At 44.1% G+C, this 72,089-nt stretch overlaps 1 long non-coding RNA gene across 1 annotated transcript; it reads right to left on the reverse strand.

Moving 5' to 3' along the window:
• Positions 1-5,404: 5,404 nt before the first annotated feature.
• On the reverse strand, positions 5,405-34,205 carry LOC106739313 (uncharacterized). Its single transcript, XR_002091775.2, has 2 exons — positions 34,120-34,205; positions 5,405-6,025 (listed from the first exon to the last, which is right to left on the reverse strand). It is a non-coding gene; the product is annotated as an uncharacterized LOC106739313 (long non-coding RNA).
• Between the last annotated feature and the right edge of the window lie 37,884 nt (positions 34,206-72,089).

Genomic DNA, 72,089 nt, shown 5'->3' on the forward strand with positions numbered 1-72,089 from the left:
ATGGGAAGCAGGTGTTGGCTTTGCTATGAAAAACAGCCTCATCAAGAAGCTGACCTACCTGCCCAAGGGAGTGAATGACTGACTGATGGTGTTCAAGCTCTCTCTGCTTGGCAAAAAGTGCACCACTATCATCATCAATCCTTGCAAAGCCAGCAGATCACGGCACTCAAGGGAGCCCACCCCAGCCCCAGCCCTGGTAAAATCTGTGGGCAAGGAAGGAGCCCCCCAGGGGGCACTTGCCTGCCTGTACACTAATGCCAGGAGCTTGGGGAATAAGCAGGAGGAACTCATTCTCCTGCTCAGTGCAAACAATTACGATGTCATAGGGATAACGGAGACCTGGTGGGACTCCACCCATGACTGGACCACGGGGATAGATGGCTATACCCTGTACAGGAGGGATCGTGTAGAGAAAAGGGGCGGGGGTGTAGCTCTCTATGTTAAGGAAAGCTATACATCCCTGCAAGCCGATATTGGCGACCAGGGTGGACGGCTGGAGACCCTCTGGGTTAAAATCCGTGGGGAACACAGCACAGGGGACACAATGGTGGGAGTCTATTACAGACCTCCCACCCAAAGTCCTGAGCTTGACCAGGAGTTTGCCCGGGAACTGGCTGAGGCAGCTTGCTTCAGGACCATGGTTGTCATGGGTGACTTCAATTACCCAGACATCTCGTGGGAGGATCGCAGAGCTTCCTCTCATGTGTGGATGACCTCTACCTGACTCAAGAAGTCTATGGGCCAACGAGAGGCAAAGCGCTGCTCGACCTGGTACTGGCTACTGGGGATGACCTAGTCGGCGACCTAGTGATCGATGGGAAGCTGGGTGACAGCGACCACGAGCTGATCACCTTCACCATCCGCCGAAAAGCTGGCAAGTCAGTCAGCAACACGCAAGTCCTTGACTTCAGGAAAGCTGACTTTGACAAGCTCAGGAGGCTTGTCAGTGAGGCCCTAAGGGACTGTGACCACAGGGAGAGGGGAGTTCAAGAAGAGTGGTTGCTCCTCAAGGGAGCGATCCTCAATGCACAAACTAAGTCTATTCCATCTCGAAGGAAAGGCAGCAAGAGGGCACAGCAGCCCCCCTGGCTCTCCAGGGACCTAGCAGACCTCCTGAGGCTAAAAAGAAAGGCCTACAAAGGATGGAGGATGGGAGTCACCTCCAAGGAGGATTATTCTGCACTGGTCCGGTCCTGTAGGGAGCATAACAGGAAAGCCAAGGCTGCAACTGAACTCCAGCTAGCTTTGAGCATCAAGGACAATAAAAAGTCCTTTTTCAGATATGTGGGGAGCCGGAGGAAAAGCAGGGGCAACGTTGGACCCCTGCTGAACCAGATGGGGCAACTGACAACTGATGCCCAGGAAAAAGCCAACCTATTAAATAGGTACTTTGCGTCGGTCTTTCATCAGCCCCATGGAACGCCCATGCCCGCTACAGGGCTGGGAAGTCCAGGTGAGGGTGATCCCCTGCCCTCCATTAATGCTGACTTCGTGAAGGAACATCTTGAGAAGCTGGATACCTTCAAGTCAGCCGGCCCTGACAATCTTCACCCCAGGGTACTCAAGGAGCTGGCAAGCATCATAGCCCAGACTCTAGCACGGATCTTTGAAAACTCTTGGCACTCTGGTGTAGTGCCCAAAGACTGGAAGAAGGCCAATGTGGTGCCTATCTTCAAGAAAGGGAGGAAAGTGGATCCAGCTAACTATAGGCCCATCAGCCTGACTTCTATCCTGGGGAAGATCTTAGAAAAGTTTATTAAAGAGGCCATCCTTAATGGACTGGCCGACGCCAACATCTTAAGGGATAGCCAGCACGGGTTTGTTGTGGGTAGGTCTTGCCTGACCAATCTCATTTCCTTCTATGACCAGGTGACCTATCACCTGGACAAGGGAGATGAGATTGATGTCATATATCTTGACTTCAAAAAAGCCTTCGATCTGGTGTCCCATGATTGTCTCTTGGAGAAACTGGCCAATTGTTGCCTTGGGTCCTCCATGATCCACTGGCTAGAAAATTGGATCCGTGGTCGGACCCAGAGGGTCGTAATTGATGGAAGTCACTCATCGTGACCAGTGTGACCAGTGGGGTCCCCCAGGGCTCTGTCCTTGGACCCATACTGTTCAACATCTTCATTAATGATGTGGACACTGGAGTCAGAAGCGGACTGGCCAAGCTCGCAGATGACACCAAACTTTGGGGCAAAGCATCCACACCAGAAGACAGGAGGATGATCCAGGCTGACCTGGACAGGCTCAGCAAGTGGGCGGATGAGAATCTGATGGTGTTCAACGCCGATAAATGCAAGGTTCTCCACCTTGGGAAAAAAAAACCTGCAGCATCCTTATAGGCTCGGCAGTGCTATGTTGGCTAGCACTATGGAAGAAAGAGACTTGGGGGTCATCATTGACCACAAGATGAACATGAGCCTGCAATGCGATGCTGCTGCTAGTAAAGCGACCAAAACACTGGCTTGCATCCATAGATGCTTCTCAAGCAAATCCCGGGACGTCATTCTCCCCCTGTACTCGGCCTTAGTGAGGCCACAGCTGAAGTACTGCATCCAGTTTTGGGCTCCACAATTCAAAAAGGATGTGGAGAAGCTTGAGAGAGTCCAGAGAAGAGCCACGCGCATGATCAGAGGTCAGGGAAGCAGACCCTACGATGACAGGCTGAGAGCCCTGGGGCTCTTTAGCCTGGAAAAGCGCAGGCTCAGGGGTGATCTGATGGCCACCTACAAGTTTATCGGGGTGACCACCAGTATCTGGGGGAACGTTTGTTCACCAGAGCGCCCCAAGGGATGACAAGGTTGAATGGTCACAAACTACTACAAGATCGTTTCAGGCTGGACATAAGGAAGAATTTCTTTACTGTCTGAGCCCCCAAGGTCTGGAACAGCCTGCCACCGGAGGTCGTTCAAGCGCCTTCATTGAACACCTTCAAGATGAAACTGGATGCTTATCTTGCTGGGATCCTATGACCCCAGCTGACTTCCTGCCCTTTGGGCGGGGGGCTGGACTCGATGATCTTCTGAGGTCCCTTCCAGCCCTCATGTCTATGAAATCTATGAAATCAGTGAGTACAACTCCAACAAAGTCAAGAACCAGTTCTATGATGACCTCCACTCTGTGATCACAGCTATACTGAAATCTGACTGTCTCATCTTCCTTGGTGACTTCAACACCAGGATTGGCTCTGACTGCCAAGCATTGGATGGCATCATCGGGAAGCATGGGATCAGAAGTTGTAATAGCATGGTCTTCTCCTGCTCAGACTATGTGCTGAACATGAGCTCCTGGTTACTAACACTTTATTCCATCTCCCCAACCAGAAGAAAAGATTGGGGATGCACTCCCACTCCAAGCACTGGCATCTTATCGACTATGTCATCATCCAAAGGAGGGACAGACATGATGTCCATGTAACCAAAACAGTGTTTGGCACTGAATGCTGGACTGATCATCAGCTCATCATCCCCTCACTAAAGATCACAATTCAAATTAGACAGCATCCTCAAGGATGAAGTGGACCAAAGCACCTCAATACTGCTGGTCTGATAAATTACAGCACCAGGCTGTCTTTTGTGAACCATCTGAAAGATCAGCTTCACAGTACACACTCTATTCCAGCTCCACTGAAGCCAACTGGAAGTGGTTTCATGAAGCTATACACTCTGCAGCTTTTGAGATCCTGGGACCAAGCATCCATAGACACCAAGACTGGTTTGAAGAAAATGATAAAGACATACAATGGTTGCTGGAAAAGAAACAATGTCTCCACAGAGCCTACCTCTATGATAAGTCTGTGTCAGCACAACATGCCTACAGCTCGATATGGAAGACCATTCAATGCAAGTTGCGAGGGATTCAGGACACATGGCTGAGGAACAAAGCAGATGAGATCCAGCATTATGTTTACCAAAACAAAATGAATAATTTCTTCAACACCCTAAAGGCTGTCCATGGTCCACAGGTCCTTGGATCCTCCCCTCTGCTGTCTGCCAATGGGACCACACTGCTAACTGACAAGGCCCAGATCCTCCAGAGATGGGCTGAACACTTCAGCACCATCCTCAATTGGACCGTCTCCATCAACATGGATGCCATACTCAAGCTGCCTCAAATTATTGTCAACACCTCTCTTGAAGCTCCACCTACAATTGAGGAAGTCCAAAAGGCCATACAACAAATGTCTAGTGGCAAAGCTTGTGGAGCTGAAGTGATTCCAGTGGAGGTCTATAAATCAGGTGCTCATGACCTCATGGAGAAACTAACCAAGATCTTCTGCAGTATGTGGGCACAGGAGGTAGTATCTCAAGAATTCAAGGATGCTTCCATCATCCACCTGTACAAGAAGAAGGGAAATTACCAACTTTGTTATAACCACAGGGGAACCTCCCTCCTCTCAACTGCCAGCAAGATACTTGTGAGAGACCTCTATCAATCAGCTAACTGACCATCTAAACATTCTACTGCCTGAGAGCCAATGCAGTTTCAGAAAAGGACACAGAACCACTGGCATGGTATTTGCAGCCCAGCAGCTTCAAGAAAAGTGCCGAGAACAGAACTTTGACCTTCTCATGATCATCAACCTAACTAAAGCTTTCAACACAGTGAACCATGAAGGCCTCTGGGAAATCATGAAGAAGTATGGCTACCCCAGAAAATTCATCAATATGGTTTGACAGTTCCATGATGGCATCCTTGTGAATGGCAAATGCTCTGACCCCTTTCCAGTCACAAACGGCATCAAGCAGGGCTGTGTGCTCACACCTATCCTCTTTAGCATGCTATCCTCTGCCATGCTGTCAGATGCCTTCCAAGACGATGACCTTGTATGGGGAGCAGGTACCATTCTGATGAAGACATATTCAACCCACACAGGCTCCAAGCGAGCTCTAAAGCCATGCTTTGCAACTTCCTCTGTGTTATGCACAAGCTCACAGGCTGACATGCAATGGTCCCTGGACCTATTCTTGTCAGCCTGTGACAACTTTGGACTCACTATTACTATGAAGAAGACTGAAGTGATGTTTCAACCTGCACCTGACACAAAATCCCGGGTGCATGGATCAATAGAGTCTATCAATATTACTGGTGAGAGCTTTTTCAGTGGGTTGGGTGGGAAAGACAAGACAAATAAGATAGAGAGGAACTTTTATAAAAGCATATCCAAATGTGTTTCCAAATGAAGAAAAGGAGATTTAGAAGGCTGGGAAGTCAGGATGGAAGAATGTTAACACTTACTAGACCCTGATGGAGTATGGCATAGCTAGAGCGGGGAAATAAATGTGTTTGGACTTTTCTATACTATTCCCAAACTTGATTGTTAAAAATAGAATTTTTTTTCTTGTTTATTCTGGGAAAATAATAGTTTAAATAACTTGAAGCACAACATGGGAACGTAGCAAGTTATAAGGTTACATCAAATGTATTTTGTATTGACACCTCCCATCAACATGGACCCCTCTTGATTACACTTACTTAATAATAGGGAGCAAAAAGATGCAACTTTCACCTAATTTGTAAGTACTTAAGGCTGTTAAAAAAAATAATGTAAAAAATGGATGCGATTTTCTTTTCATTTTTGCTAAGGACAGAAGCATGAATGGAGTTAAAATTGCCAAAGGTGATGTTACTTATGAGGTATCTGGTTCTCTTGCTGCAACAAATGTCATGTGAAATGGGAAGAAAATGACATACAGCTTTAGCAACATTCTAAGGGTGAAATACCTCTTATTAAGCTGTCTACAACATGTGGAATAAGTGAAATGTTTGACAAGGAAGAATATGTGTTAAACAACATTGTCTGACTGTTCTTTAAGGCAAAATGGAAATTATATTTCTAAAGACAGTTGATGGGAAAATGTTCTTGTAAACAAAGATCTGTAGATCATGCCATTTCCTCTGTCATCCTTTTTCTCTTTCTTGCATGGTCCAATTATGTTTCTGGAGACAGATTCTTCAGATTCAAGCTTGTTGTAATTTCTAAGCAACACTGAGGAAGCAGGATTTTCCATCAGAACACCTATGGTAACAGCAACACAAAGATCAACTACTTATGGGAAAACAGAATATAATTAGGCCAATAGATGACAAGATACCACTGATTTGTGAAAGTACAAATTATATGCTTAAAACAGCACCAATATTTAAAAACATTCACTTCTTCCTGGTAGTGGATCTAGTTTTTGCTCAATTTCTAAAAAAGAAACTTTTCCACCAAAGCCCTAGGAAGTGATGAAGCTTTAATTAAAGGATTAATTTGAAAAATGCTAAATAGTATAATTTATAAGTCAGGTGTTAGAACCTGTTACGGATTTGAAATTTCACTAGTTACTTATTTTGATTTGTGATGTTCTTCAGACTCTGGTACATTTTCATTCATTAATATTATTGGATTTTTCAGTTATTTTCACTACTGTCAATCAGAGTATTTTATTGGGCTGTTAAAGATTCTGGATCATTGTCAAGAGTAGTGTTGTCATAGATTAGACCTTTGTTTGCATCACACTATTTGGCAGCCTACATATTAAAGGAATCTATTTGCTATTCTATAGAGCTCGGTCCTTTGTAATATTCATTGCAGTGAATATATATCTATAGATTGTATTTTTTTTACTTGTTATTGTACATCTCACTATGCCAGGCGTCTTTGTATTTCTCTCTGAATATATGTAGGGTGTAGTCTCACCAATTTCAAGGCTCAGTCATGGTGAATAAGTGCCTGTTGGTTAGTTTTCTTATACTTTAAACCATGATAAAATTGAAAAAATATATATATTTAACACGTCCTCAGGAATTATTTTCATTTCAACTGTCAGGGTTCAATGTAATAAGGCTGTAGTTAAGGACTTTTGCAGATTTTGACTAGCATCTTATTTTATAAATGGTTTGACTGATTACAATAAGACAAGCAATATTACACCTTCTCGCATTTCTATTTTTTATTTGGAAGAAAGAAAGTACAGAAAGGCATTTTGTAAGTACTTCTAATAGACTTCTATTTAATATTTATCCAGGAAGTATTTAAAAAAAATGTTTTTTTCTGTGTCATACCTTGAAAAAGAATATCCAGGTAACTAAGCAAGTGTCACAGCTGGAGTTTTTTATTTGGAAAATTTGTGTCTGCTAATTTGTATGACCACTATCTATTTTCTAGAGCAATATTTTACTTTTCTCTAAAACAGCTCCTTCGGTACTGCATGTTTTCTCCTTTTTATCTAACTTTCCTTCCAAACTTCTAAAATATATTAGAAACCACTATGCCTATTTTTCTGTTCCTTCAAATTACTTATTCACTTATCTATTCATAAGGCCAGACAGGAGCAGAGGAAGAAAACAAATTATAATAAAATGCTGGAAAGGTACCTGGGAAGGAAAGACTCCTAAGTAAATAGATCTGAAATTCTAGCACATTCTGTTTGCATCTATTCTATCGTATGAAATTTTAATGTGGAAGTTCATGATGAGCATTAGTTTAATTCTTGTGCTTTATTCTGAGATCAGAAGTAGAATTCTAAGTTGCATTTTATTGATATTTATGTGAGAAATGAGTGCTGTTTCTACAGATTGAGTGTAATGTCAAGATTTCTCATCTTTTGTCTACCTGATACACAAGTCACACGAACAGCATTTAATACCCCATTAGGATGATTTTACTACCTTCACTCAATGTGCACATCTATACATGCAATGAATGCAGAGCAATAAACTCTGATGCATATCATGCCACAATTTATTGCTTCTGAGCACCACATTTACAAGTGTGCTTGCGAGAGCAGCACACTGAGCTGAGTTGGAGCAGTCCTGGTTGGCAAGGAGTGATGAGGAGGGGAGGGGAGGGTTAGCTTGCCAGCCTGGGGCTGCTCTGACCTGGCTCAGCATTCTGTGGAGGGGCTGACCTTTGTGCCCCAGTGTGACAGGCATCGCTTCCGAGCCAAGTTGCGGCCCGCCCACCTGTTCCTGCGGCAACCGCCCGCCTTCTCGCCTGCCACGTCTTGATGTTAATTAATTAATTAGCGGGAGGCTGCCCATTATAATGCCCCGATGCCAGGGGGCGCCCTGCGTCTCCAAACTCCCCTAATACCGCAGCCCAAGCCTCGCAGATGTTTCCGGATGTTGTCTTGTCCCTAATCAACTCTCCAGCTCCCTCGGGCCTGCTCTGTACCCTCTATGGAAGCACCGCCTCCGGGCTCCTCCTCTCTGTGCCCACTCTAGGACTCTATAGTGAGCCTCTGGCCTTTCTTGCCCACCGCGCTGCTCTCCCCTTCTCTCAGGGCACACCGCGCTGCTACCCCCTTTCCCTGGGGGCAACCGCAGCCCTCTGCCCTGCTCCGGGGTTAGCCTAGGCAGTAGCCATTCTCCCGAGGCTCACCGCGCCCGTACTGGGCCTCCTAACGATGTTGCCCCCTCTCTAGGGCTTACTACACCCGTCCTGGGCTTCCTCAATATTGCCCCTCTCGGGCTCCTCAATATGGCCCCGCTCTAGGGCTCCTCAGTAATCGCCCCTCCTTGGGGCTGGGGTCTATGCACCCCGCAAGTGACACCCTTGCTGGCGTCTGCTGCGCCCATCCCGGGCTTCCCACTAGGGTGCTCCCCCCCTCTTCGGGGCTCGCCGCGCCCACCTTGGGCTTCTCAATGCTGCCCCACTCAGGGGCTGGGGTCTACGTACCCCACACACAAGCCGGGGGCTCTGTTCCCCTACCGCAACCCGCTGGTTGCGCTCTTCACCGCCAGTTATGCCTTCACCGGTGCGCAAGCTGCGCCTTCACTGGCGCTGGGGTCCCCCTACCACTGGGGTACCTATGAGAACAATGCGCCCTCTTGACGCTAGACTGCACCCTCACTGGCGCTGGGGCACCCCACCCCTATAGGGTCCCTATGAGGCCTCCTCCAACCCCTACAGCCTCACCCAAGCCTCCGGTGTAACATTAAAACTGAACATAAACTAGAGCCTCCTGGCTGTAACTCAAACATAAAGCCCCCTGGCTAAACCATAGTACCCAATCCTCTCAGGGCTATCATGAGCTGTACTTGCAAATCAGGCTTCTTCCCATATCTTGGCTGAGGGAGCTCCTGCCTCTCCGGCTGCTGGCAGAGAACTCCCAGCCTGGCCTCAGCCCTGAGCTTTATAAGGGCCAGGCCCTGCCCCCTACAGGCAGCTGGCTCCCCTTAGTTGCTCTGGCAACCCACAGCTGTGCTCATTACCTGGGCAACCCCTCAGCTGGGCTCGTTATGTCAGGCCAGGGCTCACTCACTCGCTCCCTGGCAGTTTCTCCTCTCTAGGAGCAGGGGCACCGGGGTGCCTTGCGACACCCAGACAGCTGCATCAGCATCTACGTGTGCAGTGTGGTGCTGTGGAATAAAAAACTCCACAGCAGGGTAGTATTTGTATTTACCCTGCTGTGGAGTTTATTACTTTCCTTCAGCCTAATAGAGCTGCACATGGAGACACTGAGCTATTTACTGCAGAGCTACTTAGTTAATTCCGCAGTAAATGTGTTGTGTATATGCACCCAATGAAGACTAGTACCTGAGAAACTGCAGTGAAAAGCAACATTGCCATTTTATTATAGGTTAAGATCAGGATAGAACATGATCAACCTGCAGTTTCTGATGTTCCTGTCTGTTGCACTGATCCTCATCTTTCCAGATGACAGATCTGGAGAGATCTGCTAATTGAATCTATTTAGGAGGGAAAATAAATAGCTGTGGCCATTCTATCAGTTTTTCTTCCAAAAAGTGTCAACTATAGCACTCTAAATTTTCACTGCCACTTAACAGAAATCTTGTATTCATTTAGGATTTTTGTCATCAGGCTGGTGTGGGCTTTACAGCATAGAATAATATTCTCTGGCAAACTTTTATATTCATCCCTCTAAATATCTTCTGAAGAAATTCTTCTTGTGCTTATTTATATATTTAGCTTATTATTCACTGGCCAGCAACATAAATCTTGAAGAGGAAAACATAATCATATTCCCCAAAAGCAAGAAAACAGGATCAGTTCTATACTATTCATCCTAACTACTAAGAAAAATACAAATTACTTTTACCTCAACAATGTAAAGGAGGAAAGGAAATATTGACTGACTTCATTCAGCTATAAAAACTGAAAAAAGTATATATGGCTTCATTGAAAATAAATGTTTAACTAAGGTACATCTATCCCATAGCTCAGGGTGTGTCTGAATAAGTGTTCACAAGACCTGTTTTAGGTTTAACTGGTTTATTTAAGCCAGCTAAACCTAAACAAGGAGCAGTGCATGCAGTCCAAGGGAAGTAATGCCGTGGGGGTAGGGAGGCTGGAGAGCTTGTGGGGCTAATGAGGCAGGTGGGATGGAGGGTCTGCAGGAGTAGTTAGTGAGTCTGCAGTGGAGGGGGGTGCTGGGAGCTAAAAATAGCCTGATCAGGGTTGGGAGAGGTAGGAACAACACAGCCCCAGGTCTGAGGAAAGCAGGTGGGCTTTCCCAATCTCAGGGCTATACTGTGAATAGGTACAGACATTCATTAGGCTGTGTTAACCCAGGCTGATCTAAAGTTAGTTTACCTGTAAGTTGCACCATGTTTAGGGCAAACTAAGCCCTATGAACATGTACATGCCCTATGAACACCAAAACTGAAGGGGAAAACCCTGAAAGGAGAACAGCTTACTTTCTCTACTTGAGCTTAGATAACAACTTTGGACCCATAATGTGGAAAGGGGGAAACTAGAAAAATAGTTTTGATCATCATCCTCTGAGAGTGCAAGTAGTAACAGCAGTGCTAAGGTTGTGCCCTACATGGGATAAACATACCTAAAGGTATAAGGAAAGGGTTGTTCTCTGACCCTACATGGGCACTTATAATGGGGCCAGATTGTCCTTATACCATTTTCACTGAGAAATTTAAGAACAAGATATTGCGTGTAAGTCAATGTAAATGTATACTTTATGCAGTAGCATTGAAAGGTTAGTTCCGTGAACACCAAAGGGAAAAGGTGTTCCTGGTTTGAACACCAAAACATGATGATCATATTACAGTATTTTAAATGTCATTCTAACTCAGGGCAATTCATAAACTCATAAACCAACTCAGTGAGTTCCCTACCGGAATTCATGAGCACCTTATGACTCCCCATCAGAAAATTGGCGAGGAGCCACTATGCCACTGTCATCAGTGCATATGCCCTAACTCTTGATGCTGCCAATGAAACCAAGGAGGAATTCTATACCAACCTGGACCAAGTCCTTTCTGATGTTCTGGAGGGAGATAGACTTATTCTTCTTGGTGGCTTCAAGACTAGAGTCAGAAGGGATTCTAACCTCTGGAACAGAATCAATCAGCAAGGAAGGAGTAGAAAGGTGAACTCCAATGGCATCCTCCTCTTGTTAAAATGCATGGAACATGGACTCACCATTGCCAGCACCCTGTTCTACCAGATAAACAGGCACAAGACATCATGGCAACACCCACAATATAAGCATCGGTGCCTAATTGACTATGTCATCATCTGTGCCCAGGATCACAAAGATGCTCACATTACTCAAGCAATGCTAGGAGCTGATGATTACTGGACTGATCACTGATTCATCAGTTCACTTATGTCACTTAAATAGGCTCCCAAACAATGTCTACAGCAGAAGCAATGCCAATGGAAGATCAACACCACGGGACCCAAGGATCCAAGCAAGCAAGATCTCTTCCATTAGTACCTCAACAAAATACTTGTGAATTCCAATCAACAACAATAACAGGAGGTCAACAGTGTGTGGGGTGCCTTTGACGCCACTGTTATCAATACCTGTGAAGTGACACTTGGCTTCTTTATCAGGAAACATCAAGACTGGCTTGATAAGAGCAACCAGGAGTTCCAAGACTTGAGCGATTGCAAGTGCAAGACCTTTTGTGGTTGGGGAAATGATACCAACTCCAATCAAAAGAAACTGAATCTCTAACAAGCTAACACAGATGTCCAGAGGAGAACCTGTGATATGAAAAACAAATGGTGGGAAGACAAGGCTAAAGAGATTTAACAACTCACCCACATCCATGATACATGCAGTTTCTTCAGCGCCACCAAAACCATCTATGGTCTGAGCACTCCGGAACCAACCCCCTTGAGACCTAAGGATGGAGGAGACCTGATCATGGAAAGGCAAGTCATCAATGCCCATTGGAAGGAGCATTTTGAAGACATTTTCAAGAAGACTCTGCTATCTACAGATCTCTGCTGTTGATGTGAGTGTTCTCAACTGTATCCCACAACACCCAATCAGAGATGATTTTGGAATCCCTCCAGCCTTGAATAGGTGAGGAAAGCCATCAAGCAACTGAAGAAATAAAGGAATCTGGAGCAGATTGAATCCCCACTGAAATACTCAAACTGGGGGGGGGGGGGGGGAGGAAAAGAGATCACATCATAGTTTCATGCCCTCGTCTTTAGGATCTGAAATAGTGAGGAAATTCCAGATGACTTCAGAGATGCCATGATTGAGATGATCTTCAAGAAAGGAGAAAAGCCCTACTATGGAAACTACCGAGGGATCACCTTGCTTTCACACCACAGGAAAGATCACTGTGACAACCCTCCTGAACTGTCTCCTGCCACATAATGAAGAACTCTTCCCAGCAACCCAGTGTGGGTTTATGGCATCAAGAGGCACAACCTGTCATGATCTTCACAGCACAGGAGAAATTCTGGGAACAACATACTTTACATGGCCTTCTTTGACCTCATGAAAGCTTTTCACTCAGCATCCATAATGAGCTGAGAAGTGTTGTAGATGATCCTTCTGAAGTACAGATGCCCACCAAAATCTGTCACCATTCTCTGCCTGCCTCATGATGGTTTGCAAGTGGTGGTTTTCAGTAATAGATCCATCACAGATCTCTTTGAGGTTAAAATGAGAGTTAAGCAAGGCTACATCATTGCTCCAGCAATCTTCTCAGTGTTTCTTGCTGTGATGCTACATCTGATCACCAACAAGCCTCCAGCTGTAGTGGAGCTAAACTACTGAATGGATGGTAAACTCTTTAACCTCAGCCAACTCTGATCCAGAACCAAGACCACCCCAACGTCAATCATTGAGCTCCACTATGCTGATGATGCTGTCGTGTGTACTCACTCATAAGCAGATCTTCAGACAATTGTCAATGTCTTTACTGAGGCATACAAGAAAATGGGACTGACGCTTAACATTTGGAAGACTAAGGTCCTCCACCAACAAGTTCCTAATGAACAGTCCCCAGCTCCAGATCCACAGTGAGACTGGAGAATGTTGGGTATTTCCTGTACCTTGGAAGCCATCTCTCACAGAAGGCTGACATGGGCAAAGAAATCCAACATCACCTCAAATGTTTGGACACCTGAAGAAACGGGTGTTTGAAGTCCGCAACATCTGATCCAAAACCAAGCTCATGGTTTATCAAACAGTCATGATCCTCACCTTGCTATATGGAGCTGAGATATGGACAATGTAAAGGATATATGGGAGACAGGCCAATTTCCAGGTTAGAAACATGAAAGTGGGAGAAGATAGGCAGGGCATTTATGATTACTGTGCTGTACTTTTAGATGGAACAAGAAAACTTCCCTGAGAGAAATACATAGTTACTTTAGAGGTGAAATGGAATCATGGAATCTCAGTCCTAGTCCTTCACCATGCATCCTCTGTTAAAATTACAATATGAAGTGTGATAGGGTGAAGTTACAAATTACACAAAGAGTGTTGTTACATGTTAACATAAATACATGTTGAGGGCACTCAAACCAGGAGTGTCCACATAGTAGAGCAGTAAGCCCATACTAAGGCATCTTTGAGTAGCTCAGAGATAATCCTGTTCTACTGAGGATGAACTGTCTTTAGGCAGCTCACATTGCAGTCATATGTGACTGCTCCACAGGCCCAAAACTAGTTGGGAGAGATGTTCCAGCATCCCAGGAGACACTGATCTCAACCACTCTATCTTCTGCCACAATAACAGCAGGGGAGCACCTAAATTCAGGGGACACCCCCTTCCCTACTATTCTGGGCTCTTTATGATACCTAGGGCTCCCCCCATGCCTGCCACTAGAACTGCACTCCTGCTCCTCAGGACACACCCTCTGTCCCTTCACTCCCCATACTGGGGCTTCCCCATGCCAATTGGGGCTCCCCAGCCCCCCATTCCTCATGACTCATGCTAGCACCCCCACATGTCCCTCAGCTTACCTCTACTGCCAATGCTGTCCCAAGGGAGCAGGCAGGGAAGGAGAACCCATCAGCCAACAACAATGCTGTTGCCACTGCCACCACCTTGCCACTACTGCTTTCCGGGTTGAGCCTAGCCCAGACAGTAGAGGGGCACCAGTGGTGGGCAGGTTCCTCTTTCCTGCCTGTTCTGCCAGAACAGCACTGGGAGCTGCTAGGGAGTGGTGAATGGGGATGCAGGGCACAGTGTGGGCCTCATCGAGAGGTACAAGGGGGACAGGTCCAATATAGACTGGTGGTAAGGGGTGTGGGCAGGCAGTGTGGTGCGCCTAATCTGAGCCAGTGGTAAGGGGGTGGAGGGGAACAGGTAGTGCAGTATGTCCAAGGCGGGGTGGCTCTGTCAGAATGGTTTAGCAGGTTCAATCTTCATAGAATCATCATAGAATCATAGAAGTTTACCTCCCCAGCAGGTTCTCCCCTTTTAAAATGGTTAAAATGTTATATCTGACCAAATCCTTAAAGACCTACTGGGAGATGCTTTTACCATCTGCAGTAACTTTGATGCTATTGCATGATCACCCAAATATCATTCAGCCCCAACTCAAATTTGCATCCAAGAGAATGAAAGAAAACAATAGGCTGAAGTGTGACTGATACAGGATGGACAGAGTATGAGGCAAAGAATGGACAGAGTATGAGGCAAAGAATAAGAGAAGGAAAACTGGACAGGTTGGCAAATCAAGTAGCCTGAATGTGCCGGAAGAGCAAGTCCAGTTAGCCAAATATAAGTGACATAATAGGAAATGAAGAGAAGGAGAGAAAAGCAAGTGAGGAAAGCAGTAGTGTATACAAGAGCAATGTAAGGGACTTGTCCAAAGGTCCTTGATCTCTTGACAAGACAGGCAATTCCTGGCTTTTTATTTCACTCCCTGCACTGCCTAGTAGGCAGAGCACAGTGGCAGGGTGATTAGAGACTGACAGAGCACCAAAGGTGCTCCATCACAGACAAAGGGCTGGGAGCAGGCAGCTGGCAGGTGCAAGCCAGCCCTGATGAGGTGGCCATTTTAGACCCTGGCTCTCTGGGCTGAGGCAGCAGTTTGCTGCAAACAGCCAAAGGAACAACAACACTCAACTGAGCTACTGCTCATGGAACACCTTGGTGATAAGAGAAGAACTATGGGGATGGCAGGAGGTTCCTACAGACCCAGTAGGGTCCCGAGCCCCAGAAGAAGGTTTTGGACTAGTTAGAACAAGGCCCAGCCTAGGCATGGGGCTAACAGCTGGTAGGCCTACAAGGGGGCCAGGCAAGCCCCTGGAGTAGAAGAGGGCTCTCTGGTGGGACTAAGGAGTGACCTGTCTCTGGAATATGGGGGTCAGCAGCTGCTAGATTGACTCTCTGATCCCTTGCGCTGGTCAATGCAAGATGGCAGGGCCAAAGGGCACTTAAACCCAACATGAGAAGCAGGCCAGGGCTACTGTGAGCTATCTGGCCCCCTGACTGGCCTAGAGATGGGGCCACAGCCTGTAAGGGCTGAAGGTCCCTTCAATGGGAGGGACCTCACAGCTGAAGAGGGTAAGGGTCAGCCAGCATGAAGGCTGTTATAAGATCATAGAATCATAGAAGTAGGTTTGGAAGGAACCTTGTAGATCTTCAAATCCAACCCCCTGCCTGGGCAGGAGGAAAACTGGGCTCAAATGACCCCAGCCAGGTAGGCATCGAGCCGCTTCTTAAAGACCCCCAGGGTAGGAGCCAGCACCACTTCCCTTGGAAGTTGGTTCCAGATCCTAGTTGCCCTAACTGTGAAGTAGTTCTTATGGATGTCTAATCTAAACCTACTCTCCAACAATTTGTGGCCATTATTCCTTGTTATCCCAGGGGGCACTAGGGGAAACAAGGTCTCCCCCAAACCCTTCTGGTCCCCCCTAGTGAGTTTATAGACGGTCACCAGGTCCCCCCTCAGCCTTCTCTTGTGAAGGCTGAACAGGTTCAGGTCCTGTAGCCTTTCATTGTAGGGTCTGCCCTGCTGTCCCCGGATCATGCGGGTGGCCCTCCTCTGGACCCTCTCAATGTTGTCCACATCCCTCTTGAAGTGGGGTACCCAGAACTGGACACAGTACTCCAGCTGTGGCCCAACAAGTGTCACGTAGAGGGGGAGGATCACCTCCTTGGCCCTACTTGAGATGCACCTGTGGATGCACGATAGGGTCCAGTTAGCCCTGCCGACCATGACCTTGCATTGTCGGCCCATGTTCATCTTGGAGTCAATAATGACTCCAAGATCCCTTTCTGCCTCCATGCTCTCAAGAAGGGAGTTTCCCATCTTATAAATGTGCTGCTGGTTCCTACTGCCCAAGTGCAGCACTCTGCACTTGTCAGTATTGAAATGCATCCTGTTTTTGTTAGCCCACCCCTGCAACCTATCCAGGTCTTTCTGCAGTCTTTCTCTCCCTACTAACGTGCCCACCTCACCCAAATTTTGGTATCATCAGCAAATTTGAACAGGTTGCTTTTCACCCCATTGTCCAAATTGCTGATTAAGAAATTGAACAGTGTGGGCCCAAGGACCAAGCCCTGGGGGACTCCACTGCCCACTTCCCCCCAGGTCATAGATTCCTAGATTCATAGATGTTAGGGTCGGAAGGGACCTCAATAGATCATCGAGTCCGACCCCCTGCATAGGCAGGAAAGAGTCCTGGGTTTAGATGACCCCAGCTAGATGCCTATCTAACCTCCTCTTGAAGACCCCCAGGGTAGGGGAGAGCACCACCTCCCTTGGGAGCCCGTTCCAGACCTTGGCCACTCGAACTGTGAAGAAGTTCCTCCTAATGTCCAATCTAAATCTGCTCTCTGCTAGCTTGTGGCCATTATTTCTTGTAACCCCCGGGAGCGCCTTGGTGAATAAATACTCACCAATTCCCTTCTGTGCCCCCGTGATGAACTTATAGGCAGCCACAAGGTAGCCTCTCAACCTTCTCTTGCGGAGGCTGAAAAGGTCCAGTTTCTCTAGTCTCTCCTCGTAGGGCTTGGTCTGCAGGCCCTTAACCATACGAGTGGCCCTTCTCTGGACCCTCTCCAGGTTATCCGCATCCCTCTTGAATTGCGGCACCCAGAATTGCATGCAGTACTCCAACTGCGGTCTGACCAGCGTCCGATAGAGGGGAAGTATCACCTCCTTGGACCTATTCGTCATGCATCTGCTGATGCACGATAAAGTGCCATTGGCTTTTCTGATGGCTTCGTCACACTGCCGACTCATGTTCATCTTAGAGTCCACTAGGACTCCAAGATCCCTTTCCACTTCCGTGCCACCCAGCAGGTCACTCCCTAGACTGTAGGTGTGCTGGACATTTTTCCTCCCTAGGTGCAGCACTTTGCATTTCTCCTTGTTGAACTGCATTCTGTTGTTTTCTGCCCACTTGTCTAACTTGTCCAGGTCTGCTTGCAGCTGTTCCCTGCCCTCCGGCATGTCCACTTCTCCCCATAGCTTTGTGTCATCTGCAAACTTGGACAGAGTACATTTCACTCCCTCGTCCAAGTCACTGATGAAGACATTAAGGAGTATCGGTCCAAGGACCGAGCCCTACGGGACCCCACTGCCCACACCCTTCCAGGTCGAAGCCGACCCATCCACCACAACTCTCTGGGTGCTACCCTCCAGCCAATTCACCACCCACCAGACTGTGTAGTCATCCAAGTCACAGCCTCTTAATTTGTTCACCAGTATGGGGTGGGATACCGTATCGAAGGCCTTCCTGAAGTCTAAGTATATGACATCCACCCCTCCTCCTGTGTCCAGGCATTTTGTAACCTGGTCATAAAAAGAGACTAGATTGGTTAGGCATGATCTGCCTGCCACGAACCCGTGCTGGTTCCCCCTCAGCATAATTTGTCCTGCTGGGCTCTCACATATGTGAGCCTTGATAATTTTTCAAAGACTTTGCCAAGGATGGAGGTGAGACTGACTGGCCTATAGTTGCCCGGGTCGAATATGACCTGTCCATCACCACCCTCTGAGTTCGACCCTTCAGCCAATTTGCAATCCATCTGACTGTGTAGGCATCGATGCCACAGTCATCTAGATTTTTAATGAGGATGAGGTGGTCGACAGTGTCAAAGGCCTTGCTGAAGTCTAGAAAGACTACATCCATGGCGACACCTGCATCCAATGTTTTTGTGACCTGATCATAAAAGGCAATCAGGTTGGTCTGACATGACCTGCCCCTAATGAAACTGCTGGTTCTTGGCCAGCTGGGGGGCAGGGAGGAACAGGCAGTGCTGTGAGCCAGATCTGGGCTGGTGGGGGGAATGGCATAGCATGGAAGGTTGGATCATGGCAGGCCCACTGGAGGGTGGGAGGGCATAGCTGATGCAGCAAGGAAGGATTTGGCATGCTGTGCCATCCACCCCAGCCCACCATACTGCCTACTCTGGATTGGGCCTGCCATGATTCCCAACCCCCCTACCCCACCAGATTGAGCCCACTGTGTTGCCCTACCGCACACCCCCTCCAACCCTGATCAGGCCTGCTGCACCATCCCTCCTGTACTTCCTGATTGGGTCCACCCCTCTATACCCCAGATCCCCACTCACCACCCCCCAGCAGGTCCCAGCTCACCTGTAGCTCCCAGTGCTGCCCTAGTGGAGCAGGCAGGGAAAAGGAACCCACCCACCCCAGTACCACTACTGCTATGAGCCTGGAGAGCAGTAGTGGCCTGGCAGCAACAGGCAGGTTCTCCTTCCCTGCCTGATCCTCCAGGATAGCATCAGAAGTGGGGATGAGCCCAAGGATATAGGGGCAGGGGTGTGCCATGGGTGCTTGGGTCAGAGAGGGATGGGGAGACAGCAGCCAGCTCAATCCAGGCCAGTGGGGTGGGGTGGTGATATGCTAGATCAGGGGGCTGGGGGAAGCAGAGGCCCAGTCAGGGCAGGCAGAGGCTAGCAGACCTAATGGGACCCTGCCAGACCCCAGCTGCCCGCAACCTGGGCCAGGCCACCTGCCCTGCCCCTGAAAGCAGGCACAGAGCCAACTTGACTTCCTTGCCTGAAGCAGTGTAAGTTTGTGATGCTCAGACGCCACTTAGCAAGAGTTAACAAGCTTTAATGTGAGGACATTCATGTTTTGAGTACCTTTAGTATGGTATAACCATAGACAGTAACTTTATCCTAAAACTAAAAACAAGCTTATCTACAGGTTTCCTACGAACAAATATCACAAATGAAATGATTAACCATTAAAGGTATCAGTCCTATAGCCATAATCTAGCATAGGAAATTAACACCAATTAATATTTTAAGCATTAACTAGTGCTGTGCAAAACAGCACTATTTCATTTCAACTTCCATTTTGATGTTTCAATGGAACAGTGTTTTGTTTCAAGTTTTGTTTAGTTTCAAAACCATTATTCCATTTTGTGTTGTCGAAACAGTTTTGCTGTTTTGACGCTGTTTCGACATTTCGCCCATAGGCTATAATAGGGAAGCACAAACCTGTCTATAACTTTGTCATTTCTTGCCTGATTCAGATAAAACTTCTAGGGATGGTAGCCCCTTTGTTACGTCTCAGCTGTGTGTTCTTGGGGAAACCCTGGCACAGGATGCAGTCTGTCTGACTCACAAAGGACTCACCCCCCCCTCCCTCCCCTTCTCTACCTAAACGAAACTGATTAAGATGCAGTGAGAGACGCACCTAAGACCCTCAAGATAAGGGTGACAAGAGTAAACCAACTGCCCTAGGTCTCATTTACAGCCAAGATGGAACCAGATGACCATTCATTTACATGAGAGATGGAGAACAGAAAGCCTGAAGCAGAGACTGCAGTGAATTCTGGGACCAGAGAAGCAGGGGAGCACTGCATGATGGGGAATCTGTGCTCCAAATGTTAATCAACCCATGTTCACACACACCCAGCTCAGCATTTATCAGACCAGTTCTAATCTGGATTTACTAAGGACTCCCCCCCCCCCCCGACACACACACACCTCTAAGTTTAATAGGCATCTCGGGCCGTACATTCCCCGGTCCCACTATGGGAAGCCTATTTAAACTTGATTGACTAAAACTCAGTTGCTGGGTTAGGGAATGCTGAGGCAAGAGACCGAGTCAGAGGGGGTATGGGCAACATTTGAACAATGGTTAAGGGTTCATCACAACGTCCAGCCCGTTGGAACCCTAATCACAGGTGTTGTCATACCTTTCCTGAAACGACTGGTGGGAGTCCTCTCCACAAAAGGTTATGAGCACCCCAATAATTGCTTTAAGTCTCTTAAAAGGCTAGTAAAATCTGGAAAAGTCATGCTAAGTTGAGGCTTATGCACAACAAGTAAAAATCAAAAATCCTGATGCTGCAAGCTATCTATTGTTCCTGAAGAAACCATGAGATATCCCATCAGTATATCTGCCATCCATAGGAATTTCAAGCTGGCTCCCAAGTATTTGGTTACTCCCTAATCTTAAGTGTTTCCTGATTATCAAGCAGTTTCTTGAGATGTTCCAAACCAGATATCCCCTTGTCAATAGAAAAGACAATGATTTACACAATTAAGGGTGCTTTGAAGCAGCTGAACTGAGGGTATAAAAATCTGTAAAAAGTGTGTGTACTTCAAGAAGAGAAGAAGAAGAAGAAGGAGGAGGAGGAAAGAAGAAGAAGAAGAAAGGAAAGAAGAAGAAAACTCCTGTGCTGACACCATCCCCTGTCGTTCTTGGGACACTGGAAGAACAGATCGTCTCTCTCTTCAAGGATTGTGCTACGGACTGTGCCTGTCAGCTTTGCAGCCTGAGTACCTTGGACTAGGTGAGATCCCAGCGCTCACTCTCTCTCTCTCTCTCTCTCTCTTCTGTCTAGGCATAAACTTCTGAAACTGAACTGTATTAGTTAAGCTTGAGCTAAGTTTCCCCAAATACTTAGTGAAACCAGGGTAGTATTGTCATTGTTCATGTTTGCTTTTCTTTTGCATGTCTATTACTACTAGTACTATTATATATTTCATATGCTTACCAATAAATAACTTTTATAGTCAAACTGGTAGTAATTGGGTATATTTTTCCTTCTCTGCTTCTCTTTCCTCCCGTGCTCTGCAGCAACGCTTCTTTTACCTAAGCTAAAGATCCCTGTGAAGCCCAAAAAATATTGTGGGGTCTGCTCATCAAGAGGCCAAAGATTGGGACGTGCTGAGTCTGAAACACATAAGGGGATAGCTTGTACAGGCTGATTGACCCAGTTTGACTCAGATGTGCCCTTATGAACTGAATGCTGGCCCATGAGGGTGTCAGCTGGACACCCAGCTGGATTCAGAGGGATTCTGTTCACCTGTGTGCTTGTGTCTGACTGCATTTTATTGTTGCTCTTATGAACTGATTCTTGGCACATGAGGGTGTCAGCCTGTCCATGCTGATCAGCCCGGCCAGGTCAGGCATGTCACGTTAATTTGCGTGTATGACTGATTTGGTGACTGGAGGAACCCAGTCCCATTGAGACTGAGTCCTGCAAGATAGCTGGGGGTTAGGGCTTGCAGAAGGGAGAGATACAGCTCCATATAGTAACACAAGCAGCACATTGACAGAATCACCAAGACCCTAGAAACTATCCCTAATAAATGAGCACACCCCAAAGTAATGGGCAAATTTGGTAACACCTTCCAAGGCGAAGAAGCCTGAAAAGTTTCAAGGAGATAGATGCTGGGGTTTCTGGGAAACTGCTTCTCAGGCTGCTGACAAACAAAGCACATGACATAGGTGACACTGGGTATGTGTTAAAGCGTGCCCTCACTGGTTCTGGGGCCTCTTCACAATACAGTAGTCTGCCCCAATGAGGTCTCCTCCTCCCCTACAGCCTCAGCCTAGTCCACTACTTTAAATGACAACAGGTAATAAAATAACTTAGAACTAGCACAGTAGCACCAGCAGCATCTCAGGCAGCCAAAATGTGACAGAGCCTTTCTTTCTTCTCCTGCAGGAGCTTCTTCTCCAGCATCTGCCAAATAACTCTCCCTGACAGCCCCCACCCTGGGGCATAGATGTGTCCAGGGCCCTGTGTCCTTCTGGTCAGGTGCTAAGGGTGTTGGTCTAAGGACACAGCACTGGTCTAAGGACAAGGGCCTTTCCTTTGGCTCAATCTAATCTGGTATGTTTTAGCAGGCCAACTGAATAGTTACAGAAATATATCTTAGCAAGCTTTCAGGTTGAAAAACCCTTTGTTAGGCTGAGGAAGCACCTGCAGTTAGTGTGTGTGCTGTTCCTGGATGGAAGGAATGATAAAGAAGCCAGAGGCTGGCATGCAATGCAGGCAAGAAAGCCAGTCAGTGAATATGGAAATGGAGGCATCAGGGGGTGAGGGACAGGCTGGGGTGGGGGGGGGGGAGGGGGATGTAGTAGTGCAGGTAAAAGTGGACAGGTACCTGCGGAGTCAGATGTTCAGCAGGTTGTAGTGTGTTAGAATTCCATAGGCCCAGAATTTCACAGCTGAGCCTATGAGCTGCACTTCATCAATGTCCTAGGTACAGAAACTGATGGACTCAATATAGACATTGGAATTCTGACACACTACAACCTGCCAGATATCTGACTCCCAAGGTATCTCTCCACTTTTACCTGCACTGCTACATCCCCCTTTATGCACCCTTCCCATCCCCCCAGCCTGTCCCTCACCCCCTGATGCCTCCATTTCCATTTTCACTGACTGACTTTCTTGCCTTCATTGCATGCCAGCCTCTGGCTTCTGTACTATTCCTTCCACCCAGGAACAGCACACACACACCAACTGCAGGTGCATCTTCAGCCTGACAAAGGGTTTTTCAACCCAAAAGCTGGCATTCCAGGCAGCTAAGCTAAGCTCACTTGGAGCCTCACAACTTGACTGCAACCAGCAAGCCTCAGGCCTGTCAAATAAGTAACGGGTCTGGGTTTTCCCCAACCAGGACTGTATGCATGCATGTGGTGGCTGGAGGTTATGGCACCTCCTCCCCACTTTTCACCAGGGGGATCCTCAGTCCTGGCATTTCCTGGGACTGCCACACTGCCAACAGGCCCACCAGGCCCACCAGGCCTCCCTGACCCTGGCAGTGTGAAGTCTTAGTGGTAATGCCCAAGACCTAGGTCCTCCTCCATCTCCATAACCCCAGCCCATACCAAATTCATCCTGGCCCAGAAGCTCAGCAGGGACACGTTCTTCCCCTGTTTGCTGGTAATGCAGTGAGTACCCCCTCCAGCTCTGAGAGCGGGGCATTAACTGTATTTTAAAAAATAAAAAAAGGAAATAGGTGCAGACAGAGTGAGGAGGGTGGCATTCACTCTGTCTGCACCTGGAGCTTCAGGAACCCCAGCAGTGAGAGGTTCACCTTCAGGAACTCCAGCTCCTCTACCAAACCAGGATCTGGTGGGGTGTCACTACATTCCGAGGAATGCTGAACACCCTCTCACTTAGAACACTGGTCAGTGGACAGGACAGGTGCTCATGGGTAACCATAGCCAGATTCAACCATCTCTGGCTGCAGCTTGCCCAATAGGCCAAGGGGTCACAAAGCAGTGGCTCCATGTCCTCAGCAAGATAGGCAGCCACCAAGAAGTGATCACTACCTGCCTGATGGTGGAGTCTGGTGGCTCTGGACCCCAACATAGAAGCCATGCCCTTGGCCCATATTGGCAGTGGCTGTGGTGGAAGAGGAGACTGGCTGGTGGATGGCCTGGTAGCATGGAACAGTGGATCTCCCTGTTCCATGTACTCCCACCTCCGCCATTCTGCCTCCCTGACTTTAGTTACCAGCACCTCGGGTCACTGATTCAGGGTTTGCCTGCTGTATAAGGTGCCCTTCATCCTCAGGTCACACATAGCAGCCATGCCTTTGGCCCACATTGGCAGCACCTGTTGTGGAGGAGGATACTGGCTAGTGGATGGCATGCTGGACAGTGGATCCCATTCTTAAACGTCCCCCCGCCTCCATCATTCTGCCTCCAGATTCTTTTTACCAGCACCTCCGTCCACTGACCCAGGGTTTGGCTGCTGCATACGGTGCCCTTCACCCTCAGGTCACACATGGCAGCCAGCACGTGGACCATACTGGACTGCAAGGGATCAAGCCATTTCCTGATGTCCTTCTTCAGCCACCTCACCAGTACCTGCACATCTGGTGATAGTAGCTTGCCCCAGCCAGGAACACTGATCCCCTGGAAGCTCTTCATTTGGCTCTGAAGTTCCCTAACTACAGGGATCACCTGGTTAAGGAAAGCATCACCAGCACTGAGGGTCTCAGTGGCCTTGAGGAAGGGCTTGAGGACCACCAAGATCTGGGAGATGGTATCCCACTCAGCTCTGTTCAGGGGGCCACTGATACCAATCTCCCCAAGCAAGGCCATGTCATGGATGGCCTTCTGTTGCTCCACCAGCTTCTTGAGCATCGGATATGTGGAGTTCCAATGAGTCTCCAGATCCTGCATGATTTTGTGCTGCAAGATGTTCAGATCTGCCTGTTTCTCCTTCAGCATCTTGCCCCGTTTGATGCTTCAGTGTAAGTAGCCTGTCACCTTCCTGCATTTGGAAATGAGCTTGCTGGTGGTACTGGCACTGTTACTGGAAACCCTGCCCCTCTCCAAGGTGTCCCTGATAATGAGGTGGAACTTATGTGCCACACGGTGGATCACCTTGACCATACTCACCCCATTTTTGGTGACCATGAGTTCACCCTGCCCAATGAGCCACCTCTGTACCAAGGGGTTCATGCTCCCGTGATCCCTATTGCTGCGTGGGACTCATTGATCACCTTGGCTTGAAGGAGAGCCCACTGATGGCCTGACTAGTTGCACCAGTACCCTGTGAGGGGTAGGTAGGTGTGATCTCCACTCCAGGTGCTCTAGATGTCTGAGGTGAAGTGTAAGGCCACCTGCAGATCTGTCTGGTTCAGCTCTGCCCTCAAGTACTCCCTGCATGCCTCATACAGGGAGGGCACCATTGTCCTGCTGAAGGTGGTGCATGTGAGCACTTGGTATGATGGGGCCACATGCGCCATGAGCCACCTGAACCCTGGCCACTCAACTAAGGAGAAGGGCTGGTCATTGACAGCAAGCATCACCCCAATGCTCTGGGTCATCTTGCTCACGCTTGCAATGTGCCCCCATTTCTGTCTGCCTTTCTCCCCACTGTTCCAGGGTGGCCTGCCTCTGCTTTGGGGGGATGGGGGCTTTGGAGTGAGAGGGGGACTTCCCTTTGGCACACTCCCACTGGTGCCAGGCTGATGAGGAGCAAGGGCAAGGGGGTGATACTTGCAGAGATGCATCAGCATCCCTGTAGTGCTCATGTGTCTTGTTCCCTTGCCCTGGCTGGTTTTGGCTCAGCAATACAGGCAGATAGTGTATGTGGGATCATCTGCCAGCTATAAATGATCCCAGACCATACTACCCACTTGCTTCTGGGGTGAGGGTACATGTCTGGATGCTGCACTTTCCCCATCCTCAGCAGGCAGAGGCACAGCAACAGGAGGAGCGGACTCATCTGAACCAATTGCCACCACAACGTCTACCTCAGCTTCCTCTGAAGTGGCTTCTGGGGAAGAAGACCTGGCTCTACAGGAAACCTGAGGGGTGTGGAGCACAAACTTAGATGATTCCCTCTCCTGCCCCAGAATTTCCCTTGCAAGGTCACTCAGATCCAAATCCAGCTCTTCCTCTGGCACTGGAAGGTTCAGAATGGGAAGTGAAATGGGGGTGGAGGAGACCGTCATGCTGGTGCTGGTGCTGCTGCTTATTGTTATGGTGCTGGGGTGGGGGGTTATTGCTGGTGCTCTTGGAGGCAATGCAGACTCAGACACAGACAGTGGCACTAGCAGTGCTCGCCTCTCCTTGCTGCTTGTGCAAGCCTCATCCCTGCTAGTTGTAGGAAAGAGGCTCCGTCTCAGTTTGGTGGGGGGACTTTCACCTCTCCCTCTATCCCCTCTTCCACCCCTCCCTGAAGGCTTGCCAGCTGCCTTTCTACCATGCTTCATGGTGTTTCATACTGTCTTGTTTTTATAAAAAATATAAAGATTCCTTCCTATATATTTCTATAGTGTAATATCCAATATAATTATGAAATTGAAAAGAATAAATCAATTAATATAATAAGAAAATAAAAGGAGAAAGGAATTAAAAGGTATTGTGGAATCCCACTTGCTGGGCTAACAAGTAGGAAAACACATCAATAGTAGTAGTAGCCTTTGTTGTCTAACACTGCTGAGCTTCTGGAAGAAGATAGCTCAGTAACTGTCAGACCCCCAAAGCAGAAAGCAGGCCAGTTCAAATAATGTTGCCTTTTATGTTGTTTTTCCATCCCTCCCCCAGAGCCCTGGGATTGGAAGGGACCTCAGGGAAGGATCACAGTCACTGGCCAGCTACACAGTCAATATGAGAGCAGTCCTTCCCCCCATCTTCCCCCTCCCTCTCCTTACTTTCTGTTTCTGTGCAGGCAAGTCCAACTTGAGCTTTGAAACTTGAAATGTTTTGAAATGTTTTGACTGCCCTCAATTTGTGTTGAAGCTATTTTGAAGTCCTTTGTTTCATTTTCTCTGTATCAAGCTCGAAACTAGTCAAAACAGCATTGAAATGAAACAGCTGGCGACATTTTGTACTGCCCTATTCACCACCACCCTGTGTTGGCCTGCATGACATGAACATGAGGCCTTGTTATAAAAATAACCCTTTAACCAACTGAAAAAATCTATCATGGGAATCATTGTGTTACCAGCAAAAAGACTGCTCAAATTTTTAAGTGAAAACATAATCAATGTGTTACAGAACATACAATATATTATATATGACAGGAACCATATCTCATTTTATGGTGAATTAGTAAATAAGGTCCTTTCTCCATTTGCAGCTTGGGAGCTCAGTACATGACAACTAATTTTGTATGAATTTGTACTATGAAAGAAATGAATATAAAAGCTGAGGGTCTGACTCCATGAAATAGAGTAGTAAAACAACTTTATACTCGGTACTTAGCTGCTTAATACAAGATGGTATCCATTCAACAATACATTGTTGTACCATCTTAAGTTCCTGATACCATTTTCCCCAAATCAGTAAATTACAACAAGAGCTTTCCAAAACTGTTAGTTTTCACGTCACTATTATTGAAAATAGCATTAGTGACATGTAACACTTGGCAGAATGCAAAAAAAGACATGTTCTATACATCTGACAGAATTATTTCTTTCAGTAATTTGGATATTAGACATTGTCAGAAACATTCCACTGCTGTAATATTGAAAAGAGGTTTTGTTTTGCATGTCTTGGGCATTTTTGGGTGGGGGGTTGTGATAGTCTCCTAAAGAAGGGTGAGAGAGGGTATCAAATCTTCCAATTTTCCACTAATCCCATCAAGAATATGAACTATGGACCAAATTCTTCCTTTTATTACACCACTGTAAAATTGTAGGCTTTGATGTATCAATAGTGCTATATAGAAATTATATCACTGCTGTTCATTGGATTCCAGGACGTAGAATCCAATGAACCCACATATGAAAATCCGATTTACTTCAGGAGAAGAAGGCCTAAGGCCCATAATCCCTGTCCTGTGATGTGGTCTGTGAGGGTGGACTCAGGCATACTCATGATATCTAACTGAAATTAGCAGGAATCTATGAGGAGAAAAGTGTGCCCTACACTGATCACCTTGTAATACCAAGGCTGATATTAGCCTTTCCCTTTCAGAGAACTGAAAATGCAAATTTTCAAAGTGTGTATTTATTCATTTATACTGTGCAAAACATACAGCTGGTGACACTTAAAACAATGCATTTCCATTATGCTTTCAAGGACAAGGAGATACTAATTACAGAAATGACATTTCATAATTATGGTGTGATATTATTATGCTAGGGAAGTTATAGAATAAGGCTACCCTTGCACTAATATATAAGCAGTGACACTAATTACCAACTGAAAGGCATAATCATCTCTTTCATTACATTCTTATAGTCCCTCAAATTTAATTATTTTATCTCTTCCTTTTCCAGAACAATATAATGCCTTACTACAGCAATCAATTTATTACTTCTAGTTGTTATTTTTTAAAATGCTAATACTCACTATGGATTAGATTAGGCCTCTAGGCTAAGCCTTGTGCCAGAGACAATATAATGCATTGAGACAGAAGGAACACCAGGAGGAAATCCTGCCTCAAAAGACCCAGAGTGTTTTGACTCCTGCACCAAAAGGAATAATTCGTATATCCTCTTTACTGGATGAATCATATCTTCATGTTCACACATTGCTCTATATTATACCTAGAGAGCTGTGGTTGGGGCCATTCTGTCTGAGGCAACAAATGGTATTAGATTTAGAGGAGATGACTTGTACATGCCACATTCAGGGGCAGTCTATAGGCCACTGCAGCAACTTAGAATAGCAAGAGCACAAAGCACACCAATGACTCTTTCCTTGACATGCCTACACCTATCTCCAGCAGGGAGTCTCCTAGTGGGAATATTCATGTTGTACCCTAAGAGAACCAATTTCATCAAGAGTATTTTCTCTGGAGCCTTATGGTCCCTTTTGTACAATCAAATGGGGTGGAGGAAATACCAAGATAAAGTTTGAAGGTCAAAGCTATGGCACCTTACAGTAACAAAGGGCATCTCTAAGAAGTTTTAAAGTGTATCTGCCCTTTGGGAGAACCAGACAATTGCATAAGCTGCATAAGTATTTGAAAGCAAGATCAGTTATGTTCAGGGTGGCTCAGATATTGACTATTCTGGACAAGCTTCATTTCATATAATGGTTGCAGTCTTGGCAGAAGCACTAGGGGTAAAGTGGCTGTCTCCAGAGGTAAAAGCTTGAATCTCCATGACTCAAGCTAAAGAGTAGGAAGAGTGGTGGCCTTAGGGTTGTTAGGGCACTGGGCAAGAGAGTCATTTGGGGCCCCTTACAGGTATGTACTCAGGTAAATATAAACCCACCGCAGTTGTATCGTGTATCTAATATTTGGGGGGGGGGGGAATTAAATAGTCGAGCATTAAAATGCAAATAGAGCCACTTCATTGCAAAAATGTCACCCCCCCCCAAAAAATGTGGGCCCCCACACAGTCACCCAGTTTGCCTTCATCTAAGGCCACTACTGGTAGGAGATGGTATCTGACTCACTCACTGTGCCTGAGGAAGAGCAGGGTATGTACAGCATCTCTGACTGGTAGTGTCAGTGGCATAATGAGGGGCTGGGGTGATAGGGACAGCTGCCTGAGGTGGCAACTTGGGCAAAGGGGTGAAGAAAAGCAGCAGCTGCTAGCAGTTGGACATTTGTGTTCATGCTCACAAACAGGAAATTGCCACTTCTGCTTTAATCCGGGCACCTGGTTGTGCCCCTGCACTACTTAGTGGAATACACATTCTTTTTAAAAGCTTCTGTATAAGATTTTGATCAATTTAAGAGAGACTTCCTGTATTTAAAATGGAGAACACTCAAATTGCACAGAAGTTTCATAGAAGTTTCTATAAGCATCTGTTTGTTTGCTTGGGTGGTTGTTTTGGGTTTGTTTGTTTTTTGAGGGGTTTTTTGGGGGGAGGGTTTGCTTCACTTGTCACTTTTAGCAACCTCAAAATTTTAATTAGTCACACCCTTTTTCTTGGACTTTGCTTTCTGGTTCAGGACTATTCCCATTGTGTAGCTTTCTTGTATTCCACAACACTCACACAGACTATGCCTTGTGTTGAGCTATATTAATCTGTATTAATAATAAATGCCAACCTCTAAAAAGGAAGTTTTAATTCTTTTTCCCTTTACACACATACGTGTGTATGTGTGTGTGTGGGGGGGGGGAGTGTATTCTGAGTGTAGATTTCTATACACACACAGCCACACTTCATTATTCACAGTCTAGCTTGATTACATACAATCAAGCTAGACTCTGAATAATAACATTAGTATTGATTTAATAAAGAAAGAATAGACATTTTCTCCAGAGCTTAGGGAGTTTTTATCAATAAGCACATGATCCATTTGAAATATAAAGACATAGCAACAGGATTAATAACACTGTGAATAATAACATCAAGAATGACCACAGTGTCATTATGTAAAGCATCCTTTGAGCCACAATGCTAAAACTGCAAGAACAGCAAATGTGCAATTTGGGTGCTACTTTATCACATTTTAAAATGTGTTGTTCAATCAACGTGCACAACTGCCTAAGCTGAAAATTGCTTCTCATTGGTTTCTTAGCTTCCCACACAGTAGATAAATGTATGTAAATCCCATAGTTCATCCAAGGATGCTGATCAATATATATTCTAAATAGCCAACTTTATCATCTTGCAGAAAAAAAGGGTTTCCCATTACTCCTCACAATAGAAGCTTCATATAATAAGTGCACATTGTAATTTTTTTTTATTTTTAAAACAACAGCTGTGCCTTTTGCCTCATGATGCCCTAGAGGTACGATTATAGCATAATAACAACATCTCCTGCTGTGCTGTAGTGCTTTAATATACTAATTACAACAGTAGTTGAATGATCCGTGCTCATTGCAAACTTTGTACATCAAAATTATCTCCTCAAATCACAATTTTATATGCTGAACTACAAGGAAGAAAAAAGAAAAAGGAAAACCAGAGGAAGGGGAAAAAAAGACAGAAACATTCTTAAAGCCATGTTGCCCCTCTCTGAAAAATTAACTACCACTGAGAAGGTGAGATAATGGGCAAAGTCTCAGTTTAGACCTTGGGAGAAAAGGAAATTTAGATAATGATAATAAAAATAAAGTAATTTGTGATTTCATAAAAGCTCAAGCTTGAAAAGGATTAATATATTTTCTTAAATTTACGTGTTCATTGAATAAGTGCGTCAAGAAGAGCTGAATTTAGTCCAACAATGTTGATAAACTATTTAATTAAAAACCACATTTCCCTATCTCCTTCATTCTCTTTGAAAATATTAAAGATTTTGTATTTAAAAACATGTTAAAATATCTATACGCATTATGAAGTTTATGCTGACCACAACAGTAATTTTGATATAGATCTTTGGTGACCTATAACTTGAAAATCTATATAATAGTTCTGTTTTGCATTTCTTCATATTTTTTTAAAATAATCATTAACTGAGTGCTTTTTAGGTCTTCAATTAAGTTAGTACTGGCCCTAGATTCCTTTGAGGCATGTTTTTAAGCAAAATGTCGTGTCAAAGAAAATACTATATCCTTTTACTATCTTTTTGATAGAGGTGCTTTTCCTCCAGACTTAATAACTAGGTGCTTTAAAATGCTATGAAGTCATTACTTTTCTATCATTTCTCAGAAATTGCATAGTGGGAAAGGTCACATTGCCATTTTGAAACACTTAGAATGTAAAAATCATGTATTATTTTTCATTAAAACCCAAGTGTGAGAGTTTGAATTCCAAAAACGATATATGTGTATATGAATGTATGGATGGAGATATCTAACTGATTTAAATTGGTACACCACAGAGTAGTCTAATATAAAAAATAAATGCATTTCTTAGAAATGGATATTTCTGCTCAATAAAAACATATGTTCAGTAATATAAATCAATACTTTAATAATATGAAACTGTTCAATATGTTTCCAGTTACAGTACTCTGATTTACATATAAGGCATACCTAGACAAGAGAACAACCTCAGCTCTCTAGCTGATATGGTGCAATGGAATCTGATCCCCCTGCACTGGCCAAGTAGCAAGCTCCCCTATGCCTGGGAGTCTGAATCACCTGCCAGGGCTCACAGGTGATGGGTGCAATGGAACTCTTGACTCCAGCTGTGCCCCAAAGCTGAAAGCCTCCATCTCTTGCTGCTCTCAGCCTTGGGGCTATCACCATACAGCCACCCCAGGGATGTCCGCAATGTCCCTCGGGCTCCGTGACCATGGCAATTCTACCCTATGGCCCTTTTTCTTGCCTACCATGTCTTGCTGGTATAAATAATAAATAGGGAGTTTGCCCTCGAGTTTATGCCTGGTCATGGTCCTGATGGACCCCACTGAACCCTGTGGGTTCCTGGACCCCTTTCTGGGTCCTGCTCTAAATAGATGCCTCATGGGACACCCTCAGACTTATGGGCTAGATACGTGACTTCAACACCACCCCTTTACCACACCCCATGCCTCGTAGATAGTATTCAAACATTCTCCTTCTGAGGCCTTAGTCTAGCTCAGCCTCCTGTTGTCACTGTGCCCTTGTCCCCTGTCTGTGCACCCTCACTGGTGCCAGGGCTGTACACAGTAGTATGCCCCAGTGAGTCCTCCCCCACCCTAATAGCCTCAGCCCAGTACACCAGTATATAAACAACAACATAAATATGAGCCCCTGGGCTATAACATAATACGAGTAATAATACCAATGACACTGGAGGTCACACTCTGCACCTTTAAGAGGGCCAGTTTCTTCCTTCAGCAATGTGTGCCTCCTATGTCCAGGTCCTTTTGGAGCTCCTAGAGCCCATTAGTCTTACCAGCAGCTGGACAGGCAGCCAAGCATCTCCGTGGAGTTTTGTACACAAACTCCTTCCCTCCTGTCTGCTGCCAGAGAGCTGACTGCCTCCAGTCCCAACCCTGGGGCCTGTGTGTGCCCAGGGCTCTGCGTTCTTTCGGTCAGCTGCCCAGATGCAGGTGCAGGTTAATTCCCTCATTAGCCTGCTGCCATGGAACCTGCACCTGTTGGGGTTCTGCCTGGCTCGTAGAGCACTCTCTCTAGGCAGTTATGCCCTTAAAGGAGCAGGTACACCTTAGTGGCCTGCAACAGGGGCCCATCAGAGTTGATGCACCCCTGCTGCTGAGAGCCCTTGCCTCTGATGGGCCCCCTGAGGATGGGAGCTCCAATCAGCCTGGCTACACGTTTAATTTATGGCATGATAGGAACCATCCATAAAGCTGTTACACATATCTTGTATAGTAACTTTGTGGCTTAGTCTATGCTTTATCATGATATTAATTGCATTAATGTGTGGCCAGGGAACTACTTAAGATGTGATTAACTAGTTAATCACGTCTTAAGTATAACTTACTGGGGTCTCAGTGACTATGAGAAAAATGGTACCCATCTTCCACCAAAAATAAAACTTACATAAGCAGGCTTTACAGATGAGATATAAAAGGAGTTGGAGGGAATGAATTTTCTCTCCTCATCTGGCAGCTTCGTGTATATTATATTAACATTCTATTGCTATAGTCACAACCTACCATATTTACTCAATTAGAAAATGAAGTTTTTCCCCCATTTAACACAGGAGGGAAAAGCCCTTCACCTTACAATTAAGCATAAGGCAGCAGAGGGGTAGGCAGCTGCTGCAGCTCCGGTCACATATACAAGTATTAAATGGCTGCACAGTAACCAGAGTTACTGCATAGTAGCCATGCTGAATGGCTTTTAGGTGACACTGTCCATGCAGTAGCTTGTTACTCCTGCACAGTAGCATCACATCACACTTCATGTCATGTGACACTACTGCAGAGTAGTAACAGGCTACTGTGCAGTCAGTGTCTCATGCAAATATGTCCCCAGTGTTTATTTCTGAGCCTAGGAGTGAATCTGCCATACCCCTTTAAACTTAAAGAGATGTTGTCTGTGCACCACAGTGGAGATGGGTACCATGAGCACAGAAAAATGTGCAAGATCTGCTCTGCTCCATGCTAAATTGTGAAAGGGCAACAGTTATGCCCTTCCACAAATGACAAAGACCAGCAGCTGCCATGGAGCGGGGAATCTCTGCATAATATAATACACTTGATCAGATCTTTCAAGAGGCCACACCAGAGGCCCAGAATTCTAATTATTGGTGCCAGCTGCGGCAGGGAAAAACAGGAGACCAGAAGTCACACCAATAGGTGCGGCAGTCATCTGGGAGAGTTAAATGCAAGGTAGGACAGCTTTGTGCAGCCCCCAGAGAAGGGAAGCAAGTTTTCTGTGACTACAGAGTTTCCTGTGACTGACTGAGATGATGATGAGTGAGAGAACAGGGACCAGACTTACCTGACGTGAGACTTGATGGGGGAGGGTCCCTCGAAGTCCAACAAGGATCTTAGTGGTGAGTGGGCTGTTCCAGGAGTATTACCTGGAGAAGGGAAGAAAGAAAGGGGAATGGATAAGGGTTGACCCTGCAACAAAGGGATTCCCTATGAGGAAGGAGCTGATGAGAGGGCAAGAGGCACTCATGGACTGTGATAGTCAACTGATGGTGCTGGCTGATGTCCTGAGAGACTAACCACTCATGAACTGTCTGCCTATGATGAGCCTGGGGTATCCAAGGAAACCAGGGACTAAGTAATGTTGTGGCTAACCAGACTGTGGAAGCCTTGAGAGGATATGCCCTATCATTGGGTCAGCCTGATGTTTCAGGCACAAGAGACTGAACTGGAGTGTTAGGCTAAGTGCGTATATAAGGTCCTTGATGAGGGTGGCACCCAGAACATCTGGAGTCGTAAGGGCAGGATATGGGGATGGAGGAGCCCTGCAAAGAAGAGAAATGGCCAGCTAACTTGCCGTAAGGTCCAGCTGATCCACCTCCCTAGTTTTACAACTTCCTTTTTGGTTTCTTTAACAATAAGGCTTGGCAGGTGAGTTCCAGAAAGACGGGCCATCAGGTCCTGGCAGACTGACTGCAACATACAACCTGTTCTTACAACCTGAAGAAAGTAAGATCATCTATGTAAGTCATACATGATTCCTAGCCATAGTTGTTACAAAGTGAATAAACCTGAAAAAGTAACTAGTTAGAAAGGTCCTCCTTGTAGGAAAATTATGGGGGAAGGGGGAGAAATAAAGCCAGGTTAAAAAAAAAATTTTTTTTAACCTTTCAGAAATATCATGCTAGTCCTGGAGATCAGTGGCCTGGAAAAATATTAATGAGGTATGATATACCATGGCACAAGCTGATTGAATGAAGCATCCTCTCATTGCATCCCCTCATTGACTGATAGGACTCTTTCGAAGTTTGCCCAAATGATGTCCCTCTTCATAGTGGGTCCAAACTGCCTTGCCCCCTCTATCACAAACTCCATTATCACCCTCCTCTGATCCTATGGAAAATGGCTCTGGTGTATCTACCACAGTGATTCTCAACCAGGGTGTCATGAGACCCTTTTAAGGGTGACACAGGGTGACATGCAAAATTAGCACTATTAGGTATGCAAACACACAAACACGATTTACAATATAAACCCAGAATTTTTCAAAGAGGAATCCACAATGTAAAAATATTATGACTTGTTGCAGTTCTTCTAAGTTCTCTGCAACAGAAATATTGCTGTATTATTTTTCCATAGTCAAAAAACAATGAAAGCAAAGGCCTGGCAGTTTCTGAGGAGTGCCTTGAGTCTAACAAAAGTGAAAACCACTGGCTTTCTAGAACAAAAGCTGTGTGCACCCTTTACTGCAGAAACTCAGTCCAAGTAGACTTTATCACCTACATCAGATTGATTTTTTTAATTGTTATTCAATTATTTAAGTAAAATAATTTGAAAATACTTTAAAAGAAGCAATTGTGTATTAAAAACAAATTCTTAAGGGCTTGTGGGAAAATAGAGGACATTTTAACCATGTCTTATCAGATGTGAAGTCTATTGGCATATTAACCCAATTTCTGATAGCCATAATTATAGTAAATTGTGTCTTACTCCACAAGATGTCTTAACAAGCCTGCGTGTTTTCATATTGATTGCAAATATAAGTATAACAATCTATCTCTGCACAATAAATAACTTGTGTTTGGCACTCAGGGCCCCTTTACACGTGTAGGTAAAGGCACAATGGGATATAATGCACAATCAACACTATCGCACCTCCTGCCATGCCATATGTGCATGGCAGGAGGCATGATTGTGGGATCATGCATTACATCCCATTGTGCCTTTACCAGCATGTGTAGATGGGCCCTGAGTGACAAACTCAAGGGACGTGTGTAGATGAAATGGGGGCCCTAAATTGAAGCAGTGGGTTTTAAAAACACCACTTCAATTTAGGGCTGATTAAACCTCTGTGTCATGCACACACCCTGCTGACTTACCTATCCGGTGGAGAGGCGAGAGCGAGCTGCCGGTGGGCAGAGTGGTCCCTAAGCTTTTTTTTTTTTTTAGGGGGGTGGGGAGGGGCTGGTGCTTCCCTCTGCAGCAGCGGCAGCCCCCTCCCCCCAGGCAGCACCTGCCTGCAGGTACCTGGCTCGGGTGGTCCCAGGGGGCACTGCAGCTGTGGAGAGAAGCACCGGGCCTCCATGCAGCTCAGGCAGGCGGACAGGCTCTGAGGGGGTGGAGGGAAGATCAGGCTCGCTGCTTTTCTTGGGCACTGGCCTCAGCTTCTTGGTATGCTATTCATCCTCAGAGGAGTTAAATCATGGGTGACCGGTGCCTCCTGAGTCTGGGGCACCCGCGGACACTGGCCTCAGTGTCAGTGGTGGGGCAGGAGCTGGCGAGCACCTGCAGACACTGCCGGTGTTGTCAGCAGCAGGGACAGCTCTGTCAGGGGGGGCATGTGCTCCCCCCATTTCCTCCCTACCAGTCGCCTGTAGTTAATTCACCAGTTTATGAAGACTCCACCCTCGTACCATATAAATAAACTTGTGACATTGGTGTAGATTTCATAGATTTCATAGATTATAGAGTCAGAAGGGACCCAATGGATCATCACGTCCGGCTCCCTGACCCTGGCAGGAAAGAGGACCGAGGTCAGATGACCCCAGCCAGGCAATTGTCAAGCCTCCTCTTGAAGACCTCCAAGTTAGGTGATAGCACCACTTCTCTTGGAAGCCCATTCCAGACTCTGGCCACCCTTATTGTAAAAAATTTCTTCCTAATGTCTAACCTAAATCTACTCTCCACTAGTTTGCACCCATTACTCCTAGTTACTACTCTCTGGGGTGCTCTGGTAAACAGTGCATCCCCAATTCCCTGTTGTCCTCCTCTGATAAATTTATAGGCAGCTACAAGGTCACCCCTCAGCCGTCTTTTGTATAGGTTGAAAAGATCCAGATCTCTCAACCTCCCCTCGTAGGGTCTTGCATGGGGGCCATGAATCATGTGAGTGGCCCTCCTCTGAACCCTCTCCAGCTCCTCCGTGTCCCTCTTGAAGTGCAGCACCCAAAACTGGACACAGTATTCCAACTGCGGCCTGACTAATGCTGCATAGAGGGGGAGCATCACCTCCCTCGATCTGTTGGTCGTGCATCTGCTAATACATGACAAGGTGTGATTTGCTTTGTTGATGGCCTCGTTACACTGCCGGCTCATGTTCATCTTGGAGTCAACTATGACTCCAAGATCTCTCTCAGCCTCTGAGCTGCTGAGGAGGACATCCCCCAACCTTTAGGTGTGCTGGGGATTCCTTTTTAGTAGGTGGAGTATCTTACATTTATCTTTGTTGAATTGTATCCTATTAAGTTCCACCCATTGATTTAACCTGTCCAGGTTGGACTGTATCTGCTCCCTGCCCACTGGTGTATTAACTTTGCCCCATAATTTGGTATCATCCACAAACTTGAAGAGGGTGCTCACCACACCCTCGTCCAAATCGCTGATGAAGATATTAAATAACACCGGCTCAAGGACCAAACCCTGCGGAACCCCATTGCCCACCTCCTTCCAGGCTGATAATGACTTATCAACCACCACTCTCTGGGTGTGGTCCTTAAGCCAGTTAGCCACCCACCTGACTGTGTAGGCATCCACTCCACAGCCCGTTAGCTTCCCTGTGAGAATAGGATGCGAAACTGTGTTGAAGGCCAGGTAGATAACATCGGCCTCAGCTCCTGTGTCAAGGCCGTGTGTGACCGGGTCATAAAAGGCTAATAAGGTTTGTTAGTCAGGATCTACCTATGATGAACCCATGCTGGTTTCCTCTCAGCATCGTTTCCCCTGCTGGGCCTTCACAAATACGCTCTTTGATGATTTTTTTCTAGTATTTCCCAGGGATAGAGGTAAGACTGACTGGCCTAAAGTTACCCAGCTCCAAATCACCGTAGTGTCTTTATAGCAATTGTAGTTTCTTTACTTTGTATTTTAGAAAATACAAAATATATAGTACATTAGACCTGTGTTGGTCTAACTACATTCTATAAAGAATGTAGTTTCTTTACTTTATATTTTACAAAACCACTTCGTGCAACCTGAATTTAACCATATTGGTCACTTTTAATATTATGTTTTCAGTTAAATAAACAATGTGAACAGTATCTGAGGATAAATAATAAAATATACCAAGAGTAAAAGCAACCTCAGTGACTCTTTCATTCTGGACCCAAATGAGTCTATATCTGATACTGCTTATTCTCAATATATGAAGTCCAAATTTATCTTTCTTGGAAACATCTAAATCACAATTAAGAATCAGAATCCAAGCACTAGAAGAGTTTTCCAGAGAAGGTAGGTAAGGAAGGCATTAATCATCAGATATAAAATCCATTTTTTCCTATTCTACTTATAGTAAAATGTTGTAGGACTAATTTAATTATTATATCAGTCCCTATCCCTTCTAAAATTACATTTATTCATTGTTTTTATACTTTTATACTCGTTGTTTTTCATCCCATTATGCTCTAGAGACTGAAACATGATTTTAAAATGCAGTAAAAGCAGGAATTAGATGTCTGGGACAAGATTCTCAATTTTCTTCTTTGCAAAGCAGATGTAAACCTGATTAAGATCATTATATAAGAATCACCTTGTACAAAGAAATTTTCCAGGTGTTGTAATGACAGCATAACCACTTCTCTTGCATTTACATAAATAGGGAGCATATTGGGTGGGACATGTGAAGTTTCATGATGTTTGACTGGAATTTCCCAGCTGGCTGAACAGCCTTTGTGGACTATTGTAGTCAAGCACAAAAGATGGCAATGCTAAGTCAGCAACAGAATCAAAGAAAGGAAAAACATGGTGAAATTCAACTTTGCTTTCTCTGCCCTCTCAGATCAAGGTGGGTAGAATTTAGGAGACCCAAGGATCTAATCCACAGAGGAGTTATTTGCATTTTCTTCTCTCCTGTATTCACATATTTCTTGGTTTTTTGTGACTCTTAAAAATAATTGCCATTTATTTCTCCTCCCCTCTTGCAGTACAAAAGGCTTACCTATGTCTATAATCCTTACAGTATGGTTTTTTTTTCTAAAGTAGCAAAATATATTTATAATTTGAACATTCTTGAAAAGTAGGATATTAATGGTTTCACAACTTATTCAAATATCACAGAAGGTTGCTTTTAATTAAGTCATTTATACATTGGTCACTGCTACATAAACACAAAGAAAATTGTATTGCCTTGTAAAATAACTTGGGGCAGAGGTAAGATTTTCAAAGGTTTGGAAGTGCCTACTGAAAATTAACAGGTTTGAGTCTTACTACTATTTGTGCCTTTGTACTACTGTTTCTATCCTGCTGCCTATTTTTCTTCCAACAAGTCTTCATCCCAGAACTGTGTCCAATCATCCTAAGTAATTCCCCTAACTCTTAATGGGTTACTCTAGAGCAGAGGTATCAAACCTGGGTGTCCAGACAGCAGACTGTAGGGCATGGGATAGCTGTAGTAGTAGCAGTGACTGGGCAAGCAGCCACTGGCCTACCCCTTATGTCACCAACAGTTATGTGTGCTGGAACCCAGAAAATCAGGTCCTTCTCTCTACTTGCTATACTCTCAAAACCTGTGCCCCACTGGTAGCCCAGCAGGCTGAATTGAGTGGCTCTGCAGTCCAGAGCCTTATGTTTGATGCCTCTCTTTTAAGGAAAATGGATACACATATTTCAAGCCATTTCCAAAAGGGATTTTTTCAAAAAGGCAAGGTATGAATGATACAAATCTATAATCAGTCTGACTTTAATTGCATGAAGTGGTAGTAATGCTGGAGTGGTTTTGCAGAGGTTGTTGGTTGTAGCTGTGTTGGTCTAAGGACATAGGCAGACAGGGGTAGATGTGTGGTTTTGCTACATGTATACTGTTCCTGGAGTGTCCATATGAAACAATTAGAACACAACAGATGCTGTCCTTATGAAACTTCCCCTTTTGAAACACCTTCAAATATATGTGCGCCCATACCCCAAATTTACCTACAGTAACTGAGAACAATTCTAGATGTTTGTGTCAACTTTTTCTGGTACAACACCTTTTCTTTGATGCGTTTCATCTAGATTTTTTAGTTTCAATAGTTCCTACACTATTTTTTTCCTCCTTCATAATTAAGAGCAGTATAGTAACTCCAATAACAAGTTCAGAGTGACATATCTCTTGATAAATGTTGCATGGTTTAGAATTAAAATATTTGGTTCAGTCATTGCACTTTCTTACCTCCTTTTCAACCCAGAAATATTGTGATGAAGAACTACAGGAATAGGTAAAACATCTTTTTGATTCTTCATTGTTAACAAATGAAAAGTAGCCCTTAAAAATTTTGTAAGGATTTTTGTTGAAACAAAGCTGTACAAACATAATATATACATATAAAGACTTACAAGATATGATACTGCAGATACTTTCCACTTGGTATTCTTCTAACACTACATTGTCAAATGATTAAGAATCTGAATTGTATTAAAGTTACATAGTAGTATAGTATCCATATAGAGTTGAGACGAATCCTTTTTTGGATAACTCTCCAAATATTTTTTCCCCAGAATCAGTTCTTGTAAAAAATAGATTTTCTTAAAAATTGTTTTGGTTACATAATATATATCATAACTAAGTCTTTTGTGAATTTCCTACTAGTCTTATATAGAAAAGGGCAGGATTACCTATTGTGCATATCAGCTTTTGTGGGTGATAATTTTTATTGGACCAAACCCAACACATGGCTGGGATAGATTTAGACAAGCTTCTGGATATGTATCCTTCCTCAGATCTCTGCCATATAGACACTTTTATAGAAAAGCTTTTTTTCTCTCCCTCACTAGAAATTCATCATCCATTTTGTATACCTGTGTCCATATCTAATCCATTATGTAAAAATGCTGAGGAATCAAAAAACATCCTAGATGTCAGGGATCAGTGCTTGGGCCCATGCCCTTTAACATCTTCATCAATGACCTGGATGAGGGAGTAAAAAGCACAATGATTAAGTTTGCAAATGATACCAAGCTGTGGGGACAATCAGGCACATCTGAGGACAGGAGAAAGATCCAGGATGACCTTGACAAACTGGTTCTATGGGCTGAACACAATCACATGAGGTCAACAGGGACAAGTGCCAGGTCCTTCATCTAGGTAGGAAGAACCCTCACCAGATCTATATAGTGAGTGGTGGTCCACTGGCTGGCACTGCATCCAAAAGGGACCTGGGGGTGACAATTGACCGAAGGATGAATATGAACCACCAGTGTGATGAAGTCACCAACAGACCAAATAGAACTCCGGCGTGCATCAGCAGATGTGCTGCCAACAGATTCAAAGAGGTGCTCCTCTTCCTGTATTCAGCATGGGTGCAGCCACAGCTAGCGTAATGTGTCCAGTTCTGGGCACCACACTTCAAGAAGGATGTGGACAAGCTCAAAAGGGTGCAGAGAAGGACCACCCACATGATCAAGGGCCTGAGTGATGGGCCTTCTGAGGAGAGACTTTGGGATCTGGGTTTGCTCAATGTCTACAAATATGTCAAGGGAGATCACCAAGATCTGGGAGAGCAACTTTTCAGAAAAATAACCCCTAGGAGAATGAGGACCTATGGGCACAAACTAGTTAAAGAAAAGTTTAGGCTAGACATAAGAAAAAAATCTGTCTTTTTCCTATGGGTAACTAGAATTTGGAACAGATTCCTGGCAGTGGTGATGCAGTCACCATCCATGGTGGTGTTCAAGAGGAGGCTGGACAAGCACCTTGTTGAGCTCATTTGAGCCCAATTACCTCTTGCCCATGGCAGGGGACTAGACATGATGGTCTTATAGGTCCTTTCCGGTCCTTCTTTCTATGATTTCTATGCACTGAACTATGTCACCTCTGAAAATATTTATTTTTGTGTTTTCGTAACCCTATATGCTTTTAAATTACACCACTTTATACTCAAGGCCTGCTAGGTAAAATCCTGAACCCACAAACATCAGAAATAAAACTCATAAACTTTACCTATTGTGCATAGATCAATGGTGGCCAATCTGTGGTTTATGGGCCACACTGTCATGGGCAGCCTGTGCATGTGACATGCAACAGGTTACAGCAATAGTAGATAGGGCAGGGAGCAGAAAACAGAGTAGCAAACTAGGTAGGGAGCACAAGGCAGGAAGCAAAAAACAAAAAAAAAGTGGCTGATCAGGCAAGGGAAGGGAGGACATGGGGTTAATTCATGGCACACCTGCCAAAAACTTCAGTAAACTAAGTCAGTAAATTAAGTCACAAAAAGGAAGCTTTAAGAAGTGAAAACCTGGACAAATAAATAGGGAGGAGTATAAGAGCATTGCTCAGGCATGCAGGCTTGAAGTGAAAAATGCCAAATCACCAGTTAGCAAGGGATGTGAAGGGTAACAGGAAGGGTTTCTACAAGTATGTCGGCAGCAAGAGGAGGAACAGGGAAAGTGTGGGTCCCTTACTGAATGGGGGAGGTAACCTTGTGACAGAGGATGCAGAAAAGGCTGAAGTGCTCGATGCCTTCTTCACCACAGTCTTCACAGGCAAGGTCAGCTCCCATTGTACTGCACCAGACAACGCAATTTGGGAGGTGAGCAGCCAACAGTGGTAAAAGAACAGGTTAGGGGCTACTTAAAAAAGCTAGACATATATAAGTCCATCCAGATGGGATGCAGGAGATGGTCCTAAGGAGTTCACTTATAAGATTGCAGAGCCATTAGTCATCATCTTGGAAAACCCATGGTGATCAGGAGAGGTCCTAGATGATTGGAAAAGGGCAAACATTTCCCCATATTTAAGAAAGGGAAAAAGGAGGATCCAGGGAACTACAGACCAGTCAGCCTCACCTCAGTCCCTGGAAAAATTGTGGAGCAGATCCTCAAGGAATCCATTTCTAAGCACTTGGAGGAAATGAAGATGATTAGGAACAGTCAGCATGGATTCACCAAGGGCAAGTCAAACCTGATCAACCTGATTGCCTTCTATTATAAGATGACTGGCTCTGTGGATGCAGGGAGATCAGTGGATGTCATATACCTTGATTTTAGCAAGGCTTTTCATATGGTCTCCCACAACATTCTTGCAGGGAAGCTAAGGAAGTAGAGACTGGATGAAAGGACTATAAGGTAGATAGAAAACTGGCTGGAGCATTGGACTCAGAGGGTAGTAATCAATGGCTTGATGTCTAGTTGGCAGCCGATATTAAGTGGAGTGCCCTAGGGGTCAATCCTAGGGACAGTTTTGTTCAATGTCTTCATCAAAGACTTGGAAGATGGCATAAAGTGCAACCTCAGCAAGTTTACAGATGACACACAGCTGGGGATAGTAGTAGATATTAGGGTTGTACGATGCTTCGGTCACTTATTTGATTCGGCAGAGATTCGGCCTGATTCAGTAGCCACATCTCCAAATCTGAATAGAATCAGGAGACCCACTAATCTCTCTGAATCGAATCGGAAGCCTCCAATTTGATTCAGAGAGATTTGATGATTCGGATATAGACACAACCTTATATGCTTTTTCTACATACCTCAAGGTACCAGGCAGCTCATGAAGGCTGACATGGTGGAGTGGATGGCGTGTCCCATGGGAGTGTGGCGGGGAGTCCCCAGCGTGTTCAGCAGTGAACCAGAAGCATTTCCGGTCCACTTCTGAGTCTACTGCGGAGTAAGCAGGGGACCCCACTCCTGCCCCCTGGCTCAGCGACTGGTGCCACCTGGGTCTGGGGGGGCACCTGTGGTCCCCCCACAGCCATTCACTCTGGGGGGGTGGAGAGAGGTCCCCCACGCGCTCAGCAGTGGACCCGAAAGTGAACTGGAAGTACATTTTCACAGTAAGGGAGGCCAAAATTTGGAATGGGCTTCCAAGGGAGCTGGTGCTCTCCCCTACCTTGAGGGTGTTTAAGAGAAGGCTGGATAGGCATCAGGCTGGGATCATCTGACCCCAGCACTATTTCCTGCCTAGACAGGGTGTTGGACTCGATGATCTGTTGAGGTTCCTTCCAACCCTATCATTTATTAATCCATGAATCTACTTCCAGTCCACTTCCAGGTCTACCACTAAGCTCCCCACCCCCCTGTGTTCCCGTGGGATGCTCCATCTGCCCCACCATCTCAGCATTCAAGAGCCATGCCTGGTACCTTGAGGTACATAGAAAAAACATTTAAAGCTGTGTCTATGGCTGAATTGCTGATTCTCTGAATCAGAATTGAATCTTCAGATTTGGATTCAACCGCATTGAAATTGGGACAGTGATCCAAATCAACAAATCAAATCACTGTCCCCTGAATCAGGCCAAATTTGAATCACCCACTTTGCACACCCCTAGTAGCTATAGTGGAGGCAAGGGGTAGGATTCAGAGAGATGTCAACAAATTGGAGGATTGAGCCAAAAGAAATCTCATGAGGTACAATAAGGACAAGTGCAAAACCCCACACTTAGGACAGAACAATCCCATGCATGAGTACAGGCTGGGGGACTGGCTGGGCAACAGCTCTGCAGGAACGGACCTGGGGGTTACAGTGGACAATAAGCTGAATATAAGCGAACTGTGTGCCTTTGTTGCCAAGAAGGATAGTGGCATACTGGGCTGCGTCAGTAGGAGTGTTGCCATCAGGTCAAGGGAAGTTTTTATTCCCCTCTATTCAGCACTGGTGAGGCCACATCTGAAGTACTGTGTTCAGTTTTGGGTCCCCCACTACAGAAAGGATGTGGACAAATTGGAGAGGGACCAGTGGAGGGCAACAAAAAGTGTAGGGGGGAAGGGGGCATGACTTATGAGGAAAGACTGAAGGAACTGGGCTTATTTAGGCTAGAGAAGAGGATAGTGAGAGGGGGTTTAATAGTAACCTTCAAGTGCCTGAAGGAGGATTCCAAAGAGGATGGAGCTAGACTGTTCTCAGTGGTGGCAGATGACAGAACAAGGATCAATGGTCTCAAGTTGTAGCAAGGGAATTTTAGGCTAGATTTTAGGAAGAATTTTCTTACTAGAAGGGTAGTTAAACACTGGAACAGGTTACCCAGAGAGGTGGTGGACTCTCCATCCTTGGAGGTTTTTAAGACCTGGCTAGACAAAGCTTTGGTTTGGATGTTCTACCTGGGGATGGCCCTGCCTTGAGCAGGGGGTTGAATTAGATGATCTCCTGAGGTCCCTTCCAATCTTAATTTTCTATGATTCTACAATTCTGACTTTGGCTTCCACTATGCAACTGTACAGACATCGCAGGAGGCTGCCTAAAGCAGAAAATTGCAGGGTGCAGCCAAAATGGTGCTCTGAGGGAGCCAGCAGTCTGCTAGCTCTCTGGGTGGACAGGCAGTGTTTGAACTCGGCCAGATCTGGGCTTGACATGATGCCATCAGCCCTTCCCAGAATGAAAAGGGAGGGTGGCGATTTTTTTTTTTAGGGTGATCAAAAATCCTTGTGTTGGCCCTGCCACTGGCATAGATTATTTTGGCAGACAGCAATAGAGAAAAGAAATATGGCAGGATTTAATAGTTTCAAACCCATTTGAAGTCAATGGAGTTCTGTGTTCTTTGGATCCTGCTACAAAGAGGAGGAATGAGATTTGCATCACAGGAAGACATGCAGTCTTCAAAGGGTAACATGGAAAAGAGCAATAAAACCATTGAAGAAGCAGACAGGGTAGGCAAGAATAAATAGTGAAGAAAGCAGGCATGGTAACAATTAGGTAACAAGGGCAGATAAACATTAATATTACATACTAGTTTATTAAAGTGCATTAGACATGACAAAAAATTATACCCTGGAGACATTATTTTCAGATTCATGTATGAAGTAATATGAACACGTGCATATATCTGTGTATGTTCATAGACTAAAATAATACTGAAGAATCTGAATAATTTCCGATGTTCATGTTCCGTAGTTTGATTTTTATCATTAATATCAATGGGAGATTTGTTTGGGAAAGGATTGCAGGACTGGACCCAATAATAGGAGCATAACTAAGATGCTCTTACTAGCCACAGAATGTATTGCATGTATAGTACATCTAATGTAAGAATATGCACAACTGAAAAAAGACAGTATCCTTTGAAGGTGGTCTGAGATGTAATGAAGGCAGCAAAAGTAAAATCCCATGAATAAAGTGATTTTCATATGTGGAAAGGGATCAAAATCTAATAAAGTGTAGAAATTACAGTAATTACTTTGTTGATATGGTGATTAGGATACCAGAAAAGCACAGGGGGGAAAAGGTTTAAGATAAATAATACTTACTGTGAAACCCATGCAGCATGAACAAAATAATTTTATACGCATACTACCTTTACATAAGATAAAAACCATTCCATCAGATATTTTCTTCCTACATTTTTCTTGTCTATTTTCCTTTTACCATATTGTTATCTTTACTATCTGTTTTAACTAGATATTTTGACCAATTATATTCACAACTTTCTTCCTTATTCACAATTAACAGATACTCATAAAAAGAATAGATTTATTAAGCAAAAATTACAGTTTATCATGGAAAACAAGCAGACAATTGAACTTAAATGAGAGGTGAAGTAACAAGCAGAGTAAGAGAAATTTATGGGATGCATAATGAACATTTGTATAAGCCACAAAAAATTGTTACGACAAGTTTCTCTCCAAATATCATCTAAAATGGCTTCTAGATCACTTATGTAATTATGCCATAGGAAAATGTAATACTGTAAAGCCTATCTGCCCTAAATTAGCCAATGATAAGAATCAAGGGAAGTAAGTTAGCAAATGGAAGAGAGGAAGTCTGTTTTCCCTCATATTTGCTAAATGTTTTCTCAAGTTGACAATCCAATGGAAGCAGAAGATGATTTAACCCAGAAACACCCAATTTTATAGGAAGATTCAAACCTGAGAAGTTCTGGCTTCACTGCAATAAGCTATAAACATTCTATAAAACAAGCCAAGCTAATCGGATAAGGTCTTTGTTAACAACATTTGAAAATAAGTACCTTAGCAATGCAAGTAAACTAGGTTAGTGATAGTCTTACCAACAGCAGCAAACATCAGACAAAGAAAAGAAGATCAAGTTTTAAAAAGTTGTTAAGCTCCAAAGAATGTGTGGAAATTTGTGGTATTTAATGGGAGATCTGCCTAGAAACTGAGACCTGTGGGACAAACAAGATACAAGTAGAAGATAAGAGGCTACCCCAACCTCCTGCTCACACAAAGATGCCGAGTACAGGAAATCAAGAAAGCCAAGGCAAAAATGCTCTAACTTTCAAGCTTTACTATAAGCACCCAGATTAGGTTGGGATCAAGCACAATGCACATTAACCCTTGGGGTGGGTGTGGGAGAGGAAGGGCTTGGATCCTGCCTGCATGGCCCAAGCCCAGTTGGTGGTGGGCTCTTGCACATCTCCCAGTGTGCCCTGGGGGCTCCCTGGACTGCCAAAGACTCCCAGGCCAAGCTGAACAACTGATTGGCTGGTGGGGATATCACAGCCGCCCACCCGAATCTGATGTGGCAGTGGCTCATTATGGCATGCACCCTCATGGCCAAAAGCCACCAGCCAGCCATCCCACACACCAAGTGCACATGAGTGTGTGTTGGACACCTGGGTTCTGTGCGCACACATGTGTGTGTATCTGCATGTGTGCAAGTGTAAAGGACACCTGCAGTGTGTGCATGTGTGCATGTGTGTGTGTGTGTGTGTGTGTGTGTGCGCGCACCAGGAGTGGGTCCATGAGGAGTGACAGAACTCCCTTTTTGGCCTCTCAGTGGGGGGGAGAGGGGGGGTGGTAGACAAGCTGGGGTCTCCAAACTCTGCTTCCAGAAGCTGCCCCAGGTGACTGCCAGCCGATGGGCTGGTGGGCTGCCCTTTCCCTCCCATTCTGAGTGCTCCTGTGCCCCTTTGGCACTAGCCTGGAACTACTTGGTGGGGCACGGCATGCATGGTGACTGTCACTGGTCGCTGGTACCAAGTTGGGCCTGGAAGGAGTAGGTTCCTGAACAGCCATGGCATAAGGTTGCAAGGAGATGTGTCCTGCTCCCTTAGCCCACTGCTGATCCTTGAAGTGGGCTGAGCCACACATTTTCCTCCCTCCTTGGACCATGGGTCACCAGCTCCCACATTCCAGATTTCCTGTCTCAGCTCTCCTTTGGCCCTCAACACCTCACAGTCAGGGCACAGTGGGGAGCATTCCACTATACCTGCCATCCTGGGGTCCCCCCGGGGCCCCCTATTCCTGTCGGCCCAGGAAACAGTCCCTGGAGTGGGACTCACCATGCCCTGGGGCGCGGGCAGCAGCCTGTTCCACCACTGCTGCCCAGGATGGCTATGGGCTCTCTGCAAGAGCCAGTGGTGGCACTTGTCAGGGGTTGGCAAGGAGCTTGTGGGCCAGACACTCTCTGTACCTGAACTGGCTAGTTCAATGTGTAGGGGGATATGGTTGGGGTGAGTGGCATGAAACAGAGTATGAGGGGAGCCCTGAAAAGCATCCGGGTAAATGAGCCTACATAGCAGGTTACCATGGGGGTTAACAAGCAGGGAGTGGAAAACATCCCCAGACCCACCTGGTTAAGGAGGGACACCTGGGCAAACTGATTAACAGCCACCCAGAGGCTGATAAAACAGATACAGGAAGGAAGAGAAAGCGAGAAACATGGCCAGATAAGGAGAGTCCCTCCTTCAGGGAGGAAGCTGCTAAAAAGACAGCTGAAAGAGGCTTAAGAGTGCACCAGCTGGGCAGATAGGGAATGGTCTGGGACAGTGCACCTTAACTGTCCCAGGCAAAAGAGAAGTATCTTTTCTTTAGCTAGTTAAAGGGCTGGAAGGTCCTGATTTTTATTTACTTCCTGGAGGCCTGAGTAGGGACTAAAAAGGGGTAAAGGGGAGTTCCCCACAGGAGCCCAGGTGGGCTTAGCTTCAAAGCAGGAACCGACTGAGAGTTAAGGAATATGGAGCTAGTGGGCAGAAAAGTCCAATAGGCAACTGGGACATGGCCAACCTAGAGAGGCAGGGGTTGGGACAGGGGGAAGGAATATCTGGGGCTGGGATGGACCTCTGATCACAGGAGTGAGATTTGGGGTTGCCCTGAAAGGTCAGTACAGTGAGTATCTTCACTGTGGGAATCAATATGTTTTTTGGAATGATTAAATTCTGTGCATTCGATATGATTGGGAACTGATTTGACTAATTTGATGTGGAACACAAAATATATTATTAAAAATATCTACTAGCTATCTGATCAGTGAGGGAGAAGAAGGGGAGTCAATCTGCATTGAATGAGAATGAAGAGAATGGCAAGAGCCTTCTTTATGAAAAAATAAATAAATAGGGATGACACATATTTAGGGCCCAACTCAGCCACCCTTACCTTACGCCCTTATAACATGGAAGACTGTAGTGTAGTGGATTCTATTACTGGCATGTTACTTGCCATAGTACTTGCCAAATTTTATTAGATTTCACTTTTATTTTTTCTTTCCCCATCCCTTAAGTGACACTCTATAAAGTCCCTGTTTTGAGGTGATTTCAATATAAATATAGATGTCACAAATGAGAAGGCACAAGGCAACACAGTGTCAAGTGGTTGTTTTGCAAATTCATTTTAAAAAGGAAGAGGACTACAAAGGAGGTCTGAGACAGAGATAAGGAGCAATCATCTTCTCTCATTACTTTCCTTCAAGAACAGATATGAGCAGAACTATGATAGTAAAACCATATGCCAGGTTCCCATCCAAGACTAAAGCAAACCCTAAATTGCAAACCTCTAATGCAAATCACATGCTTACCTAAACTGAAGTGTCATATTTAAGGCTTTATCCCTTCTCTACATAAAAGTGATTTTTGAATGAACTAGACAAGTCCAGAGAGTTTTTGTTTCAGAGTTCAGAACAAACCTAAATCTCAGACCAACACAAACTTGGTTTAAACAAAACACCATTCACATCAGGACGTTACAAAATACTTTTCATAGTAAGCAGCCATTTACTGCATCAGATGCATCTGGAATCACTTTGGAGAACGCCACGTGGAGGGAGTAGATATTGTGGATTGTAGGCACCAAAACCAAGAAATACAGTTTATAGTTTTGTTATTTGCCCCCCAACAAAAGTCTTCAGATGGAGCAAGAAAGTGGAGTGCTATTAAAATATTTCAGGCAAGTTTTTGCTTCCTAATTTACAGCCACATACTTACCTGGCTGTTATTCATGCTTTCTTTACAGCTGTATAGAGCTCAGCAGCTTCACCTGATAAGCCTTAGTTGGCTTCATTAACCTCTGAAATTGCTGTCTTCACTCCCCCTCCCCCCAAACTGTAGATTTTTTTAAATATTTGTAACTGCTCTTAATGATTACCCAGCTGGGGTTGGGATTTTCCTCAGCTGGGTAACTTCTCTAATTCATTGCTAGGAGACAAAATAAGAACAGGCTAGAGAAATAACTTATAGACTAAACAGTACAGTGCAAAGACCCAATCCTGCTCCACTTGAAAATTACTCCAATTTCAGATTTAAGTATTACTACATTTCAGCAACTTGCATGTGAAGGACTGTGTGATAAACTTAGCATTCCCCACCCCCTCCAAAAAAAAAATCACTGCACTATCCATTGGACCAGTTCAGGAAACACTGAATGGTTGTGTTATTGCCCTGACGGCAAACAAACAATGCCTTTGCAAACTTTAAAACAATTTCTTGGTAATCAATATATTGTCCTGGCACTGCAGGTCATGACTCCACTGCCTGTCCTGCAGACACACAATGTCTCCTAATGGCTGGTAATGTTAGGGCACCAGTTAATTAGGCAATTAAGAAAGAACTGATGGAATATTGACACATTACCAAATATCTGGTGATCCTCTGACATCTTTTCTGGGCTATGAGCTGGCAAACAGGACAGCCTGACTGCCTCTTCTCACTATGGCTTCAGGGGTGTGGCCCTGTTTGTCTCTTAGATTTCTAAATTCTGTACAGATTTTAGGGAATCTGCTGGGTTCATAAGGGAAAGTAAAATCACTGCTTCTTTTGTAGGCAGCAGATTGGGAAGGTGGGAAAGAGCTTCCTCTCCTCTCACTGAAGAATGTGAGGTGTTTCCTAGGGAGAACTAGTAGACACTGTGTCCCAGAAGGTTTTTTTTTTTAATTTCTCAGTGGAAAGGAACACTGAGAAAGGAACACTACATTAAGGCTAGCAAGGCCATTGGATATTATTATTCATATATCCAGGAAAAGTGACAACTGAAAAATGTTAACTAATAAAACAACTTATGTGCGAGCTTGAGAAAAAAAGCTAGTTGTCCTATGTATGTATCTATGGGACTCCCAGCAGTATGCCTCAAACTGTAACAGACTGTCTGAATTAGCTTCCTATCAAGTGCACATGGTTCTAAACCATTACTCAATTGACCAGAATTATTAGAAATTGGCCTTAAGACATGAGAACAGAGAAACACTCTCTGCTTCTTTATGGGATACTGAATGCATCCAAGATTTCTGGGACTTCGGGTTTGTAAACTGAACTCATGGTCCTGAATCCTGCATTGAGCACAGGCAACATAAGCGCTTCTCACAATCTACATCTTTTACACATGCATTCTGTTTCCCCAGACAAGTCAGAAAATAATGATGCTACATATCAGTATGCATAGGTGTGCTGATGTACATTTTGGGCATGTTCAAGTATATTTTTTTACTTCCATTAGGAAATTTGCCCATTACTAGAAATCAGTGCAGATGAATCAATTCTTAAAACAGGTTAACTGTGAGCAGAGGCAACTAGCAGCTGACCCACATTCAGTACTTGCTCAATTGCATCCAGGACAATATGCAATATGAAAAATTCAGCAATAAGTAGTTTTCTTTGTGTGGATGGATCTATGCTAAACAGAGGGAAGACATGGGTGAGCCAGAGGACAGAGGTCTCACTGGGTGCTTGTACATGCCACAGGGGTTTAATTTGGTTTAGTTCTCCCTAAATTGAAACGGTGGGTTTTTAAAAACCCATCGTTTCCACCATTTCAATTTAGGGAGAATTAAACCAAACTAAATCCCCATGGCATGTACACAAGGGTGGGGACACAATCCTTACCTGCCTCTCTGGTAGGGGGGAAGTTGCCAGTGGGCCAAGTGGTCCCTGAGCTGTGCAGGAGCCCGGTCCTTCCCTCTGTGGCTGCAGGGGGGCTGGTGCTTCCCTCCACCGTGGCACCCCCCAGGCAGCACCTGCCCACTGGGACCCAGCCTGGGCAGTCCCAAGGCATGCTGCAACCATGGAGGGAAGCACTGCCCCCCCTGCAGCTGCATAGGGAAGCACTGGGCCCCTGTGCAGCTCTGGCAGGCAGACAGGCTCCAGGAGGGAGAAAAAAAAGATCAGGCTCCTTGTCACTTTTTTTTTTCCCTTCAGTAGAGGCTGCTTGCCTGCATGGGCTGCTGCAGCTGCATGTGCTGGTGGTGGGAGAAAGTGGCAGGGATGGTGCACAGGGTGCTGGAAGCCCAGGAAGCCCCAAGCACATTGGCTTCCAGCACCCCAGTAGCAAACTAAAACACCTCAGAGGTGCTTTATCTTGCTACGTTCCAAAATCATTTAAAGTGGAATACACCACTGAGCATGCAAACAGCAATGCCATTAAAGCAGTGCAAAAGAGCATTTAAGCCACTTTCAAGGCCAATTTTGTGGCATATACAAAGGCCCACTGACTCTTGTCAGTGACAACCCTGTGGCATGACCAGCCTGGCACTCTGGTGGAGGAATTGAGCTCTGGCTAAGGCTAGAGCTCTGCCTGTGAGAGGGGGTTGGTTAGTCTGGTGCCACAAAGCCCCGTAGGTTACTAGTGGAATGTGACCTAACATGAGCCATAATAGAACCTGGTATAGATATTTGTTATAGCACTCTAACCTACAGTGCTCAGGTCTGATACCAGAACTGTCCAAGGTTATCTTACAGTGGGATCTGCTATTTTTACGATGATCTATGTGCCCTGACCATCTGTTCAGTCATTGTTGTAGAGCACTTTCTGCATGCTTACCACACAATGGGCACATCTACAGAAGATAATTTACTGCAAAGTAGCATAGTTTACTATGCAGTATGCATATGTGTCTACATAGTCACATGCTTACTGTGCAGTAAACCTTGCTTATTATGAGTAAATTTGCTACCTGCAAATGCAAGTAGCAAATTTACTTGCAATTAGTAATGGCACAGTAGCACTCATGTAGACGCCTGACCAGGAACAAATCTGCTCCTGATCAGCCAGTCACCAGGGGGCAGGAGATTGTTCCCTGCTCCTGGAAGCTGCCTGCTGCTGGGGAGAGCTCTACCACCAGAGCCCAGGTGTGGACTATGTCTCCCTGACCTGGCAGCAGGGAGCTCCAAGCACCCTGCTCCAAGATCCTTATCTCCCAGCCCTCACTTCAGCATCACAATTGTAGAGCAGGGAGCTGGAAGACCCTTATCTCCCAGTGCTACTTCCATTACTGTGGGGCCAGCACTGAGAGATCCATAATTCCCAGCCTGAGCTCCTCAGTCACTGGGCTCGGGCTAGAAGACCCTTATCTCCCCATACTGGCCCCATGGTCAACAAGCTGGCACTAGGAGATCAGGGTCTCCCAGCCTGAGCCCCGTGACAGTGGTGCTCAAGCTGTCAGGTAAGGAACTCCCAGTGCCAGCTCTGCAACTGCAGACCTGGCACTGGGAGCTCCCTCCTGGTGGGGGAATGGGAACCTGTTCCCTGCACAGCTCCTTGAGCATGGAGCTGGATGGGGAACAGGCTGGTGAGCTTGTTCCCTGCTCATCTCTGCACTCAAGGAGCTAAGCAGGGCACAAGATCCCCAGCCTGTTCCCCTCCCAGCTCAGGGCTTATGGAGCTCAATGAGGAACAGCTCCACTCTGCAATCATGGAGCAGGGGCTGGGAACTGTCTTGGTCAGGGGCAGGTCCCAGCCCCATAGCCTGATCAGGTGATCGAGGCACAGGGCTTGGAAAGAGGGGCAGGGGTGAAGTAGGTCCCAGCCCCCTGCCCCAATCCGCTGGTGAGGCAGGAGGCTGGGACCTGCCCCTCCCCTGCAGCTCTTTCCAAGTCTCCTGCCTCCAATTAGGGAGCTGGGGCCAGAAGCTCCATGCTGCCAGGGCCTGGGGCCATTGTCCATACCCTGGCAGCAGGCAGCCCAATAGGGGCGGGGTCCAAAGTCCCAGCCATGGCCAGGAAACAGCTGTCTCTTGGCCTGATGATCCTTGCCAGCCCCTAAGCTAGCACCCAGGGGGAGACTAAAGCTTTCTCTGCCCATTGGAGAGTCCCAGAAAGTGGGAGAAGTTTGCTGCCATTAGCAACAAATCTGCTCCCGCTTCCCTGCATGTGTAGATGCCTGCCTGGGAGCATTTACTTTTGAGTAGTTTACTTGCAAGTAAACTGATCCCAGATAAAATGCATGTTTAGATGCACCCACTAAGTGTAACTTCAATACCTGGATTAAGATACCAAGATCGGAACCAAAAGCATAACGTCATTGTTAGTACAGGTAAATGACATACCTCATAACAATAATGCCTGAAAAAAATACCAGGCAGATCTATTTAACTGGCTTTCAGTGTCATCCGCATACACAGACATTAGCTTATATTTACAGCATAATATAAAAACACTTTGGGTTTCAATAAACTATATAAAACCTTGAAAATATTAAAGATTCAAAAATGACTGTTGACCTTTCAGAACTCTATAATGATGCAGCATAAAGAATTTGGTTTAATGATTATTGCTTGTCCTTGCATTATGGATTCTTATTCTGTGTAGTGACTACAGTTTAAAGCTGTTGAGGATTATAGTACTGCATTTTTTTTTAAAGGCAGTCTTTGTTTTTTCAGTTGGAAAAAGAAAAATCTATCATTCTTTTACCTATCTTATGTTACCATTCTTTATAGCATGGTTATTAAAAGACTAATAACTAGGGGTGTGTGAAATGGGCCATATTTGATTCAGATTCAGCCTGAATTGGGGACAGTGATTCGATTCATTGATTTGGATCACTGTCCCTGATTCGATTTAGCTGAATCCAAATCTGAAGATTCAATGCTGATTTGGAGAATCAGCAATTCGGACATAGACACAGCTTTAAATGTTTTTTCTACATACCTCAAGGTACCAGGTGAGCCTCATGAATCCTGAAATGCTGGGGCAAATGGAGCATCCCACAGGAGCATGGTGGGGGACCCCCACGTGCTCAGCAGCGAACCCAGAAGTGGACTAGAAGTACAGGTATGCCAGGGAGAACACTGGAGGAGGACCCCCCCCCATGTCCCACTGGCTTGGCAATTGGTCACGGGGGGACCCAAGTTTCCCCTCAGACCCAAGAGGTACCAGTCACCGAGCTGGGAGATGTGGGGAGGCCCACTGCATGCTCCCCAACAGACCTGGAAGTGGACCAGCAGTGTTTCTGATCCACTTCTGGGTCTGCTGCCGAGCATGCTGGGGAGCCCCCTGCACTCCCGTGGGATACTCCATCCGCCCCACCATCACAGCATTCATGAACTGCCTGCTACCTTGAGGTATGTAGAAAAAAACATTTAAAGCTGTGTCTATGTCCAAATAGCTGAATCTTTCCAAATCTCTCCAAATTGATTTGGCGGGTTCTGATTTAATTCAAAGAGATAAAAGAGTCTCCTGATTTAATTCAGATTTGGAGGTTTGGCCACTGAATCAGGCTGAATCTCTGCCGAATAAAATCAGGGACCGAAGCTTCACACAGCTCTACTAATAATCCTGAACCATACAAAGTACTGCCTTTTTATCAATAAGCTATGTATACACTTGAAAATTTATTGAATATTACATCTTTCAAGAGTGCCTCAGGATTGTGGCCTAGAGAGATACTTCTAGCTTAGAACTTTGTAAGTGATTTCTTGTTACACTTCAAAGCAAAAGTCAAATATTTATTTTTATACAAATTATATACATTGCTAAATTTTAATAGTTCATTGCAGGAGCAAGTAATTATTTTGGGTGGAGGGTCACTTACCGAATTTTGGCAAGCCATCGAGGGCCACAAAGGTAGCCCCACCCCTTGACAGATGCTCCACCCCTGGCCGCCGTCTTGGGCCGGAAGTTGCACCCCTATCCCCTAACCTTTGCCACCAGAAGTCTCTCCCTTTGCCTCCCAAGAAGTATTCCTTTCAGCAAGGGTTTGCTATCTCAGAACCAAAAGAATACCAAATTACATTCTAAAAATCAAACATTTACTACGACATTTATTAATTTGATTTAAAAAAATATTTTTGTCCTGATTTACATGCGCTTGTGTACTGTACATAGAGGTAATTGCACAATAGTTTAAAATGAAATCTTACTCTTGTATATTGTGCAGGGGTATGGGTGGCTGGGTATAGGTTTGTGGGGGTGTGTGGATATCTGGTGTGGGTCGGTATGGGGTTTGTGGGGGGCTGTGGCATGTGTGCAGATCTTCAAAAAATTAAAAGAGGATGTGGTTTAGCAGTCTGAGACAGCAGGATGCAGACAGTAGTCTGACAGGAAAATGACCACTGTAAAAGATGATTGGTGGATATTTATGACATAATCGTGTATAGGACATATAGGACAGCACTACAAAAAAAAGTATATAAAAACCTAGGAAAATAAAACTTAAAGTCAAGGGAGAACTTTACACAGGAAAAGAAGCAACAACTACTTGAGTGCCTGCACTGTGATGGATGCCAGGCCAGCTGAACTCATTGTAGCCATCAAAAGACTTGCATAATAATATCCATATTGACTCTTAGGGCTTGCTTTAAAGTTGAGTGTTGTATTTATAGCATTGCTTAAATATTAGCTTGTGTTCAATAAATTAAGATTTGAAACTAGAATAGTATCACTGATCATTTCATTTCCATTCACCCCACCCCTTAACTAAATGTAATACAATATAGTCTGCACTTGCTCGTAAAGTGATTATCGTCCTTCTTTTCCTTCCTTATGCAATGAGGCCTCATGGTTCCTATTACTGTCTCCTAACTTATTTAGGTGCCTTGTGGAAGAAGAGACTTGGGGAAAGGGGGGAAATCTGAGAGTGATCCCTCCATGCCATTTACCCTAGATTAAATGAGGAATGCTGGTGAGGAACAGAGCTTTAGGCAGTGCTTCCAAAGCTGCTGCTTCCTCTGTATTGATGGCGGCTGACATGAGGAAGTACTTCCAGCCCTGGTGAGGGGCAGCTGAGAAGAGTCTGGAGCATTGTGGGGCAGAAGACACTGGAGAACTCTCCCACCTGTTTGAGCATGCAATTGGCAACAGCCAAGGAGCACAAACTATGTGTATGGGCAATTGGAGAGTCACTGGCCAAGACAGTTACTGAGTGCCAGGACACCATAGTTGCTGACCTGGCTGTGATGGATGGTTATGACTAAAGAAGAGACAGATCAGGAGTGGCATGGGCAAGCTGGGAGCTGGGTAGGGGCTAACTGGTGTGGGAAGCAACTCTCAGGGGTTTGTTTGCTCATCAGACATGAAATTAGCTCATGAGGAAAACAATCTAGAGGGGTTTGTTTTGTGCCCATAGGATTGGATATAGATTCATAGAGGAAGAAATCCAGGGGAGTTTGTTCTTTGCCCCATAAGGCTGAAAATCAATTGATACGGGGAATTACCCTGAGACATTCTTTTTTCTTTTTTTAATTTGGACTCTGCTCCTACTTTTGGCATATGTTGCCTTTGGTGGGTGGGATTGGCACAAAGGGGCACCAGGTAGGGCACTTGTCTTTGATCTGGAGGATAAAGCTTGCCTGGTGGGATTAAGGCTGGTTGGTGGTAACCTGATGAAAAGGAAAAGGAACCAGGAATCGATTCTCAGTTCACCTGTGCCACATGTTAGCAGAAGCAGGGGCTTTACCCTTCCACCACCCCCAAAATCAGAACATTATACAACATTAAGGAAGTGGTACAGGTGGTATATAGGGAGGTGGAGCCCCATGAAAAAGACTCATTCAACAAGCCAAAGGTATCACTCAGCAGAACTAGCTCCCTAATAGCTGGAAGATCAAAGTCATGGTAGGGGAGAGAAGAACATACAAGAACACCTGGGCGATAGCATGGTTCCTTCCACCTTGTTGTCAATTGGCAGAAGGACATCAGGCTGGTGGAGATGCAGGCCTTACAGCATCTACTCACAACAAGGTGGTGCACTGGCTGGGAATCTTGAACCACTCCCAGTCCAGGTCTAAGTTATCAATCAGCAGCTGGGGGCAATGGTGGGGGCAGAGGCTCTCCAGCAGACCCTGAATCTCATGTCATAAATTGTACAACAATAACAGTAACAGGCTGCATGTCAGATCACTGGATGAAATGATAGTCCAACAGCAGGAATTGGTTTAGCAGAGTTTAAAAGGCTTTAAGATCCCAAAGATGACGCATGAGGATGACCCAGAGGCCTTCCTTGAGATTTTTGAATGTGCAACAGTGGCGGCTGAGCTGGACAAAACCAAGTGGGCCAGTCAGCTAGGAGTGCTTTTGGTGGGCAAGGCCCAGGTGGCATACCAATCCATGTTCAGAATAGAGGCCCAAGCCTATGATACGCTGAAGGAGGAGATTCTTTATCATTCAGATATGACACCTGAAAGATACTAGCAACTGTTTCAGATGAAAAAGGAAAGGGAAGATAAGTCTTCAAGAATGTTGCTACAAAACCTGACAGACGAGCTAGATAAATGGCTGAAACCTGCAATTACATCTAAAGAAGAAACTATTAACACCATTCTTCTTGAAGAGGTGGTAGAGTCCTCCGGCATCTTCTGCCCCATGATACTACAGACTCTTTTTGGCAGCCCGTCACCAGATCCAAACGTACTTCCTTGGGTCACCCCGCTACCAATACAGAGGGAGCAGTGGCTCCAGAAGTCTTGCATAAAGCTCTATTCCCTGCTAGCATTACTCATTTAATCTATGGTAAGTGGCATAGAGGGATCACTCTCAGGATTTTCCTCCTTCCCCAGGTCTCTCCTTCCACATGCCTAAATGCAATCATATTTCACCCTGTTTGAGTCTCAGAAAAAAATGGGTGGAATAGGGGCCTATAAGTAAATCTTCATCATCATTAGGAATATATAAACATATATACATGTAAGCACACATTCATATATACATTATATGTATGTTAAGTATCGTGCTTTCCTTGATTTTAGAGACATGATATATTTTTTAACAAATAACCAGTGTACATGTTTTGTAAAATTGCATCTTTTCTACAACTATAAATTTGGTTCTTGGGCCAAAAATCCAATTTAAATTGTGTTTGCTGACTAGTAAGGAAGATAAGTGAGTATTAAAGAAACACAATTACTTTAAAACATTTCATGCCTTGGATGAAAAGGCTCAGGTGTAAATCATTGTATAGAACTCTGCTGGCTACAGAGATAAGATATGACTGAATGAAGAGTTTATTTTAAGATGAAGTGTATGTTCTCAATCTTTGGATTTCATGAATTTAACAGATTAATATTTTTTCAGTTTTGCTAGCCTATTGAAGATTTTCTTTGAGAAGAATCCTCTATAGTATCTATAGAGGCCTCTCTATGCTTAAGAGCACATTTATAATGATAGGGAACCTGAGTTCCAATTTCTAATTTACTGCTGGGATGCTTTGTTTTGATTGCAGACATATAAGATGATCATTCCAAACATAAAATTCTTGGGCTACATCAACCTTAGAAATAATCTCATAACATTTTTGAAATATGCATTATTTTTAAGGTTGCATAAATTATTTTATGATAATTAAATATATGTACCTTTACTGAATAGTAAAGAGGTTGGTAAAATGATTGTTTAATTTTCTATTCTAATTTTATTTTATAGTGTAGCTGAACAGTGAGTCGAATGGAACATGAACAATGGCCATGAATGACAAATGAATGTAACCAATTATATTATATGCTTAAATATTTTGAGAAGGCAAGGCCAGAGTCAACAGCTAGAGAACATAGATTTTTTTTAAATGTACATTTCACAGAGCTATTCTGGAAAGCCAATGCTTGGAAGGGAAGCAATACACAGTTTTTCTTTACACAAAAGGTGCTTGGAACATGGAAACAAAATAGTGTATAAGAAAATAAAAGCAACATAAATTTATTTTAGAGGAACATGAGCATATTTTTTTAAAAGAAACAATTACTGCTGCAAAATACACGTAAAGGCTAAAAATAAGATGAGCATCCTGAGGCTAGCTTTTTCATATTTATGGGATTTACAAGGGCAGACTATGCCAGACCTTATGGTCTTATCCTCAGTTTATGCTCTGAAGTCTATATAGCCTCAGACTTGTTTGTTATCTTTTTTTTTCCCCCCTCTGCATTGACCAGGCACTAATTCATTTATGTTCATGGGTGGTTATAACTTGTGTAAAGAAAATTTCCTCTCATCTCACTGTATTAAGAACTTTTGTGCAATAAAGGTAATTCTTTTTTCTAAGTCAAGGGCGCATTTTGCATAAACAAGGTTACACTGCATGCGCAAATAAGCATGTTCTGTATATTTTTATGGAAGCATTTACTTGCTGAGCCAAGTTCAGCAAGCTAGACATAGTAATATTGAATATTTCAGCTTCCACAAATCAAATGTTTGTCATGTTATCTCTCAACTAGTAAACTATAAAGTGTTTGAAAATTGGGTCCCCAAAATTAGAATCCAATAGCTGCTTGCAGTATCTGTACTGTCATATAAAACACTCCTATTGCATCTCCACCCTACAAACCTTCTATTTTCTGCACATAAGCCAGCCTGGACAACCTTGTTTTTCTACTTCTCCAATAAATGTCATTGCACCTTATCTGATGCTCTTTCTTATTCACAGCCCTAACTAGACTCTTTTTCCTTCAAATCCTTTCTCAAGACCCAGTTCTGCTATGATACATTCAAGATATCATCCAATCCCTAATGCCTAGGTTACAGGGCAGTAGAAGAAAATGATATTTGTAGGATTAAAGAACAGAAAACAAATGAAGCCACTCAAAAACTTAAGCACCTTGATCAGGTGGATCTATATATATATAAATAAAAGTTGTGCAAATATATGTAAATACATACCTACATCTAATTGTTCTATCTTCCTATCTCTACATTTTCCTATATTCTTAATACATGCTTATTTTCTTAGATTGGCAATTCAATTACCACATGTGCCATTATGTTGGTACATCAATAACAACCCATGTCCTGAGCTGTTAGGCCAGGGACAGAAGTTACACATAAAGTGGTATAAGTGATCACAAACAGGTTCAGCTCTAACACAACAGAAGTTCAGTGCATGTAAACTGCTTTCAAAATGGCTGAAACCAGGTTAAAATAAACCTGGGTGGATGTAGTATCAGACTTAACTGAGTTAGGTGAAATCAGTTTATTGAACTTCTGTCTCAGATCCCCTCTAGATTCAAGTCAACTCATGGCTGCCCAACATCCCAGGATGCTTTTCACCTCCCCTGCAACCTTCCTTCCCACCCACCCCCCCAACTTGCATGGTGGGAAGACTAGCCTTGGCCCAAGCTTTCTCCTCCAGTCTGCTCTAGCACAACCCCCCGCCCCGCCCAAGCTTCTGGCCTGAGCCACTGCAGGCATGTAGCTGCATTTCCAGACTCAAAATGAATATCTGTTCATTTTCTTATTAATTCAATCTTAAACTTACCTGAGAAGATTGAATTGATTCAGCCTCAGGCTCTCTCAGTGTCTGTACTTAGCCTTAATATTAGTATTTTATATTTAATAAAAATATATATATTTAGCACATCTGCACACACCCTTGAGTTCTCACCTTCTCTTAGACTGCTTCATAGCTCTTCACATTGGAATAATCAATTACAATAAAAACCACCTGGATTAGGAGCCAGGCAGAGATGGAATTGTAATAGTTCACTCCTTGCTTTGCTTTGTTCATGGAGAAATAAGCGGAGTCTGCCCATTCTTGTCTACCCATATGGGAGGTGGCGTATCAGACTGGTATCCCATTGTCTCCTCCAGGGGTCTGCTTACTCCCCTTTATATTCTTGTGATGCTTTGCTCCTGGCTGAGTCCAGAATATTTATGTGTTTTTAAAGGCATTTATACCACTCTCACATGAAGAATGTTCTTCTAGATAGAATAAGGGATCAGTTGATTAAAATATGATTAGACAATGTATATGTTAAAAATATACTATGCAGTTTTTTAAAAAATAAACAATATATATGCAAATTTCTTGGACCTCCTGTTGTAGATGTGTTTCTCTTTAAAATACATAACTGAGTGCTCTTTTTCCATGAAAGATTTTGTCCTAGTGATTATTCTTCCCCTCACTTCCATGGTTACATTAAGTAGACAATCAACAACACACAGTTCACTGAGTTGCAATACACCAACAGTTTGTTTAAGCATGAAAGCTACATCTTTAAATAGATTGCTCTATCAATTACTAAGTCTAGTGTTTCAAACGCATATACTAATGGTTTAGAAAGAAAATAGATTCATACATGGCTAGGAAGGCCATCTGCTATCTTATGTAGTTACAGAAAATTTGATGGTTGCACCTCCCTTTTTACTTTTCTCTGCTAGGTTCAGCTGCTTTCTCCTCACAGTTTACCACAATATATTAATAGTCCTACTTAATATGGAAACAACAGAGTGGTTTTGTACCATTGAGATTTTAAAGGAAAATAGCAGCACTAATGGTTTGGGGTTTTTTGTATGTATGTTTTGTTCTCCCACTTCTTAATGCTCAACCACAATGTGAAGCTATACATTTAATTTCCTTATTATAACTTTAAAGACCCTGCAGATAATTTACTAACAAAATGCAATGCAATTCAATTTTACACTCAAAATGACAGGGTTCTTTTCCCCCTAAACCTCTAATATATTTTTTTAATTAAGCAAATAGCAATTTTGAAAATCTGAATCTTCTATTGTGGATTTGCCACAACCTACCCCAAAGTAAAGAGCATGGTTTAAACCCAAAACTTTCAATCCTATGATGCAAATACAAGACACCTGGAACATTAGTTAGCTTCACAAGCAAGCAATTATCCTCCTTTTAGACTGACTAGTAACGGAGAGACCCAACAGCAATTTTGCCACTAGATTAGGAAAAGAAAGGGAGACAGGCAAGTCATTTAATCCCTGAACAAATACCATACAGATAGATGCTCTATACCATTATCTGTGCATAATACTGGCTGCACCTACACAAGACGCTTACTCTGCAGTAGCATGTTACTACTATGCAGTAGCTTGTTACTATTGTGCAGTACTGTCACCACACTACTGTGCAGTAAGTGTCATTAGGCAACTTTGCTGGGATGCTACTGCACAGTAATGCTGGTTACTGTACAGTCATTTAGTATTTAATTATGCAAGGGCTAAATGACTGCATAGTAAGAACTGCACAGTGGGCGGCTTGTGTAGATGTGCCCACTATCTCTCAAAAGGGTTAAAGCAGTAACAACATAAGCAGACAGGTGATGCCAGCATCTGGATACTATAGAAAAAGTTCTGCCTAACAAAACCCTTTGAGAGAAGGGGAATCAAAGTACCAAAGGTACATTATTGTACAATTTAATGTGAGTAATGTATCTCAATTTTATACCCAAGCCCAAACACATATATGAATATGTCATATGTTACTCATTCCAACTGACCATTTAAAAATTACTTATAAAGTTTCTTGTGCTAACAATGTAAATGCCACTTTGTTAAAATAAATAAATAAATAGAAAAGTAAATAAAAAAATGAAATTATGATAAAATGGTTGAATTTCCAAGGTAGAAAATATTGACATTTCTATAGTACTGCTCCAGGGTTTTTAGCAATATTACTAATCCAAACTTTCCTCCCTACATTTATTAACATTTGAAAAAAAACAAAAAACCCAGAGTCATTAAACTTTCATAAATTTCATCTTATGCCTGTTGTTTTCCTCGTTCTGGCTTCTTTATCTCACCTGCTTTGAAGGCTGCTTTGATTTCTGCTTTAGAGCACCAAGAACTTCAAGTGCTGTCACAGCATATTCCCTGATCAGAGACTAGCTCCTGTTGAAATATATGTCTTTATCCAGTTGGATTCTTATTATAGCAGTCTGAAAATTGACAGAGTCATTCAATAAAAGCTGCAGCTACTAGCATATCACATGGTGAAGAATGACCAAAGGGTGCCTATTTACAATTTATTTTGCCAATGAAATACAGTGAAAAGGTGATCCCAAATTTTCACAGCAAACGTCAGTGTAAATGACAGCAACCAGATAAGCCATTTGTGGTGCTGTAAGCAATTAAAGTATCTCAGATTCATGTACTAATAAGTCAGAAATCCTGTATATTCGCCATGAAAATGTACCATTCCTTTCACAACTTAAATGTGTACAAAACATTGTAAGTGAAAGTAATAGACTCCTGGGCCACATCCAGATGAGCACAGCTATGTGGTATGTGGTGCTGCAGACACACCTGTGGCACCACATACCACACATTCTGGTGTTCTCTGCACTGAAGGTAGCAGTGGGGGGGATGGGGGTTTGATCCCAGGAGATCCCGGAGTCAAAAAAACCTACACAAAAAAAAATTAAAATGGGGTAGCATACGTGGGGACAGGGAGCACCATCCAAAAATGGAGCCTGGCCAGCCAGAGCCATGCTCCAGCTGCCAGCCAGGCTCTGAATGGCAGGATTGCCACTTCTACAGCCCCAGGAGGCCCCAAGTGCTGGCTCCAGCCTCCTTTATCCCACCTGGGGTAACCTGCCACCTACCAGAGAGCACATGGCACAGACGTCCCCTGGGAACAAGTAACAGCAGCACAGGGTGCACCACTGCTTCTTGCTCCATTGAAACAAACATCCATACTCATGTGGACATGACCCTAGATTCTGTACATATATTGAAAATTGTTTTTTCCAGTGATTTAATTTAATTGAATCACAAAGGGCTGGATCGTTGAAGCCTTTCTTCAAGGCCTCTTACTTATCAGCTCAGGCTCACCACATGGCAAATCTGTACAGGATGGGAGGAGCAAAAACCTATTCAAACAATATAACTTACGGCAGGCAAATGGGCAAGGAAGGGGCTTTTCAATGGCTGGCAGCTGGAGAAGTGGGTAGAACAAACAGGAAAGTAAAATGAACTGTTCCATGAAACAGTGATATTTTCCCCAGTCTGAACATAGGTATAACTATATGTCATTATCCTCCTTGAGACTATTGTGAAGTTACAGTATAGCTAAGGTTGAGGTCCTGATCAGTCTGGTCCTATATTGACAATATTGGAAATTGGTTTAAAAAAAAAAAAGTTGCAACTTTCACCAAATCCTCTCATTTCAAGAATTTTTTTACTAAGGGCTGGAGTTTGGAGTAATACACAGCTTTTTTGTGGCAAATACCAAGTAAGCATTTTCAAAACCTTTTGAGGAATTTAATAAAGATTGCTGTAAACCAGGCGTGGGCAATTATTTCAGGCGGAGGGCCACTTACTGAGTTTCAGTAAGCCATCGAGGGCCGCATGACAGGGAGCCAGGGGCAGATATATATTAATTTTCTAAATTTTTTAGGGGTCCCGCGGGCCAGGTAGAATGACCTTGTGGGCTGATTCTGGCCCGCGGGCCACATTTTGCCCAGCCCTGCTGTAATATCTCCTATATGCTCTTCTTTGCTCTTCTTTATATGTTGAACCATTTCATTTTCAGAAACAGTGTGCACTTGGGCAGCATTTTTTTAAAAGGTCCTAAATGAAAATTCTGCCTCTTGTTATTAAAAAATTGCTTGTTCAATTCACAGTGGTTAATAGAATTACTCTGCATTATTTAGCATGGCTGAGATTCTGTGCAGTGCAACAAAAGAATCACAGCCTTAGGGGAGGAAAACCGATCTGTCTCTAAGCCACTTTTGTGCCTTCCCAATAATGCTGCAGAGTCTTTGACTACCACTTTAATGACAGGGGGGAAGGTGACAGTACAGTTAAAATAGTAATGCAAATGGCAATGAAAGTCACAATTTATTCTCTTCAGCTAAGGAAAGGTATTGGATTGTCTCAGGTACCTGAAGTCTCTCTCTTCCCCCCAACTCAGTTTCAGTTGTCTTTTTGTAGCTAGGGCAAATTCAACAGCCTCTCCTGTAACAGGCTCTGGCATCTTTCTCCCTGGAATTAGAAATGTTCAAAGTGCATTTGAAGTCTCTCCTTTGAAAGGGAATTATGTATCTCTGGCTGTGGCTCACCTATCTGTATCTGTCCCAAACTTTCTGCTGCCATGAAGGCTAGTTATTCTTTTCCTCTTGCTGTGGACAAAGACTTGTGTTCCTCTCTCTCCAGGCAGAACAACCACTGTTCTTTTGAAGCTGAATCACAGAACTTTCTCATTAGCTCTTCTCTTTTCCCCCAACACTCGAAATGTGTTCCACATGCTTTCTTCACAAAAGTTGGGCCAAGCATCATGAAATCCTGTATTGCTGGCAGTTCTCCAGCTTCTGTCCTCAGACACATCATGCTGATGATTGAAGGACCTCCAGCTACCACTCTTTTTCTTTTCAGAGTAATACCCAGGGTACTATATAAACCAAACATATATGCTATTTTTCAGTATAACGAACAGAGCATTCTACATCATTCTAGACTGGCCTATAAAGAATGTGGGGATTCTATAAAAAACAAGATGCCATACAAATATTTCAGTTTGCCAGCTTATGTGTTATTTTTCACTGGGAAATGTTATGCCATTCCTACAATGGCATTAGTGACAGAGGGAAACAAAGTGTGTATTTAAAAATGCTAAAATGAAATCACTTAAAACACAGATGACCAAAGAGGAAGAAACTACCTTCAAATAATAAGTGATTTTTGTCATACCGGTTTTAGTATGGAACAGTCTCTATGTTCTCCTGCCATATTCTGTTAGCATTACTGAGACACCTCATCAACACTAACATACGTTTTTCCTTTTATGTAAGTGTAGGGACAAGCATACATTTGTAGCAGCTTCAAAAGGGGTGGGGGAGCTGCAGCTTGGGAAGATGCAAAAGCTGTTCAATGTTACAGGTATGCAGGTTGTAGCCCAGAAGAGGATTCCATCCCTTTTCTCTTCTGTGAAATATGAAACATTGTAACCAGAAGGAAATACGGCTACATCCTGCTTGCTGCCAAACAACTTTGAGGTAAACAGATTATTCCAACTTTTCTCTGAGCCTAATTTGCATAAAACGAACTGTGCCAAACAGGAGATTTTACCACACCTTTAACTCTCCTGTGAAATACGAAATTTTATTCTACCCAGGAGAACTTTTACCATCTTTTTTCCTATGCCTGAAGAAGGGTACTTGTGCCCAAAAGCTTTCAATCAAAGATTTTTTTTTTTCCAAAAATCTAGTTGGTTAAATGTTACATGTACACAATTGTATAGAAATACAAGGGAACTACATCATCCCACCCTTGATGTCAAATTAAGAGGGGTGCAACATTATAGCAATTTTGCTACACTTGTATCACTACAGCCTACACTAAATTACAGCATAAAATTTGCTACACAGTCCCAAACAGAAGCAGCACCTTCCCACCCTCCACATACACACCCTTCCCTCCCCCAATCTGCTTCTAGAAGCAACTAAAAATATATGTTTATCCATATCTTAATTCTGGATAACAAGGCTGATATTTCTGTTCATACTGGTTGGATGATTTTCAATGGTTCTATTATCCTGAAAATAGAAGCCACATACTTTTTTTCTCTATTGTATGCTTTTTAGGAGCAAGCTATTTTTTTTACCGTGTCCTTAGATGAAGTTTTCACATGATATAAATTTGCTAAATGGAAAAAAGGCTCTGGGCAAATTTGAGAGGCACCAGATTTTGTGTGTTACAATGAATCAGCTGATATTGTTCTAAAGACCACAAAGAAAGCTAGTACCATGCTCAGTTTTTGGAATAAAAATGAAAACACAGAAAGATCCCAATATATACACAAAGTAATGCATGTTATCTTGCCAGACAAGACCTTGTACTGCAAGACTATTATACTGAAAAAGCTGAAAATATGCCATTAAGTGAAGAGGATGACTGCAATTTTATTCAGCTGCTTTGTTTGCAAGCATAATATGATCCTGATATTTCAACATGGCTAAAAAAGAGATGAGTCACATTCACAAGTCCAGTTATTCAAAATGAGACAGTGTAAATCATGGCTTTTCAAACTGTGAAGTATATTTCTAAGAAAAAAAAATCTAGAAAGTATAGAATAATGGTAGGTAAAACAGACTTCTCTGACTGAGTATTCCTTTACTCATGTGATACAGAGGATATATATTGGTATATAAAGTCCCAAGCTGTCTTTGGGATATAATGTCACGCAGAAACCCCATACCACTTCCTCTCCCCAACATATGCCCTACATTAGACCTTGTGGTAAAGGTATTGTGTAGAAGCTTAAACTGCCTTATGCAAATCCCACATCAGTGGAAATTTTCTTCTCAGATATGATCTTATATCAGTAGGTTTGTAAAGGGCAGAACACAAGAGAGGCTTCTCCCCAAGTGTAATAATCCAGTCAGATTGCATAAAATGGTCAGGGTCAGATTAGGATAGTATTTGGCTGAGAAAATTTGGGGGGGGGGGGGAAGCAAATATGAATGCCATGGTAAAAATAATCTGATATAGAGTTTTCACCTCTATGTTCAATTCAAAGTTAGACCAGGTCTGGGTAAAATTTAGGCCATGAGTTCATAGAATCTGAGAGTTATTGAAACAACTTGCAATATTCATGAGGAAGTGGACCATGAATACTGCATGCCCATGGTGGCTGGGGGGACATGGTGAGCTGCAGCTGGTGGCAACGGCATGGTCAGCGGCAGGAGCGTGGTGGCGGTAAGTGTGGAGCTGCTGCAGGCAGCCAAGGCACTGTTGGCAGAGGAGTGTGGCGGGGTGGCGAGCACCACCAGTGGTGTTGGCAGTGGCCAGCAGTGATTACAGACTGCCAGCAATGTCAGCAGTGGGAGAGGGGGATGGTGAACAGCAATCACCCACAGGTGCTGCCGGCAGTCTCAGTGGTGCCTTTTCGTAGGAGGTGCACTGCCACTTTCAGGGGGTGTGCGTGCACCCACGTGCTCCCCCTACACATCACCAATGAAGTGGACTGATGTCCAATATTAGAAAATGCCCCAGAACCATCCTTATAGATGTTTCCATTTGTCTTATTGGCATTTTCAATGAGGAGGCCAGAAATGATCAGACCTATATGAATGAAGTGTACTGAGTCAACAGTTGGAAGAAGATTAGGCTGCAATGGTCTGTATTGTAACTTTTCTATAGTGAAAACTAAAGTCTTTATTATTTTTTTAATCCACCATCTTGAATGTTATTTTTTCCTCAAAGAATATGTTCTTTTAATGGTTATCTTTTTCATATCAAATGCAATCTCCCTGTTAGCTAACAAATTGGAATCCATACTTTTTAGAAATGTTCAGAAATATCTAGATCTTTAGCATCACCTGGTGGCTTCTCAGTCCAAAGAGTCTTGATGAGCCAGCGAGACTAGCAAAGATTGCTGCAGTTAGTTGAAGGACAATGTTGTACTAACATTTAACCTTAGTTTGCACAGTCCTGCAGAGCATTAAAAGCCTCGTGTGTGTTTTCTAGGCAATAGCACTTATCCTTATCTAATTCTATCTAATGAGGTTTATGACCTCAAATCTTATGGGGCTGATTCTCCTTTCACTTATACTACTCATACACTGATTTCACTCAACTCTCTTTATTAGCAAGTTACTTCTGATTAACACCAATCTAAATAAGATTTTTATACTCATTCAACATTATTAAATAATATACTTATTTATTCTTGACTGCACACATGACATAAAACAAGAGGTCAATACTGAAGGAGATAGAAAGATGAACATTAAACACCATGTTAAAGGTGGGATGGGACCTACTACAATTTGGTTAAATCCACTGTAACTGCCAACTTCTATTTCACAGCGGGTGCAACTACACCAGATGCTTTACTGCAAAGTAGCATAGTTTAGCACATGCGTCTAAACATGCACATACTTACTGCACAGTAAACCTCGTTAATCATGAGTATATTTGCTACCTGCTAATGCAAGTAGCAAATTTGCCTGTGATTACTAACTGTGCAATAGCACTTGTTAGATGCCTGACTGGGAGCAAATCTGTTCCCAAGCAGCTGGCCACCAGGGGTTGGGAGATTGCTCCCTGCCCCTGAGATCTGCATGCTGCCAGGGTAAGCGGTTCCACCAAAACACTATGTCCCCCTGCCCCGGCAGCTCCAAGGCCCATGCTCTGAGATTACAATTGGGGAGCAGGGGCTGGGAGACATTATCCCCTAGACTCCACTTTTCTATTGCAATCAGGGAGTGGGGGCTGGTACTCCCTTATCTCCCAGTGCTGGCCCCATGATGACAGAGCTGGTGCTGGAAGATAAGGATCTCCCAGCCAGAGTCCTGTGACTACATGACTCAAGCTGGGAGATAAGCAAGGATCCTGTTTTTCTCTGATTAAAAAAAAAAAAAAATCCCTAATTTTTGGATTTTAAAAAGTAACCCAAACTCCACCTTTTCATGATTAAAATGAAACACCACTAGTACCTCAGGATAGATGCATCTTAATACAATATCCCTTGGTAAACTGAATTAATTTTCTGAAGTTAATGTTGTTACTTATACTTTATAGTGAGATTTGGCAGAAGCAATGCTACATAGAATCATGGATGAGCTATATTGAGAGGGAAAGGAGTCCAGTGGCCAGCAGAAACAGAACAATGCTCCGAGTAGTTGACTTACGCTTCATGGAATAATGCCACATATCGTTGTATATCTTTATGGTTAGGTTGCCATTCCTCCTGTCCCTTCTTCAATAGACTTTCAACACCCATCCTCTAGCCTCCACAGAATCCTGCTGTGTCTGGAACGCTCTGTTTTGAACAGTGTGGTACTTTCTAAATATATTCTCTCTTGTTGTGGATATTTTGGAGAGGGAATTGAGTTCTCTCTCAGCTATTATCAGTGAGGCAGTAGACTCATATCCTTAGGAATGAATTTGTGTTTGTGGGAGATTACTAGTACATAGTGAGAATATATAACTATCCAAAAGGGTTTGGATTTGCATGTGTGGTGGTCATGTTTGGTTTAAAAAATGTTAAAGCACTACAAAGGTTTTTCTCTTAATAGAACATTAGTGCATGGGCACAGTGTTGTACCAGACAGAATGGTATGCTACCCACCCTAAGGAATTTACTATCAGAATCTGCAGACAATATACACTTCTGAAGCCATACGTTTCCCTGACAAAAGAGATTGCGGAGTGGTGGGGTTCTCATTCAGTTAGAACCACTGTGGTAAATCCTGGTTTTAATTATACCACTATTAATGCAGATAGCTTTACAATTAACTCTAGTAGAAGTGAGAACAACATTTGACCCAATAAATATAATCTAATTTCTGGCGTTCATTTTAAGTAAGGTGACTATGATATCTCACTGACTGCCACTCTTGAGTTATTCTTTCTGAAAGAAAGCACACCATTCCCCATATCCTTATACATATATATTGTCTGCTTGTTTGCCTGATGCTAAAGCGTGATCTTGCCCTACATTGCTCCTAAATGGGCCTCTTTGAGGATCTCCAAGACAGTATATGTTTTACTGAATATTGATTCTTCCTTATTAAGACCTGCCCTGACCATACTATACTATATATAGTATGAATAGTATATTGAATACTATGATAAATACTATTTTCATTGCTTTCTACATGAAAATATGTTTTGATGTGTGATGGGAAGGGGTATTTTGTGCTGCCTGGGTCCATGGGTGCCATAGGAGAAACTGCTTTTCACTTTGTATTACATTGTTCTTGATATGAAAGATTTTAACATATGTCACTGAAAGATACTGGTTGTCTAGCATACGACTCCGTAACTACAGAAATGAAAACCAACTGCTGCTACCATAAATAGATGTTGTAAA

This window comes from Alligator mississippiensis, chromosome 4 (genome assembly GCF_030867095.1).
Source record: "Alligator mississippiensis isolate rAllMis1 chromosome 4, rAllMis1, whole genome shotgun sequence".
Classification (NCBI taxonomy): Eukaryota; Metazoa; Chordata; order Crocodylia; family Alligatoridae; genus Alligator; species Alligator mississippiensis.